Source organism: Anolis carolinensis, chromosome 1 (assembly GCF_035594765.1).
Source record: "Anolis carolinensis isolate JA03-04 chromosome 1, rAnoCar3.1.pri, whole genome shotgun sequence".
Lineage (NCBI taxonomy): Eukaryota > Metazoa > Chordata > Lepidosauria > Squamata > Dactyloidae > Anolis > Anolis carolinensis.
In genome coordinates this window covers 289,878,036-289,934,363 of record NC_085841.1, presented here as the reverse complement: position 1 = coordinate 289,934,363, position 56,328 = coordinate 289,878,036, and the positions used below count along the sequence as shown (strand labels likewise).

At 42.1% G+C, this 56,328-nt stretch overlaps 1 protein-coding gene across 1 annotated transcript; it reads right to left on the bottom strand.

Annotated features, from left to right (window-relative positions):
* Positions 1–17,613: 17,613 nt before the first annotated feature.
* ccnd1 (cyclin D1) lies at positions 17,614–41,466 on the bottom strand. The gene is made up of 5 exons (XM_062967820.1): positions 40,861–41,466; positions 39,182–39,397; positions 37,654–37,813; positions 30,780–30,928; positions 17,614–21,099 (listed from the first exon to the last, which is right to left on the bottom strand). The coding sequence occupies exons 1-5, from the start codon at positions 41,056–41,058 to the stop codon at positions 20,944–20,946; spliced, it is 879 nt and encodes a 292-aa protein (XP_062823890.1). The 5' UTR covers positions 41,059–41,466; the 3' UTR covers positions 17,614–20,943.
* Between the last annotated feature and the right edge of the window lie 14,862 nt (positions 41,467–56,328).

Here is a 56,328-nt window from a genome sequence, read left to right as displayed (position 1 = left end):
TTAAGGTTAGAGAAATGTGCACATAGGGTTGTATCCTACAAATTCCTTCTTGATTTCAGAGCCCTCTGAAACCAATTTGGAAAATATGTGGAGAGAAAATTGGAATTACACTGTTCGTTTTGGAGATGCCATTTAAGAGTTAGTTCTCATGCATGCCGATACACGATACGCACCTTAACTAGTTTGTTTGAAAAAGATCTATACTCTGGAAGCTTACTATTGAGATTTTTAAATTAGATTTTTCATTGTTAGGAACCGATGGCTCTTTATGTTTGTGGGATTTTAAAAAAAAACTTGCAGTAGTCTTCAACACTACAGTCCCAACAACTGAAGGAATGGATCTCAGTTAGCAATTGATTTTCCTGCACCCTAACTATACAGTCTAACTTAGAAAAGGTGTTGATTCTATATATGGGATTTGATTTACTTAGAAGAGATTAGATTAATCTCAATTTGCAAGGTTTTTGAAACCTAAGCTCCATAAACTCTTTTATGTCTACATCTATTGTTCTCTGTGCTACCAAATTAAATATGCAGCATGCCAAGTGTGGAATGCCTTTTTTAACAGGCGGCAGCTTTTATGGCAAAGAATTAATTATATCAAAGACTCTACACTTAGGAGTAACACAACCCAGATCATTAAAATGTGTAAGAAAATGTCTCCCTTGTACAAAACCGTACCCTGATGTTTGACATGGACAATAATGACCTGTATGCTTTGATCCTAGGCACTCTGTTCTCTTTTATGTTTTCAGGCCTAAGATCCATTCCACCCAGAGCTGGTCCAAGAGATTTTGTGGCAGGAGGCAAATGGCAACTCCCCCATTCAAATTCAAGGTGTATAATGCCCAAAACCAGTCAAATGATTTGAAAATCCCTTAGGCATCTTTCTTCAGAATAGTAAGAAATTAAAGGACTAGCCATTTGCTGACCTTTCATGACCACCAGGAGTTGCATGGCCAAGCAGTAATCTGAACCCCAAACTCCCCCTCTGGGACAACTACGTCACACTGGCTCCACTAAAGGTGCAAAAGTACAGATTGTGGAAAAAGCAACTGAAAATTAGCCCAAAATACAGGTAATTAGTGAAAGTTTATTGCCAATTTTTAGCCCATGAGAAGGCCTTCCTCATAATTGCCACCTCTTGGTACGATGAAGGTCAGCACAGTCAGCAAATATCAGAAGAATCTCCATAAATTAGAATGATTTTGTGAAACAGCATTAAATGTTCAAGCATAACATGAATAGATCTAGAGAGAAAGGAAAATAGATTAGGTACCTGTCTGAGCTCCAAGCAATTTCCTTTAGATGAAATCTCTACAAAGTATTATTTGTTTATTTATTTATTAATAAATTTTTTTTATTTCTTACCCACCTTTCCACATGGCTTGAGGTTGTTACAGAACAATTAAGTTAGATAAACACTGCAAAACACACAACAAATACACATATTAAAACATACCTCTGTAAAAGCTACTCACCAAAACGTATCTATAAAATACATATTACAATACACAAAACAGAGATTAAACAAAGGACATGCATTTAAAATTCATGCTTAAAGACTGACTGGGTAGGCCTGCTGGAAGAGATAGGCCTTTACATGGTTTTTAATTCTGACAGCTCATTTAGCTGTTGGAGTTCTTCTGGCAGGTTGTTTCACAGTCTTGGGGCAGCCAATGAAAAGGTCATCTGGATGGTAGTCACCAATCGGGTTCTGGCAGGCTAGAGCAGATGCCTCCACCCCCAGAGGACCTAAGAGTGGTGGACGGATTGTATGGGAGAAGACGATCCTTTAGGTAACCTGGACCCAAATCATGTAGGGCTTTAAAGGTCAAAACCAACATTTTGTACTTTGCCCCGAAAATAATTGGCAGCCAGTGGAGTGACTTTAGGATAGGTGAATATAGTCACTCCTAGATGTCCCATAACCAATCTGGCTGCCGTATTTTGAACCAGCTGGAGCTTCCAAACTTGATGCAAGGGTAACCCAATTTAAAATGCATTGTAGAAGTCCAATCTTGAAGTTACCAGTGCATGTACTACCATCATCAGGTCCTCCAAATCTAGGAAGGTGTGCAGCTGGTGTATCATCCAAAGTTAGTAAAGACTCCTGATGGTTGCATTTCCTGGGCTGACATTTGGAGATCCAGATCCAGGAGCACAGTCTTTCAGGGGGAATGTAAACCCTAACTGGTTGCCATACTTTCACCCCCAGACTAGGACCCTTGATGGCAAGCACCTCTGTTTTGTCTGGATTGTTTCAATTTGATATTCCTCATCCAACCCATTACTTCCTTCAAGCATTCATTCAGAGAAGACACACTATCCTTAGCTGAAGCTGTTTTGGAAGGCATGGAGAAATATATTTGGGTGTCATCAGCATATGGATAACACCTCACCCCATGCCTATGAATTATCTCTCCCAGCAACTTCATGTAAATATTAAAGAGCATTGGGGATTAAATAGCACCTTGTGGGACAACACATAACAGCTCTTTTTTGGAGGAACAGCTATCCACAAGCACCACCATCTGGTTATACCACCTGCCTGTTAGGTACAACCGGAACCACTGCAGCTCCAGCTGTTCCAGAAGGATAGCATGGTCGATGGCATTAAAGGCCGCTGAGAGGTGGGACAAAAACCCCTAGTTGGTATTGAGATAATCCACTAAGGCATCCATAGCAGTCTCAACTCCGTATCCTGCTCTGAAGCTGGTTTGTAATCGATTAAGGACGTGTGTGTCATCTAAAACCACCTGGAGTTGGAAGGCAACTGCCTTCTCAATCACTTTGCCCAAAAAAGGAAGATTAGATCCCTGTAACAACCAGCCAAGATGGACAGGGATCAAGAAGGCAGGTTGTCCTGCTTACTTGCCCCAGCAGCTTGTCCACATCAACAGTACTCACCAATTGAAACTGATCCAATGTAATCCGACTTACAGGGTTGCTGAATATCTTGTTAGCCTCTGTTCCAATGGCAGCGTCTAAGTCAGCTCTTACGTGAGAGATTTTATCTGCAAAACGGTTGTTAAAAGCATTAAAAGCATTGCAGTGAGCTACTGAAGGTTCTAGCAAAGGGTTTGGAGGGGAGGACACCTGGGTTAAGCCTCTCACCACTCTGAACAGCTCAGCTGGATGTGAATCTGCAGATGCAATGCTTGAAGAGTGGAAAGCTTTCTTTGCTGCAAGTATTGCCCCCTTATAGGAGCAAAGGTGCCCTCTATTATTAATTAATTAATCAATTTTTATCCCACTTTTCTCCTGTGGGTGGGACTCAAAGTGATGAACAAATTAAAACTACAGAAATTATAGGACAGAAAATAAAATAAAACTGATAAACAGATAACACAGTCACATAAGCCAAAGACAACAAGTTAATAAATATAACATAAAGCATTAAAATTCCCTGGGCTCTATATCGTGTTTTCACATAAAAGTCAAGTTTTCCGCCATCTGGGCTCTAGTCGTTGTCCTTCTCATTTCATTTTCCCAAGATTCTGTATACCAGGAAGCCTGTTTGTCATGGATTGGAAATGACATTTGGGAGCGATTGTGTCAATAGCCCTGGTTAGGTTTTGATTCCACTCATTGACCAGGGACTCAACAGGATTGTCAGTGATGCCAGCCATAGAACTCTCTAAGGCCTCCTGGAATCTTAGAGAATCCATTAGCCTTCAAGAGCGGACCATTTTAATATTTCCTCCACCCCTGCAGGGGTACGTTGTATACTAGCTCTGACCCGGAAATTATCTGTCAATGACAACTCGGAGGTTTTGATCACCTCTGCCCACAGATCCGTATGTTTCAGACTCAGGCACACACACTCAATGTGATTCAACTCCCTAATAAGTACTCTGGTCAGGTTAATATCCACACCCACCCACACACTTTTCCTCACCTGCTCACAGACACAGTACCTGGCTGGAAGGGTCTGAGCTCAGGTTGGAGCACTACCATCTCCCAGCCAAGTTTCAGTGAAACATGCCAGGTCTGTAATTTTTGTTTATTTGTTGCTTTTCAAAAGGGCAATTCTGTGTGCTTGTTTCTGGGGCTGCATGTCAAGTGTTGGGAGGGTTAAAGCAATATTGACACTCGTGCATCCCACAAACAGACACAACTCTCTGCATCCCACTCTTAAACTACCTCTTTCCTTGTCTTTCCAGTCTCTTTTCCTGTGGAAGTTGACCATAGAGTTGCATTAGAGAACCTAGGAATGCCAAGAGAGACCATATTAATCAAATCCACAAATATCAAATCTGTAAAAAATTAAGTCTGTAAATATGTGGGAAGTCCATTTTCTGACAGAAAGAGCGCGGTTGTATATGTCGTGTCCAAGATTGTTTTCCTTTTAGCAATCAGATTTTGAAGGTTCTTATAATTTTTAGCCTAAAATCATCCTCAAACATTGTGTGTCTAGTAAAATGTAAGAGGCATACTGAAGTAATTATTATGTTAGCTGGGAGATTCTGAGAACTTTAGTTTAAAAATGTAATTTTTACAAACATTGTATTAAATATATAACTTAACAGAGATTTATTGCAATGTACAAATTACGTAAGTGTTCATTTCCCAGACCATTGGTGGGAAATTTTTGCCCTTCAGATGTTTAGGCTAACAACTCCCACCAATCTTAATCAGCATGGCAAATGATTGTAAACACTGTTATTTAAAACATCCAGAGTGGTAGTGGTTCTCCAACCCGCTGCTGGAGGCTGGTAGCAAGTTTTCATGATAATAATCCTGACTGACTGACATTACCAAAATATAATGTCTCCTAATTTGTGGATCAAATCCTGATATCCAGTTAATTTGCCTGAAGGGGCTACGTGACAGAGTTGACAAGAGCATAACCATGTTCCTAACATAGTAACTGCAATCCTTTAACAACAATTGAGTTGTATGAAGCCAGCTTTCTTATGAATCGAAATCTTGTTGAATTTAACGGTATTCTTTCTGTGCTCAGTGGAGCTGACACTGAAGAACTTCTCATAGATTTCAACTTCTGGTACAGGAAATTGCTATACATAATAGGCTATTTAGTGGGTGGGTCTAATTTATTTAACTAAAGTCTGGGTCCCTTCACCTGTTTAAGTGTCCCTTAAAACAAAGCAAGCTTTCCCCCAAAATAAAATGTGATCCTGACTCCTTTGTTAAGGAAAAGCACACTGAGGCCCCATCACACTGCCATATAAACCAATTTCTGAATCCAGTTTATCTGCTTTGAACTGGATTATATGGCACTGTAGACTCATATAATCAAGTACAAAGCAGATAATCGGGATTCAGAAACTGAATATGGCAGTGTGGATCCAGCCTAACAAAGAAATAGGCATGGAAAATATATGCAGAGTTGGGAGTAAGAGAATGAGAAAACAAGATGAAGCTTTTTGGGACCGACAGCATGTTTTACACAGGAATTGTCCAATCCATGTGTTTTGGGAGAGGGTGATGTCAGTTCATCCTTCCTAACATGACCACTATAGTATTTGGAATGCTTTATGGTTTCCAAATACCTTCCTCATCCCACCACCTATTGTACACTCAGCCTTTGCAGCTTTTGTTGTATGAATTGTGCCATTTTCATACAGCCCTCTCCCTAAAAATCTATATGGGAAAGTAGTAGGAAATTCATTCTTTCCGACCTGCAAGCCCATATTTTTGCCATTCCACTTGTTCATAAACCATTGCAGTAACCCTAAATGAATTTCCGAAGATTTCCGAAGCAATGTTTAAAGATAAAGCATGTCCTTTAAAAAATAGCCTTTCTCTCTTTCGGTCTTTCTTTTCCCCCCTACTATGATGTTAGTATACAAAAAGTAAAAAAGAGCTGATGAGAAGAAAATCAACTCATATAAAAGTGCAATACAAGACGAGATTTCAATGGACACCATGATCTATCAAAACATCAATAAATGAGTGCACAAGTAAATTAAGCCTGAACCCTCACTAGCAGCTGAAATGACTAAACTGAGATTGTCTTATTTTGGACATATCGTGACACAACAGGACTCATTGTAAATGACAATAATGGTTGGAAAATAATAATAATAATAATAATAATAATAATAATAATAATAATAATAATAATAATACTTTATTTATATTCTGCCCTATCTCCCCTAGGGGAGTCAGAGCAGATTCCAGCAGACACAAGACACAAGAAAAAAAATCAATGCCTAGAAACAACAAACACAAATAAAGGTTAAGGTTTCCCCTTCTGGCTCTGAGGAGTGGTGCTCACCTCTGGCTCCGTGGGGTGGTGCTCATCTCCATTTCTAAGCCAAAGAGCTTGCATTGTCCATAGACACCTCCAAAGTCATGTAGCCGGCATGACTGTATGGAGCGCTGATTACCTTCCCAAGGTATACATATTGATCTACTCACATTTGCATGTTTTTGAACTGCTAGGTTGGCAGAAGCTGGGACTAACACTGGGAGCTCACCCCATCCCGTGGAATTGAACCATCGACCTTCCAGTCAGCAAGTTCTGCAGTTTAGCAATTTAATCTGTTGCACTACCATGGCAAGGCAATAGGAGAAGAGGAAGATGGCACTGCATGTGGACTGATTCAGTCAAGCACATCAGAACCCTGAGTCTGAAATACCTGATCAGGGCAGTTGATGACTTTTGGAAGTCTCTTGTTTATAGGTTTGCAAGTTTAAATTAGCTTGACTCCATAACTACAACAATACAAATAATTTAAACATTTTGCCAGGTTCCTTCCAGGTGGATCATAGGAGGCTATGGGAAGATACTGTTTTATTAGAAGGGGGAAGTGAAATAACAGCAGCAATTTATTTTCTCCCCCCCCCCTTTTTTTTTTTTTTTTGGTTCAAATGATTTATAGCACATCATTTTGTGCTTCGCTTCCTCTTATAGCAAAGTAGGAGGAAATGTGACCCTGGCCCCTCATGGCTATTTTTGCAACCTTGACCAATTTAGATACTCCAAATCAATCTTTTTCTTTCCAAAAAGCAGAGGATAAATTCCTTTTCCTGGAAGTCTTCAGGAATGGATGTTTACCTGTTGAACAGATTGCAGCAGATCTTCCCCACTAGGTAGCATCTAAAAATACTCTGTCTTTGTGTTGATATTTTGGCATTTGAAGAATGCATGTTGTTGAGGGTCCTTGTCTACACTGATGAAAAAATTGTACTCACCTAATGTCCGCTGCAATCCAGACACACAACATTTTGATGATTCACTTGCAATGCTAATATTTTGGTTTAAATATGTTTAAAAATACCTTGCCTTTACTCTACACTTTTCCAGAAAAATCCAGAACTTTTGTGGTGGACAGCCTCCCCCCCCCCCCCAAGCCTCATTGCATCACAGTTGCGGGGAGGAATTCGTGGCGGGAGGATTAGCTTGGTTGTTTGTGACCTGGGCCAGGCTATAACCTAGTGATTCCCACCAGCAACTGATTTTTTCCCAGTGTGAATTTCTAAATTTAAGTTTGGCAGTGCTATTGGCATTTTCTTTTTTGTTTCAGAAAATATGTATGTGTGGATAGGATACTTACACCCCTGCCTAACACATGGCAAAGGGGGGGAAATGACCCAGCCACACGTTCATGGCCCAAAATAATGTGAAAGATTGGAGATGTGAATGGCCCCAAATATATCATGGGGGAAATGATTGCAAGGGGAAACATGTAGCTAGTTGGGGTGATCTCACCACAATGTGTTTGGTGTTAGCTGGGTCACTGTGGACTGGGAAAATATGGCGCGAAACGTAATTTTTTTGTTAGTCTAGGCAAGTGCCTAGAAGCAGCAAGCTGACTTTCAGGCCCACTATACCGTCGCAGCATAGTATAGCACTTCTGTTCTTTCCCATAAGAATAACTCACTGTATTTCATTATAAATATAAAAGTTGCCTATTTTGGGAATCCCACCTCAGAACATATCTTGAAAAAGTGGGAAAATAATGTTCACTTGAATAAAATTTGGAAGAATATTATACCAGGAATCAATAATTTAATTGCAAAATCAGTGACTATCATTGCAAATATTCTCGTTTATAAGGGCAAAAATTATATGATGTCTTGGAAAATGTTGCATCTCTCTTTTCTGTGAAATGGGGAATGAGAACATTTATTTGCCATTTCTCTCATTTGGTTTAGGAGCGTAATGGCATGCTTTCTTTAAATACTTGGAAGGTATAATTGAAGTTTATAATCTTCAGGCCTCTTCAGAATCCAAGGACTAATCAATATTGCATGGAATCTTTCTTGAATGTAGGAACTGTGAGTCAGCAGCTCTTTAATTTTTTTAGTTGGTGCTATTGTTCCAACAGCAAGCTTTACTGCTATTGTCCAGTGTTTGTCCAGCTCACGTTTACTGGACTGTGGGAACGGATTAGGGTTTCATGGCTTTTTCCCCCCTTCTTGCATAAACTCTTGATCAAAGACATTCCTTGGATGACAAAACACTGTATACTGTGTCACACAGTCCTGACCAGACTGCACGAACAGTAGTTTAAAAACACATGCCTACATTGTTCTCTAACTGGCTTTTTAAAAAAATAGGTAAAGACACACTTTTTAAAAAAAATTCCCAATTTATGATTTTTGTTAGCAAATGTAGACACATGCACATTTCAATAATAGTGAACAGTCTCCCCACTGAGAAGAACAGTTGAGCAAGATTTCATTTTTCTTCTTACACTGCAGTGAAGAAATTTTTCCAGTTCTTACCTATATATATTGCACCAAATAGCTATATTTGCTTTTGAATCACTGGTGGGGTTTTTTAGCACGCAAGAGCTAATTTTTATCTATAAAAGTTCAATATGCAAGGTTTTAGATGGGGTAAAATTAGGAAAAGCTTGCATGAATTATTTTAACAGGGAATTTTAATAGACTTTCCCCCTCTTTTTCTCATTCCTATATAGCTATTTGACTCTATAAATGCAACTGCAAACGGTAAAATCAAGATACAAATGTGTGAAATTCATTAACCGTTATTTTGTCTTTTACTTAGTATTTTCCAGCATACATTAAGTAGCACCTTGTTTTTAATGATCCCCAAGGCTGCTTAGAATGAATTGTTAACAGTTCAATGCAAACAAATTAAGCCATCTCTTGGGGGGTACTCTTGCCAAAAGAGAGAATAGGATGGTAGATGGAGACATGTGTGTGTGCTGTTGAAGTCCCTTTCCAGTTCTTTGGTGTTGAGACAAGGACAGAGGAAGCAGCCTTCAGACTGCTAACTTGGAAGCATGCTGCCAAATAGTATTGAGTGTAGCAGCCATGCAGAGCGGAGTTAGTGAATGTGTGGTCATTCAGATGAACTGTAAATTATTGACCCCCACCTCATTGCAATGAAAGCTCTGAACAAAAGATCACCAAGTGCCAAATGAATTTAATGTTGTTACCCTGTTTCCCCGAAAATAAGACAGTGTCTTATATTAATTTTTGCTCCCAAAGATGCGCTAGGTCTTATTTTCAGGGGATGTCTTATTTTTCCACAAAGAAGAATTTATATTTATGGTTGAATTTTTTTTAAATGAAAATTTATTATCTACTGTACAGTAGTTGTCATCACAAACCAGCATAACCAAACTGTGAACCCTTTCGAGAATTTCTATATTAAATTTTATTGCTGTACTATTTTTAAATTACTGTTTTAAATTTCTGTTCATATGTAAATTTATGTTGTTGTTGGGCTTGTCCCTGTGTAAGCTGCCCTGAGTCCCTTCTGGGAGATGGAGGTCGGATACAAGAATAAAGTTATTATCATATTATTATTATTATTATTATTATTATTATTATTATTTCTTGTTACTACCTTTATTTCCATGTACAACAATCTATGGTATAGTAGAGTCTCACTTATCCAACATAAACGGGCCGGCAGAACGTTGGATAAGTGAATATGTTGGATAATAAGGAGGGATTAAGGAGAAGCCTGTTAAACATCAAATTAGGTTATGATTTTACAAATTAAGCACCAAAACATCATGTTATACAACAAATTTGACAGAAAAAATAGTTCAATACGCAGTAATGCTATGTAGTAATTACTGTATTTACGAATTTAGCATCAAAATATCACGATTTATTGAAAACATCGACTACAAAAATGCGTTGGATAATCCAGAACGTTGGATATGCGAGTGTTGGATAAGTGAGACTCTACTGTATGTACATTTACCAATCCTGCATGCTTCCAAACAAAAACTTTGCTAGGTCTTACTTTCAGGGGAGGCCTTATATTTAGCAATTCAGCAAAACCTGTACTAGGTCTTATTTTCCGGGGATGTCTTATTTTAGGGGAAACAGGGTAGTCCATGGTCTACATTTTGTTGCACTCCTAGGCTGTGTAGGCACCTCAAAACCACACTGGAGTCCTAGAATATAAGCAAGTAAGTTGTTTATTGAAGATTATATGCAAGCAATAGCAAATCAAAGTTCGAAGTCAATAGAATGGGTTTAAATCCACAAGAACAAAATACTTGAAAATCTTGAGGCAAAAGTCTATAAAAGTCACTCAAAGAACATAGTCCAAACCACACATCAAAATAAGTCCCAAGAAAGGTATCAAGAATAGTCCAAACAAGATATCAAGGATAAATCCAAGGCATGAGTCAAATTGGAAAACAGGAACAAAACTCCAAGTTTAGTCCAAGGTACAGGGTCAATGCTGGAACACAAGGCAAGAGTTTTGGCTGGAGCAGAAATCCAAACTGCGAGATTACTGGAACATCAAGTGGATACACAGAAATCCCCAGAAACAAGAACAAGGCAGAAATTAGAATCAAGGTACAAAGCTGCAGGAAATAACATGGAATTCACATGGAGTATGAGGCAGAGATTTTTCTCTCTTCAGTAAGCAAACTTACCACCTCTGAATCTTTCAGAGAAAGCAGCACTTCTTAAAGGAAACTCAAGGTCTCTTCCTGTGAGAAGCCCGCTCATTATTTCATTTGAATAGCAATTGTTTACTTCTTTTGACACACTCCTTTTCTCTCCTCTGCTGAGTTACCACTTTCCTTCTGTCAAGCTCATTGGGCGTATCACTTCCATAATCTGAAATAGAATGTCCATCTGACACAAAGATTTCCAACCTTCACTCCTTAGAGGAATGCGGTTCAAGCTGCCTGTTTGAAACCATTATGTCTCTGGTCCCAGAATCCACTGGGCATCTCAGGCCCAAACCCAGAGTCCTCTGACAAAGCAGGTGCAGGAACAATCACAGGCTGAAGAGGCCCAAGCTCAGACTCACCTGATAGCTCAGATGGAGACTGGGCTACAACACATTTATTAGTTTCAAGTGGAGGTTGTGTTGTTGTTGTTGTTGTAATAGTAGTAGCTGTTGTAGTAGTAGTAATAGTAGCTGTTGTTGTATGCTTTCAAGTCATTTCACAAGGCAAGATGTTTGCCATTGCCTTCCTCTGAGGCTGAGAGTGTGTGACTTGCCCAAGATCACCCAGTGGGTTTTCATAACCAAGCAGGGACTCAAATTCTGGTCTTTTGAATCATAGCCCAGTACTGAAACCAGTACACCACACTGGCTCCACCACTCACCAAATCACTATTGAACAAATGATCTGATGTCTATTTAATCAATGAGAATCAGGCCTTACTACTCAGATAACTGGATTCCCTGACTGAATCTATCAATTTGAATTGCCATTTTCCTCTTTCCCTCCTACCTTCTACCTTGCCAATAATTACTGTGTTTTCTAGTGAATCTTGTCTGCTCATGATACAGCCAAAGTACATCAGTCTCTTAGAGTTTCAGGCTTGATTTCCTCTACAAACTATTCATTTGTCTAGGCTGTTGTGAGTTTTCTGGGCTATATGGCTATGTTCCAGAAGCATTGTTCCAGAATGTTTCTGGAACATAGTCATACAGCCCAGAAAACTCACAGCAACCCAGCCATGAAGACCTGGTTGGATGAGGCTGGGAGCGGTGTTAATCTCACCCAGCTTTGTCCACCAGGTTACACCGTACAGCACCAACCAAGATCTGGAGGGCAGAGGGGGTTGCATTAGTCTATAAGGAGTCCATCCCCCTGACCAGGTGCCCCATCCTGCAGTCAGCCCTGTTTGAGTGTGCCCACCTGAGGGTAGGTGGCTGGGACAGTTTGGGGATTCTATTAGTGTACTGACCACCCCGCTGCACTACAGTCTCCCTGCCTGAGTTAGCCGGGGTGGTCTCAGATCTGGCATTGGAGTCTCATCGGCTCATTGTGCTGGGGGACTTCAATGTCCATGCCGAAACCACTCCCTCCAGGGCGGCTCAGGACTTCATGGCCACCATGGCAACCATGGGGCTGTCCCAATTAGTATCTGGCCCTACCCACAGAGCAGGGCACACACTTGACTTGGTTTTCTGCCAGGAATGGGAGGAAGGTGGCAATGTGGAGGAGCTCACCATCGCTCCGTTGCCATGGACTGACCATCACCTGATCAGGTTTAGACTTGTTGTGCCCCCTAACCTCCGCAGGGGTGGAGGATCTACTAAAATGGTCCGCCCCAAGAGACTGATGGATCCAGATGGATTCCTGACAGCTCTTGGGGAATTTCCCACTGCCTCGGCTGGTGACTCTGTCGATGCTCTGGTCGCTCTCTGGAACAACGAGATGACCAGGGCAATAGACACGATCGCTCCAGAATGTCCCCTCTTGAGTACCCGAGCTAAACGGTATCCTTCTGCGACGCCTTGCGGGAATGGGACTTGGAGGTACTGTTCTGCAGTGGCTCCGCTCATTCCTGGAGGGTTGGTCCCAGATGGTGTCACTGGGGGACACCTGTTCGGCCCCACAACCATTGACTTGTGGGGTCCTGCAGGGTTCTGTACTGTCCCCCATGCTATTTAACATATACATGAAGCCACCTGTTACTAAGGTGGCTGTCCAGGTCCTGAACCAGATGCTTGGCCGCTGTGTCGGACTGGATGAGGGCCAACAAATTGAAACTCAATCCAGACAAGATGGAGGTCCTCCTGGTCAGTCGTAAGGCTGAACAGGGTACAGGGTTGCAACCTGTGTTGGATGGGGTCACACTCCCCCTGAAGACACAGGTTCGCAGTCTGGGGGTTCTCCTGGACTCATCGCTGAGCCTGGAACCCCAGGTTTCGGCAGTGGCCAGGAGAGCCTTCGCACAACTTAGACTTGTGCGCCAGCTGCGCTCGTACCTTGGGAAGCCGTACTTGGCCACGGTGGTCCATGCTCTGGTTACATCCCGTTTGGACTACTGCAACGCTCTCTACGTGGGGTTGCCTTTGAAGATGACCTGGAAGCTCCAACTAGTACAACAAGCGGCAGCCAGATTAATAACTGAAGTGGCATACAGGAAGCGTACCACCCCCCTGCTAAGCCAACTCCACTGGCTGCCAATATGCTACCGAGCCCAATTCAAAGTGCTGGTCTTGACCTATAAAACCCTAAACGGTTCTGGTCGAAACTACTCGTCCAAACGTATCTCCTCCTATGAACCTACTAGGTTGTTAATATCATCTGGAGAAGCCCTGCTCTCGGTCCCACCTGCCTCACAGGCGCGGCTGGTGGGACCGAGGGACAGGGCCTTCTCGGTGGTGGCTCCCCGGCTGTGGAATGCCCTCCCCAGTAGTGTTCGACAAGCTCTGACTCTCCTAGGTTTCAGGAAAGCCATGAAGACATGGCTATGTACCCAAGCGTTTGAGGAGTAACATCTGAGGTCGATATGACATGAATCAAGGTGCACATGAAGGTGTTCGTGGATGAATTTAACTATACATGCATTTTAAATTTTATAATTCATGGTTTTATAGAGTCTAATTAGAGTTTTAATTGATGTGGTACTGTTTTATTGTTTATTAATATGTTGTTGTTTTATTGAATGTATTTTCGGCAATGTAATTTGCTGACTGTTGTAAGCCACCCTGAGTCCCTCCGGGTGAGAAGGGCGGGGTAAAAATGATGTAAATAAATAAATAAAAGCCTTCAACCACACATTTATTTGTCATTTTAGCAGTCCACCATATCTGTAAAACTCTTCTCCAGCATCACATTTCAAATGAATTGTTTTTTTTTCTTATCCAGTTTCTTCACTGTCCAGCTTTTAAAATAATACATAGAAACTGGAAATATTATGGTTTGGACAAGTTTAACCCTTGTATTGAATTGCACATCTTTCCACTTCAGGGTCTCATCTAGTTCCTAGCTGCTCCTTCAAGTCTTATTTTTTTCTGATTTCTTGACTGCAGTTTTCATTCTAATTATGACTGATCCAAGGTATGGAAACTTTGAACTATTCAATGGCTTCATCATTTACTATATATTAAATCATTTGTAGTCATTATATTCTTTTGCTGTAAACCCACCTTTGCATTTTGCTATATTCTTTCCTATAAACTGTAATTATTCTAAGTCTTTGAAATTTTCTGCAAGAAATTTGGTGTCATTTGAGTATCTTAAATTGTTCCTCCAATTTTCAGGACTCCCTTCTCCGAGCCTATTCCTGTTTTTAATATGATATGCTTGTAGAAGGGATTGTACCAGAAGTCTTGCCAGGAGCAGAGGTCTAACAGTCATGAACTCTGAAAGATATAGGAGCATGTAGCAGATTGAGATGAGGAAAGATAGTCTGAGCTGTGGTTCTTGCAAGTCAAATAATAATCACAATACATGTCTCAAACATAGTAGTGGAGGTGATCCAAAAACATTTGTCCAAGAGTACGGAAACACAAATGGTTTCCATGGTGTCTCTGATTCCTGTATAGATAGCCTTCCAGAGCCTCTCCAGTATCAAGGCAGGACAGGAAATTGAGCTTCCCTGCATCCAGCACCTCAGAAAACAATGCTCTTTACAGTGTCAAACTCAGATCCTTATGAAGCTTAGAGCTGGGCTATGAAAAAGGGAAGATTTGCCAAGAACCAATGACATGAACTTCATCAAAACGTATATCCAAATCTCTAGTGGTTCTCTTCAAGATTGGGCTCTGGAAATGAGGAGGCAGGACAAATGAAGTGAGAATACCAACCGAAGATGGATAGGCTCCAGAGTGGAAGAACCCAATATAACTAAATATTGAGGTGAGGGGTTCAGAGGTTGCTCCTTGTCCTTCTTCTTTGGTTCTACTTAAGTCTAAGAGGGTGTTTCTCTTTTTGCAGTTGTTTCTCTGGAGACTTACCTAGCAAAAGCTGAACATCTCGTTTTTTGAACTCTAGAACCTAGAAGTCTCCTTTCGTGTTGTAACCAATAATGCCAATTTGACCTCTGAAAAGGGTCTGAAGGGGTCTGTCTCAATGAGCACTCCAGCTGTTTTTCCATGGCTGGCCATGAGCAGATAGCCACTGAAGCTGTATGAAGTGAGTTATTCTGGGTTGCAACACTGCAATCTGAATGCCCAAGAATTTTAAGGTGGGAAGCTCTGTAAAGCCTCATTTGCCATGTAAAGATCTGGTAAAGTGAGCATGAGTCCACCATGTGACCCCCATCCAAGCAGAGACAATATGCATTACTGTCTGAAAATGGAATCTTGCCCACATAACCTAGACTTTTCTTAAAGAAAGTCTTCAAGGCAGAAGCCCAAGGGAAGCAAAAACATTTGAACTGAGCTTTTTCATGTGATGCCAGATAAAAAGGAATTGGGATTTAGTGGGAATGCACAGCTTATATGCATGTAGCTGAGAGAGTGAGGTTTAGCCGAGACTCAGAATGATCCATATGTGTGAGTCACAAACACTACAAAGAATCATCTGAAGATGCCAGCCACATCTTTAGAAGTTTACTTGGGACAGGTGGAGGGTGTTAACCTCATGGATTTGAGATGGGAGGGATTCAAGGTGTGACAGAATATGAAGAAATACAAATGTAAATGTGTGGCCTAAGTTAAAGTTATATTGCTTCAATGAAGCTAAGGGGACATGGAAAAGCCCTTGGTTATGGCTTTAGCTAAGTTGTGGGGAAGAATGCTATCTGCATGACTCAAGTGGCCAAGTTTCAAGGCAACACGTGATTATGACTGGACATTTAAATGGCAATACAACATTTGGTTATTTTTTATTTTAAGTGTCCCTTTACATCTCCATGCTTACAGCACAACATAACTGTTTGCATTGTAGCAAAGTATGTCATGGAACACGCCCCATGTGTCTGTAATGGGACACGTAGCCTCAAATCCTGGCTCACCTGGACTAGACATGGCGAAATACAATATAGAAAGGATTTAGGTGCTGAGAGTAAAAATGGTGGCAATGTCAGGACTGGCTTTATGAGGCACCTGCTGAGAATCAGGACCCTTCTTGAGTCCTACAGCATCCGATCCTGTAATCTCTCCATTATTGCATTTTACCTTCCCAATGAAGGTAAGCTGTGATGCAGCATCTACCTTTTTCTTTCTGGGGCACTTGAATATAAGGAGTCCGCTAAGAAAGGCAAATGACTAGGGAGGGGGATGTGAGGGGCTAGAGAGGCCCTGGTACAGAGGGCTTTATTATGGGTATTGTAATAGATCGCGCCAAAGTTACTTTCTGGAACCTGAAGACATATGTGGCCGGAGATATGGTGGGCAAGCTCCTATTCCATATTCTAATATCCCAGTTTGTTAATTATTCACTCACCCACTTATCTATTCATTACATTTGTTGCCATTTTCTTACCAAATCATATTGTTTCTTTGATCTGACAAGATGAATACAAGATGGCTGCATATTATCAAATATGAGTTACAGGAATTGTGCAAAATTCTCAGGTAATGCAAACATTCCAGTATTCTCTATTTTCCCTTGATTCTATCACATTCTGAATGAGTAACTTCTCATTTAGTCCTAACAAAATAATCATCACTCAACAACTTTTATTTTTGTTTTAATAGACTGGAGACTCCAAATTGAATTTCCTGTCCTTGGGACACTCCTACATGAAGCTACAGAGCACTACAGCTTAATGGTATAATGTTAGAAAATGTTGACCATTTCCTCTACCGTGAGTCACCTCTTCATAAGTCAAGTGACTGAGCTGTACGAGTGCATTTTTTCGAATGAAGCAGTGAGATCGGGACATCCGTAGGGATACCAAGGTGTTTGCTTATAAAGCCATTGTCCTCCCAACCCTGCTATATGCTTGCGAAACGTGGACTGTCTAGACATCACACACAACTCCTGGAAGGATTCCACCAGCATTGACTTGAAAAATCCTGCAAATTTCTTGGGAAGACTGGTGGAAAAAAAACCCATCAGCGTGCTTGAGAAAGCAAAGACCACCTGCATTGAAGCGATGCTCCTACGCCATCAACTCTGCTGGACTGGCCATGGTGTCCAAATGCCTTATCACAGTCTCCCAAAGCAGTTACTATACTCCCAAATCAAGAACGGAAAACAGAATGTTGGTGGAGAGGAAGAGATTTAAAGATGGGATTAAAGCCACATGCCAAGAGGAAGGCGCATCAAGCCAACCCCGATTGGGACTGCCTTTCCACTTGGAAACCGATGTCCTCACTGTGGAAGGACATACAAGTCAATAGGGCTCCAGTGTCAGCTACGTATCCACTGCCAAAATACTATACTTGGAAGGCCATCATGCTTAAGACGACGAGGGATCACTTAAGTGAACTAATACAGGCTGACGTGTGGTTTACCAACATCTTTTAACATCTGAACAAAAAGAAGAACACAAGCATTGGGTTTTACAAATTTATTTCTAGACTTTTAGGGGAGGGTTTTTTTTTCTTTTGCTGGAAACTTATCTGTTACAGGTCTGTTTGTGACATTGTGCATTTCAGACCAGTGATGCCAATAAGTACAATATATATATAAAAAGTACAAATCTGAATTGCTTTGCTTTCTATAGATCGTTATAACAAATGTGACAAATAAAGCATCTCTGTTGGCACGTGAACCTGCTTATCAGCATTTGGCCTTTTTCGTACGTACAATACTTAATAATTTGCAGTACACACTGCTCTTTCTCAGCGAAACACAACCAACAACCACTAACTCAACAATCTTGTTTGGTTCAGAGACACAGAGATGCCACATACAGAGGTGTCTATGAGGTAAGCAGTAAGAAATGTTCCTGAAATTTGGACAGAATGTATCCAGTCCTCCTGGGTCCTGCGACTGCTATAGTAGCATTACAAGGCTGTTTTCTTTTCCATTTGAATAAGCTTTAGGTAGGATCTTAACTGCATTTGCCCTCAAAATGAAGTTCTAATTCTGTTTTGGTTTAGCAGCATACAGGCAACTAGATTATTCTTCACCGTACAACTCAATTAGCTGGCTTACTTATGAGATTTACAGGTTGTTGCTTTCTTAAATTAGCATTATGCTATAATTAACATCAACAAAAAACCCCTAATATATCATAACAGATTAAACACACAAAATACTTAAAATTCCAGAAGATAACCTATCATACCGCATGACGATTCCCAGTTGATGGAAAACATCAAAGGGCATATAAGAATTATTATTATAATGCACCTTTCATATATCAAATGTGGCTAATAACACAGCTTAAAACTACTATGATAATAAACCCCAGATCAGAAAAAAAGAATCCATTTTATAAAAACACATAACAAAAGAACCTGACATTACTTAATCTTCTGAAATGTCTGCTGTTTTTCTTAAAAATTAGCACAAACTAGTTGCAAATCGCCAGACCCATTCAGAATAATGTCCAATGCATTTCAGCTTGCAGTAGATCTGTGAGGCATTGTGAACAAACATTAAAACCTGATCTAAACACGGTTAACTGAAGTATGAGGTATTGTGGAACAGGAACCCTTTTTTGGAATAGAGCAGTAATCACATTAAGTAAAATTGATCACATAAAAAAATCTACCAAAAAAAAAAAAGATGTCAATAATATAATTTTCTATGAGAAAATTTTAAACCTATAACATGGCAGTATATGACATTGTATAAACAAAAAATGACCACAAAATAGCAGCAAAACACAATGACAAAGATACAGAGAAGCAATGTTAATTTTTTTCAACTCATGCTGGGAATTTATCCATAGCAGCTCGATAAAAAAAAAAATGGGAGCCTCCGCTCCTTTTTTTTTCTTTTTAAAACTTTTTTTGTTTTTTTTTTTTACAATCAACACCTTAGCGGCAGTTTCTCACATACATTTTGCCATCACATTCTCCTCAAGCATCAACTTCAACAGCTATGTCCACGTCCCTTCAGCTACTTTCTACAATAATAAAAAAGATACATAGCCAAGATGTGCAAATTTTCTATTTGTAGCTAAATTTTAAAAAGAGGGAAATATACTGGATTAAGAACTTTTTTCAAGTACACCAATTCTACACTTTCAACTATGGCGCGTCCTCATTTTTAATGTTATGTTGGAAATGTGTCTGGGCCAAATGTCATACTATCTTGACTTGTTCTGGCTTCTTAAAGTAAGATGAGTTTAAACTGCAACATCAAGGGTGGAAACATCTTTTTTTGCTTTCTTAGAATCAAGGGGGTGATTTATTTTACAAATTATACTGGCCTTCTGAAATCCTCTGTAATAAATATTTGTTATAGCCTTAACTATAAATTATATCTTTTAGTGTTTAACAGCCTTCAGTTGTACAACATCTAGAGACAATTCTCAAAATGTGTGTCCTATAACTAAACCTTTCAGGCCCCTAAATTTCTATTTAAAAAAAAATGAATTGGCACCAAAAGATTTCTAAATGTCTTTTCTACTGAAAAGGTTAGGAAGATATCCTGGCGATTTTGTGAATGCAATTTCTCCGACTGGAACACAACCTTCAGAAAAAAAACGAAACACACCTTTCCTCAACACCTTAGTTAAATGCACTTGCTTTGCAATTCCGAGTTTGCGCACAAGCACTTTATATATATATTTATATATTTATATATATAATTTCCAAACCATTCCATTTGAAGAAGAAAAAAATTCCCACACACACAAAAAGGAAATATTTCCTATACCTAGTGAACTGAAAGTGCTTTGAAATGGAATGGTTTTAAAACATTTTTTTAAAAAAAAGATAAGCTGTGGATTGAACCTGGACATAATTAGGCGGTGTATCTTTTGGGTAAAAACTAGCATGTTTTTGTATACACAGCTAACTAGGGAAATAGGAAGGTCACACAAATATATTATGTCACTATTGCATTTTCTCTTGACCATTGGAACGGTATGGTGGGAGTCTTTTTTGCCACACTCTGGTGGGACCCTAGAAGAAGCCTTCTGCACAGGCAATCCACAGGCACAGGAGACTAATGTATCATAATGCTGTATACTAACATACTAACGTAAAGGTTACATGAACCATTGATAAGGTGAAGAGGATAACAACCTAAGGGAATAAAATAAACATTTACAGATGACTTATAAAGTGACTAAATGCATAAGCAAGCAAGATACAGAAAAGCCTAGAACTGCATTAAAGCTATGCTTTTAAAAGGGAAAAAACACACACACACCCAAAACACATATAATCTATCTAAAAAACAAAACCCTCTTCTACTTAAAAATGGCTGGCTTTTTTAATATGCAAGAAACATACCTCCCCGGAGAGATTTTGTGTGCCTGTGTATGTATGTACGTATATGTGTTCCTCCCCAGAGAGATTTTGTTTCTGTGTGTGTACGCATGTATGTGTGTTAATGCCTATTCTTACAACATACAGACAAGAACACTTTTAATATAAAAAACCCCCAAAATTCTAGTTGATTATTGTTGCAAAGTCTTCTACGTAGCACAAACCCCTTGAAATCATGCAAATACTATTTTTTCTTTTTTTTAAGACAGTTGGGGGAAAGGGTGGGGGTTGTCTTGTTAAAGTCACAAAAGGGTAGGAAGGAATAACGAAGAAAAGAATTAATGACATTTTCCCTTCTGGTACAAAAAGTCCTGGAGAAAAAGTTTCTTGGGGGAGAAGATTATGATTCCAATTCCTTCTTAGATGCCCTTTCTTTCTTTCATTCATTCTCCGTTTGCTGGTACAGCCAAGCAAACCCCAATGCTGAAGTCCTCTTAAATATTCACATCTCTAACATCAGTGGGTGTGCAGGAAAGATCAGCTTCATCTTCAACAGTCTTTGTTTCTGAAGATATGTTGTGTTGTTGTGCTTGGCGTAGACTAGATTCAAGGAGGGACTCGATCTGTTCTTGGCAAGCTCGTAAACAATCCTGAGGAAATGAAAGAGAATAAGAAAATCTCTTTAGAAAATGCAGAGTAAAATTGTATAAGCAACCAAAAAGACCTTACAAAATAATTAAGCCAAATCATATGATTCATAGTCCTCACTGTGTTTTCAAACTCAAAAGCCTACTGCATATGATGTATGAACAGGTCTGAATACTGTGCCATACCAACAGACTTCAACTCACATGGCTGGGCTCACTCATTATTCCTCTAGAGACCTCTGAATTACACATAGGTGCTCCAAAGGATCTCTCAGCTTTCTAGACCTTCCCAAGTGGGAAGAACATCATTTGAGCTTTGATTATAATTTGTGGCTTTTTGTTTAGAGTGCCAAAATGTGGGAGGTTTTGTAAAATTTCTGCATAGCCAGTGGCTGGTTTACAAATGTATGAATGCAGGTGTCATCAACTTGTAGGGTTTAAATTCAGTAGCCTGGGCCAGGAGACCATATGTGTATGTATCTTCATGTCACTTGTAGGCATGTTGACTCCATGGATTTTCATAGGATTTCCTAGCCAAGGAATACTTAAGAGATGATTTGCAAGTTCCTCCCCCTGAAACATAACCTGTAGCACCTGGTATGCCTTAGCAGTCTCCTATCCAAGTGCTAACCTTGATTAGTCTCCAAGATCATATATGATCTGGTGCTTTAATGGATGTAGGACTGATAGGCAGTATCATTGTGGTCTCTGAGTAAATGCATGCATATACATACATTAAATTATGTTTAAATACATACAGGTTATTCATTCCTTCTAGATTTTCACATAGCTAGCACAAGACTAGCTAAGCAACCTAAGTGCCCACCTTCAATAAAATAATATTACAAAGACATTCCCCTGCTATCAGTGAGAAAGCCAATTGATGAACACACTATGGAACTGTGTCTCCTAGCCCTATAGAACTGGAAGATAATCAATACTTGCCTATAGCATTACTATTAAGTCATAAACAATAATTTTAGGGGCAATAATTTTATTTCCTGACAGATCTCTACTCCTTGCAATACAACAGTGGTTTTCAACCTGTGGGCCCATAGATGTTTTGGCCTACAACTCCCAGAAATCCCAGCCAGTTTACCAGCTGTTAGAGGACTTCTGGGAGTTGAAGGCCAAAACATATGGGGACCCACAGGTTGAGAACCACTGCAATAGAAGGAACAGTTTATCTAGAAATCTCCAACTATCCTTAAGTGAATAAAGGCACCCATTAACATTTCTCCCTTTTCTGTCCAAGTCAGAGCAAATGTGGACATAGGAAGAGCTCTGTGGATCACACAACAAATGCCTCTCTGGTTCAGCATTCAGTTTGTACAGCCAACCTGATCCCTACTGGAAACCCATTCCCCATCTTGTCTTCCCTAGCCATTGATACAGAGCATACTGAGCACCACGATACACAACCTACAATAACTTTTGCATACAATGAAAGTCCACACCTGAATTCCTACAATTAGCCTAACTTGGGGCGGGGGAGAGCCCTTTGTTGCTATTACTAAACAGCCCAGAGTAAAAAAAAAATTCTTGCCGATACACTGCAAATCACCCAATGATCTGTCAGTAAATTCCAATTTGTCTTCAGAATGCTACTGAAAATGAAAATGAAGAACCAAACATCTAATTGCAGTCTATAGCTGCCTTATGAACATAAAGTGGCTCACACAGGATAAAGTAAGTGAAAGAGTCCTGACCTAAAAACATAATTTGGCACAGAAAACACTGAATTATTTTCTATGTATCACAGCATATCTCTTCTTTCCAATATTTTATCTATTACATAGTCTATTCCATATAAATTTTATATCATAATTGCAAAAAAGCCAGCATTCTTATTAAATGCCAAATTCTTATTATTCTATAATACAATACAGAACAACGATTTCATTCCTAAAGGAACACCCAGAAAGCACAAAAACCAGACAGTCCAAAGTTGACAAACCAAGCTACTCTGCAGAACGTGGTACTTTTAATAAAGTTATTACTTTTATTCTGAACATATAGTAGACTTCCCTAATGTAGGAAATGCTACTGAATTCATCAGTGTACAGTACATCAAACTCCAATAATGTAATTACTGTCTAGCCAATCCCTTGTGATTTAATAGCATACATAAGCATGTTTGAAAATCCTTTAAGGTAAAACAGTAAGGGAGGAGTCAGGAATTACTTTTCTTACTGTTTCTATGTTGGATTACCATGGCTATTCTTCTGGAATTTGCTCTGATAGGACCAGGCATACCAACCAGAAATTAAAAATGGAAAGCGGCCTGGGAGATCATCAACACATGCCTTCCTGTATATCTGTCCCACACCTTCTTCGGTGCCAAGTGTGCAGTGCAGTGCTGCTTTTAAAAGGCAAAACAAACACTCCCACAGCAGTTTGATGAAATTCTTCTGGCTGACTGTTTACCTCCTGTCTTTCTAACAAACATGGTAAAAGCTTTTCTCAACATGGTTAACTCTGTGCATTAAGGAACTTTGAAGTTTCCTTTTGGGATTGCCTTTTCTGATTTAACCTATGACATGTGCTAGCCCTTGCGGTGAACCCAGTCTTCCATGATAAATTGCCGTCAAAAGTGTTAGGATGTGCATGACTGAGAATGAATGTGGTTTTCCTGAGATGGTGACCTGCCTGCTGTTTTCTTTATTTTCCTGTTTCAATTCCGCCTTCATTCAGAGGCTTCTTGTGTGATCTACCAGCTTTTCAACTGATTCCACTGCCACAAGAACCTTCTCTACCACATGGCATTGGGGGGTAAAATAAGATTAAAAACCCGAGCAAGCAATTCTCTGCAAGTCTCTTCTGAGGGAGAGGGAGGTTAATCCTACCTCTAAGCAGATCAGGCCATCAGTTACAGCTCACTGAAAACAAATAACCTTTGACCTTTACTGGTTTAAACTCTAGTGTAATATTTCCTCTTGACAGAGACACAGTATTTTAAATAGCAAAAAGAAACACCCTGCATCCCAGTCACTATGCTGTAGGCGTCCTACCTACATCCTTGTCATGCCCAATTAAAGATATGCTAACATGGTGCTTGCAACAACACCAACCATATCTATGCAGTGCATTTGACAATTCCATACTAAAAGAAAACTGTTTGTATTTTTCTTGTGATTGAATTCCCACCTATCCATGTGCGAAATATTATCACCTAAATCCTCTGCTCAGAGAACATAACTCCACAGCCTGGAAAAGTAACTTTCTGAGGGTACAACATCATGGAAGCTTTAATGATCAAGACATACTTTGTGTGGAGTTCAAATTCTACGAATATTGAAGGTGCTATCTATCAATGATTACGCTAAATGAGTGGCTCTCAACCTGTGGGTCCCCAGGTGTTTTGGCCTACAACTCCAAAAAATGCCAGCCAGTTTACCAGCTGTTGGGATTTTAGGGAGTTGAAGGCCAAAACATCTGGGGATGTACAGGTTGAAAACCACTGCACTAAATGAAGACTGAGGCTTTTAGCTGGAACTTTTCAAGAAAGAATAATGATTTGCTTTTGTCATTAAGCTGCAAGCATTTCTTGATGGAGGCAATGGGATCACGATCTTTAAAACAGTAAAAATGTTTCCAATTAATGTCTATAGGACTGGATTCTATTTTAGCTTAAAGAATTTGTGTTGTTCATGGAAGAGAAAACTGCTCCCCACCCCCAATTCCTCTATCATATGAACCCCCCCCCCCCCCCCCACATCCTCTGTTCTGGACCATCTATCTTCTGACAGTTTCAAAAGATCTGGAGCATTATAGGGAGAAACCAAGAGAAGGTGCATTCCCCTGCTGGCAGCAAATCATAGGTTGGAAGGGACCAAAAGGGCCTTTAGTTCAATCCAGTGAAGCCTGGATCCCAGCCATTACCTTTGTGAAATGCTCTTGATGTATTTTTGCAAACTCTCTAGAATATATCTTTAAACCAATTCATAACAACCAAAATATTTTCTGTTGCGATTTTAGGTCTGCATTTTTATTTCCTTAAATGTTGACATATATTAAAATTCAGTAACATGGAATGATATAGGCAATGTGTTATTAAAATCTAGATAAGCTTACTATAATGAACCCTCAAGAGAATGAAAATTACATTGGATGTCTACCTGTTGGATATAATACTTGTTGAAGGAAAGGTTGGTGTATGTATGTATAGCAAATATATCTAAACAGAAGATGGGGAAATAAGGTAGGTAAACACACAGTATATTTAGTGCATATATACATATCTATGTAGGCCAGTAGTTCTCAACCTTGGGTCCCCAGATATTTTGGCCTTCAACCCCCAGAAATCCTAACAGCTGATAAACTGGCTGGGATTTCTGGGAGTTGTAGGCCAAAACACCTGGGGACCCACAGGTTGAGAATCACTGATGTAGGTGGAAACTCTGTGGTAATCACTTGGATTTCATAGGATTGACAATATATATAGTTTATGATTTATGTTCCTGGACTTGCATGCGCATAGGTTTTATGTAAACCTAATATTCAACATATGGACACACAGTGGGCCCAAGGACAGGCAACACATCCAGGTGGCAAATGCATACTCATGGTCTTGCTATCTCACTGTAACAAACTTTCACCATTTTAAGACTTGTTCAAACTACCTCTGATATTTCACAGTACATTATTGTTTTAGTTTTACTGATGTGAACGAATAAATTCTAGAGCAGCAAATACAGAAATTAGATTGATAATGTTGGCATGGATAACAAAGGAAAATAAGAAAGAGCTGGAAGACTTAGCAATCCTCTGAAATACCATTATCTGGTCCAGTGTGGATTACGACAAGATGTTCCTAGTGTGAGGATGCTTGAGAAACAAATTCCACAGATAACATGGAAGCCCAATCAAATGTAGAAATTTCTGGCTTTGAAACAAATGTCAGACCAAATTCAATCTGTTTGGATGATGAGGTCAGGAACACAACTGATGGAAGACAGCCCAAGAGTTCTAACTGTGATTTTCTGACTTCTAATTATCACTGATCAAAAGTGAAATGGGGAAATTGGACTCCTACCAATAGGAAAATGAACCATAAAGGAATTTCCATCAGGTGATATTCATGTTAGCTTTAACTTTCTCATGGCTAAAGGTAAAAGTTTAATCACAAAACCTCCAAATCCTCTTGGTCACCTGTTCTACTCAAGAACTGTTGAATATATTTAAAAATGTATATATGAAAGGCTGATCATTGTGGTTTTTAAATACCGAGATTCTTAAGCTTGCTTCTACGATCATATTCTATTGAACACCACTAAAATCCATGCATTTGGAGAAAGCAGAACACAAGTGTTATGCTAAGCCATCCAACATTCTTGGTAACTCAATACGTGGCTCAGTAAAAATCAAAGGGAAGCCAAAACATATTTAAGAAAGCAATAATAATGTGAATACAAAAATAATTATCTGTGTAATTGACTTTAGGATTAAATGTGTTTACCGTTACTCTCTTGTTTAATTGTAAAGATTCCCCGTTCCCCACTTTTACTATAATTTTCATCAGGCAAATGTTTGAAACTTCAATAAAATGTTCACATCCACAGGGCTACTGCAACAAGCACAAGGCTCTTTAAGTTGCCTCTCAAGCTTTGTCTGAAAATTTGGAGAAAGATTTTAAAAATTGGCTTTCAATACAGTTTCAAGAAAAGCTCTGTAGCTCAGTGTTTTGTAAGAGTAATGAACTCTCCAAGGCAAGGCAATGGGTCCCCTTTGTGAAGTTCTGGAGAAACCCTGGCAATCAGATATAGGCAATGCTGATCTAGACAGACCAAAAGTCCTATAAGACCTCTTAGGTTCATGCAGTGCAGAAGCTACAGCAGGAATAAAAATATATATATTTTTAAAAATATCAAGAGAGAGAGAGAGAGAGAGAGAGAGAGAGCACTGTCTTCAAGTCCTTTTCCAAATGGAAAGGAAGAGGTATCTTTATGAGATCACTACAATTTTTTCATTTAATATATTTGAGGATATCATACTTATTCACACAGGAAACTTGATCCAGTCCAATTTATTATAAAATTTAGCTTGTTGCAATTATATGCACTCTACTCCAACCATTTGAAAATGTTTTCCTACTCTGTGGAATAAGTCTTGACATGCCCATAAGTCAAATCAAAATCCGCAATTTTGTCTCCCAAACCTGCCCCTAATGTATACATGAGGTCAACTTCTATGTAAGTATATATGGTGTGTGTAAGGGAAGCAAGAACTGCAAAGACATGCAAGGTCCATCTTCAGTAGAGGGCTGCTGTTCTGTGTGTATTGGAAACTTCCAATTTGCATTTGTTATAAACCTGGACATTTTAGAACTATTTAGTTAAATGCATGTAAGATTACATTGCATGAAAGGCCACAGAAGGTTCTGGCCATATCATTTAAGAATAAAATCCTCATTGTGCTAGTACCTAATTCTAAATGCCATATTTTAAGCTATATTGTTTAAGTCTTGATTTTATCTTGTCTTTATCAGTTTCTGATTAGTATAGTAATTCAAATCCTTCTGTAAAAAAAGAGAAGCAATTTTCCCTAGTACAATGGTTCTCAATCTTTTAGTTTCCAGATGTTCTGGATTTCAAGTCCTAGGATTGCCTAGTCAGCATGAGCAATGCTCAGGGATTCTGAGAACTGAAGCCCAAAACATTTGAAAAGCCAGAGATTGGAAACCACAGCTTCCTTAATTTTTAAATTATTACTTCTCTTCTGTCTGAAAACCAGAGAGCCATCTTTGATACTAACAGATTTCTCTAGATCACAACTTTTTCTCAAACAAGAGAAAGAACCATAATTTGGTGCTAAGATACATGGTTAACATCCATGTGAAATGACTGCCATCACCAGGGGTCCTTTCACACTACACAACTACAGCATTATGATTCCACTTCAGCTGCCATGGAAACATCCCATGGAATGCTGGAGAATGTAGTTGCATAAGGCACTATACCTCTCTGGTTGAAAATTCTTCCTTTCTCTACACTAACAACACCAGGACTCCAAGGGATGGAAGTGAGCCAGTTAAAATGGAATCGTACTGCTACAAGCATATAATGTGAAAGAGTCCAAAATAAGGCATAGAAATATCCCCACTTGAAACTCCAGAGAGCTGATGTCAGTGAGTAATGACAATACTGATCCAGAGGCATCAGTTTAATGCAATTATACATAGTGCATGATGTTCCACTGCCTGAAAAAGCTGCCTCCACTGCTACCACTGACTGAATGCCTCAGCTTGAGAAGTCCTTCCTTTTATCAAGGCACTAGGGGTGAGGTGGCATGACAATATAGACGTGTGTGCTATTTGAGCTCCTTTCTGTGATGTGATGGCTTCTCAATACCCCACCTCACCATTAAGAGAAAGGGCAGTTACTCTGGTGATTTGAGAGACCTATTGGACAGCCCACCCAGAGAAGCCAAACCTGCCCAAATGACCACAGCTTGCCAAGAATCATGAATACCAGGAAAGCATTTGGTGTTTGCAAAATCTTCACCCTACCTGCTACTTACAGCATGTAAGAAGCATGTTCCACTGCATTTATCATAATTTCGCGAAAGCAAGAGATGAGGATAACAACATAATACTTTGGGATTTAGTTTTGCTTTTCTTTATGTGACACACTTGGCATGAAGTAGGTCCTCTGTGAATGAGATATGCCTTCTACAATCAGAACGGTACACCTGTATCCAAGCCTTTGTTTTCAGCCACAAAACTCCTCTTTGAAAAAAAGATCTGACCTTAACCAGGTCATATACAAATGCACTGTTCCACCTGGTTCAGAGATCTTCCGGGTGATATGATCTCATTCAGTCTTATATATCAGAAATGTTTTAAGTATTACTTCCTTTTCAAATCAGATACTCAGTATCAGTACAACAGAGCAGGTCACTTTGGTTGTTCTTAAGTCCTTGGGTCAAACGTCTGGAATTGGCCAGAAGCCACATACATAGGAAGGAACTCACAATGTTTGAAGATATAATTAAAGGTATACAGGTTTAGTGTTGGAATATTAATTTTGTATTCTTTTCAACATGTAAACGAGCCTAAAGCTCAGGAAGAGAATTCAGACAAATGCAACACTTAAGATGCAACCTTCTAATTCAAAAGTCACTACCACTGGATCCAACGAAACCCCAGAAGAAATAATGTTGACAATTGCCATACAATTATCCTTAGGAAAGATTCCAGTATTCATCACATATGAGCACACTTCACTCAAGGTAATGAAGCAAGGCAAAGAGTTGGCTGAACAAGAACATAGGAGATGCTAGCACTACATCTTAACAGTATAAACATCATGCAACAATAAGTTTTGTGGTTTTCAGTGGAATTTATTTCCACCAAACAAAACACCTCTTGAGTTAGAAGGCTGCACCTTAAGAGTAAACTCAATGAATCAATGGAATCTGCATTTACTGCAAATCCATTCATTCAATAGGTTTACTCTCTAACAATTTGATTTCCAACATGGTAGCATGTTGAAAGTAAGTAGAAAGTGGATTTAGCAGAACCTTGTGCAGGATGTCTTGGATTCTTTTGCTTTGCAGACAAGAGATGGACCTGAGCAAACAATTTTTGAAACAACTTGCTTGGACTGAGCATACCTGAACTTGCAGAAATACTAGTTCATGCTACAACACTGTAAAGGTAAATGATCATCATCTGAAATCCACAAATAATGCAGCAGCAAAGCAAGTGTTAGCAATCAAAACACAATGTTCCAATTACTACGAAGTCTTAAGTCATAATTAGGCAACTAAGTCTGATAAGTACAAAACATGCCTCCATACTTAAGATTTTGTGTTTTTATTTATTTATGGGATAAAGGCTTCTGTTGTGCCTCAAACATTTGGTTGCAAGCCACAGGGCTGACTTTATTGGACTCATTGCTGGCACTTGGGAGACCTCACAAGAACCTTTTTCAAGCATCCATTTATTGGGTTTTCACATTGTTCCAGTACAAAGCTACACTCTGCCCCAACTTCACACACCATTAGGGCATGGATCATTGACTTTAGGTCTCCCTTGTAGGCTCCCTTCCTGCCCATTCATTCATGAAAGGTTTATTGCTCACTAGTTACTGATGAGCATCTTCAGGAAGTTGCAGGGCAAAGAAAGGACACTCCTAGGAGGACCATCTACCTCTTCCCAAGATCATGGGACAAGCATAACAAAAATATTAAGAAGGGCAGGAGGAGGAAGCGATTCAGGATTATCTACAGTTCAGGTCTACCATGCGATAAACCTATCAGATAATTAAGAATGCTTAATAATGTTTTTTTCTTATATTTCATTTGGCATTATAAAGAATTTTAGGACTGGTCAGAAATATAAATACCACTAAATACAATTAGGTCTGTTTGTTGCAATTACTGTATTCTTTTTTTATATATATAGCTTAACTCCCTATAAACCAAATCAATATAGCCTTGATTTAAGTTTCGATTTAATTTTCTTGACACCTTTTCACTAGAAAGCTAAGGCTAGGTGGTAGTATTCATCCCAAGTAATATAACTACTGTGACTTCTATCAACTCATGTACAGAGCAACCATTGGAAAGATGTGAAGTCAACATATGAAAATAACTTTTGTTAGCCCACTCCACAAACAGAGCATTATATCATTACATTGCATCACAAAAGTATGTTGAGTGGTGTTTCAAAACTCACTTACCGGATCACATTTGATAACTTTTGATAGGAAATGTGTGAGGCATTGGTAAGAGAGAAATGTGTTAGTGTTTCCAAGATGGAGACCTTGCACAGCTGCTACCACGCTACCAGCGGCAATCATGGAAGGCGGATTCGAAATAAACTTAATATCTGTTAGGGGAGAAGACAAAGAAACAAAAATGAGATTATTTATTTAATATTTCTTACAAATATAAATGAGGATTCCTAAAGATGCAACCTAAGTTACCTTAAACACTGTGGAGCATCTAGCCCATGTATGAGCAAACTTTGGCCCTTCAGGTGTATTGGACATCAACTCCCACAATTCCTAACAGCCTACCAGTTGTTAGGAATTATGGGAGTTGAAGTCCAAAACACCCGGAGGGCCGAAGTTTGCTCATGCCTGATCTAGGCCTTCTGTTCCAAGGCAATTGTCCCTTTTCTGTTATTTCTATTATATTCAGCCACTTCCATTGTTGTCCAACACATCCAGAAGACATTATGTTGGTGTTCTAGAACAGGTCCCTGAAAATCTGTTCTGGAAAATGCTATTACAATAAATACACCTGTAGAAGCCAGTCAAAATAATATAGGCAGGATTAGTTTTGTTTGCATCAGATTTTGTTTGCATCAATAAAGTAATTAGATAGAACTTTACTGCACAAGTATATGGTTTATTAAATAACATCTTATTGCACTATAAGCTGTAGCTTTGAAACTTGACTACAGCTTTGCATTCAGCTGAGACCGTGATGGTAGCTAAAATGTTATTTCTTTCTTATGTGTCATATCAATTTTTTCACTGCTTACATTTTTTATTTTAATATACCAACTATGCAGTTCAGTACAGCAAATAGACACATCTATCATCTTTCAACGGGTTTGACAGTGGGACCAACACTGAATCTGAATGTTAACATTGTTCAGACCATAACCTTTTGTTTTCTAATTTTCCTTTATTAAAACACAACTTCTTTCAATAATGGGCAATATCCAAAATGGCATCTAACCACTCAACTCCATATATACTCAGATGTACAACTGATTTACTCCAGTTGTGCTTGTAGGCAATGGAGGGCTCAGGACTTCAGTCAGCCATCATGCTGACTAAAAAGTATTTCCCATTGAATTTAATCTTGTCTGCAAACACTACCCAAAGATCTGAACACTCTTCAAAAATAAACATCAGAAAAATCAGTCCCACTTAACAAAAGCAGGTAACTGCAAATATGGGAGCAGAAGTGGACCCCAGCTAATTAAATTGACACTTCCTCCTGTAAATGTTTGGCATTAACCTTTCCACTTATCGGTGACTGCCCTCTATCCTGGCAGCAGGGATCGAATGCAAATCTGGCATAACTAAGTGAAGGGGGTCCCAAGAACTGGCAAACAATCAGTTACATTCTGATGTGACACCATGCTGACAACAGCCTGGGCCCACTTCCAGACGGCACTGCTGTAGGTCTTGTTAAAGCCACTCCCAAGATTGCTTGGCCTGGAACTGTCACCCAGTGTTATTCCTTCTTATACCACCACCACCACCACCACCAAGTAATGCCACCTTCACCTAAGCAGACATTATGTCACATTCATGACCATAACCAAGGATTAAAAGAAAGAGAACCGGATGCACTGAAGTGAAAGCAGAAATGCCAATCTATGAACATCAGTTTAGGAAATACTATCTGGAAGTCTCCCTGCAACAGATACTGCTTTGCACCGCTAATCTCCAAACTGTCAACAGTACATTGGCTTTCATGTCAAACAGGCCACATCTGAATACACTGTCTCTAATACTACCGTTTTAATTGTGAACAGAAATTCATCCAAACTGGGATGAAGGGATGGGTGCAGAATTCAGATGTGAAAACATAAACAACTTAAACACATAAAACTGATATGGTGAATGTATTTTATCAGCCAAATAGCATAAGGATTACTCATTTCTTTCCTTATAATGCAATCCAAAGTGGCCTGAGTGGATTTCTGTTCACAGTGGGAATTTCCCCTCCCAATCTTCCCTGCAGACCTCTGCCAAATCTGTTTGCTTGGGTGGCATCTTTTAGCTTTCCAGATCAGATTCTGAGGTTGCGTAGGAGGCTTCAAAGAGGAACTGCTCTCTCCTATATTTTGCTGATGGAAGCACACTGCCACTCACTTAGGATTGGTTGGACACTAGATTTTCAAATTAACACAGGTGAGATTTGGCCCTTTAGATATTGTGGACTTTTGACACCCATAATACTTTATCTACTGGAGGTCCCTGTTGGGATTAATGGGAGGTGCATATCCCAAAGATCTTAAAAGTCTACATGTTTAAGCATCTGAAAACTTCTCCAGGACACAACTGCAATCTTTTTGCAATAGGAGTTTTTTTGAGATAGTAAAGAAAACTAAAAAATGTATCATTTTAAATATTGGACCAGATACCCACTCCAATGAACCAGATATTAAATGATCCCTCTTCCCATACTAGGTGTAACTGTTGGACATTCCCATTACTCCCAACCATGTAGGCTGGGGATGATGGGAATCATAGGTGGATGACAGGAGTTGTAGAATCAGGTGCGGGAAAGCTGGTCTCTAACATATGAACTGTGCAAATGAAGCAACTTGCGGTCTTGAGAAGTTTGAATTAGTTTTCAGTCCATGAACACTGGTTATATTGGCTACGATTAAGAAGACATCAAGTGGCATATACTGAATATACTGTTATTTAGCCAAATATTCAGGTTTCATTTCAATGGCATTTTAGAGGCCAATGACACTTAGAAAATTGTCCAGTGTTTGACTTTTGATTTTTCCAGTCTTGAGATGCACTATAGAAATTAATGCAATCTGACATAATTTTAACTGCCATGACTCAATGCTATGGAATCATGGAAGCTGTAGTTTTACAAAACTTTTAGTCTTCTCTCCCAAATAGTTCTGATGCTTTATCAAACCATAACTCCCATGATGCTGTAGCATTAAATCATGACCTCTGAAATGGTGCCAAACTGCATTAAGTATTCAGTGTAGATGCACTGTGCACAGTGGTTCTCAACCTGTGGGTCCCAGATGTTTTGGCCTTCAACACCCAGAAATCCTAACAGCTGGTAAACTAGCTGGGATTTCTGGGAGTTGTAGGCCAAAACACCTGGGACCCAAAGGTTGAGAACCACTGACCTAGACCAACTTTACTGCTTTCTTGTTAATTTTTGAATGAAATGCCCCATGTTTGAAAAATAAGGCCCAAAATGGGCCCGAGGTACACAATCATGAAAACTGATTGTCATGCTGGCACCTGTAGAGAATTTTCCTGTAAAGCAGTGATAAACAAGAACATTCCTCATCACACCCTCCTTCTTTCCAAGGTGGAAGAGCGATAATGAAGTTTAAATGGCTGGTTTTGTGTCTGTCCTCATAACCACTCTGAACAAGCGGCATGGACAGACTTTTTTGTTGCAACACAACAAGGAATTATTTGTGGCAGAGACCACTAATTTCAGCATATTAATCAGGGGGGCCCTGCTCGGCTGTAATTGGATGCCCCGAAGTGAAGAGTGTGGCATCATTGTCAGCCTCCATCGCCTCATCTTGCGCTATTGAACGCTCAGGAACAAGGGGGCTTCGGTGAGATGAATTAGACCTGACACAGCTACAATGGGGAAGGGGCCCCCTCAATTGAAGCACACATCCCCAGTAGCCTATCTGAGACTTCATCCAAAAAGAATAAACAACTTCAGTGTTGTTAAAAAGAGAGGAGGGAGGGAGGGTGGGGGGGGAAAGAGAGAGAAGAATGCCAGCCACCCTGAAGGGAGGACAAAGCAAGCATCTAGGCGCTGTAGCGCTTCTAAAAAAAATTCCTAACAAGGCAAGTCACCCCTTTTTTCCTTTTTAAATGGAGCAGCAATTCCATCCGTCTGGAGAGCTGGGGGCTATGAATGAAAATCTTTTCATTGAGTCAAATCAAACCTCTGAACATAAATCACTGGCTGCAAGATGCAACAGGTTCCAACTGGTCACATACCTTGAGACTTCTTTCCAATTTTAGAAAGGCTCAGAGAACAGTGGAATTGTGGCAAACCCATTTCAAAAGGTTTTCTCCCCCCCCCCCCCCACTTTTCGCTCCAAAAAAAAAAAAAATCACAACCAGGAATCCTCAGAAATCCTCCCCATGGGGACCTGATTATGTTTAGACAGCCCAAGGGAACACAACAAACTACCCTACCTCCCCCACTTGCTCCTATTGATCGTCTGGCTTCCAGTCCCTTAACAGTAGTCTCAATTTGGATCAATGAAGCTCATTTCGTTTCTGCTATTCCTTCCTTTGCCTAACCATGCCAGGGCCCTATTCATTAGGCTAAACAGCTCAAGGATTTTTCTTCCCCCTTCTTGTTCCTCTCCTTCCGCCCCAAGCCTCCAACAGCACAAAAGGAGTCTTTGGTGAAAACATATTCAAAACACAACAAAACAAAATTACAAAGCAAATCCATTTGGGTTAGGCAGACAACTGAAGGAGGCACATAAAAAGAAATCCATTTTAGCATCACCTTGGCTTGAAATCTTCTTTATATAGGGAACAAAACCTCGCTCAAAGAAATCGTCCAACTTTTCTGCCTATCCCCACCTTCATCGCGCTTACATTGTTTTCTTTCATTATTTAGATCTTTAAAGCAAGCCACTTCAAATAATCTTGCTTCTTCAAACAACCTCCAATAGCTAAAAGGGATCTTTACTGCAATGGGCATTTAATGGAGCCTGATCATTTGCAAACAGGGAAAGTTTGCAACTCATCCAAGAGGAAGGTTAGCAAATTAGAACAGCACAAAAATGGCAAATCCAGTTCAGTCTGTGGCAAAGCGTGCATCCTGTCTTCTTTTCCCGATCTTTGTCTAGACATCCATAGTCAATTAATTTTAAAAGATTTTCTAAGGACAAATCCAACAATATAGAATCCTATTGAGCATTCTTTATTGGGGTTGTAGGAAGAGGAAGAATTCCTTGTTGACCTCCCCACTTCCTTTAAGCTGGTGTAAAAGATTTCTGGAAAAGGTTTGTATTCACCAATTCATTTTCCAGCTCTACATATGGCATTTGGAACAATGTTTAAGATAGGCCTCTAGAGGTAATTCTAAAAAGAAACATAACAGCATTGACAGCAGATCAAAGTACTTGGCTCTTTGCAAGACTCCAACCTTTGAACTATTCTTTGTGGAACTATTTCTGCCAGTGCAACAATTCAGGTTAAACATCCCCGTATTTGAAAGAGGAGGCTGGATGAGCACAAGAATCACACAAACAAAAAGGATAGGAAGTTCTCGTTATAGCTGTGAAGAGGGCTTGTCCCACCAACGGGCTTTGCTACATTACTGCAAAGTCTCTGGTTTGTCTAACACAGTGGAGTCTAACTAGAAAGTTGGCTGGTTCTTCTCACAAAAAAGTTAGCTGGTCAGAAAAATAAATAAACAATCCAAATTGGCTGCAAGAGGAAAACAGTATAATATAAATAAATATATGTGCAGCCTATTATTTTTCTTGGCCCTTTGCACTACATTCATTCAAGTATGATATCAGTAAATCTACCCCTGGCATCAATCTGACCCTTGGATTTTAAAATCTAATTCAGGTTTCTGATCTTAGAAAATTCTGAAGTTAAGATATAACAAGTCCCCGGCTCATCTGGGATTAAGTTTCTGCTGATGAGTTGCACTGCACGAAATCAATCTACTCCATCTTGGTACACGTGGCTTTCTTTAAAAGCAACAGGTAGGACTGGAGTGGAAAACATGAGGTCCTCCATCAGCCTTGGTTGGTATGATAGGAATCATATGTGGAAAGTCCCCCATTATCTTCTGACATGAGAATGATCCTAGAGAGTTAACACTGGGAGCTTCCTGTCAAAGAAACATGTGCTCTGGCAGACTTTGCTTCTTTGTTCTTCGGCCATTCTACAACATTTTGCCACCAGAAAGCCGTTCCTTTTTTTTTTTCTAGGTCTCCTCTCCCCCCAAAACCAGCCAGCCCACCAGAAAATCCGGAATGCAAAGCTTCTGGCTCAACACCCTGTCTTCTTGTTTAAGGACTAGGGAAGCGAGAGGACGTTTCAATGGAGGAAATAGGGGCCGGGTGCAAGAGAGTGTGGACAAGCGAGCACAGATTGCCCTTGAAACCCCAAACCAGGCCTCTTTGTGAAATCCTGGAGTTTAGTCGGGTGTCTCTAGCTCCTCCCGAGGCTTCAAGAGCACATGGCTTCAGTCGAGCACGTGGTCAAGTTGGGTGCGGACGGCAGAGATTTCGCTCATGGCCAGAGAGCTTTAGTTTGTGCACATTTCCATGAGTCTCCTTGCCAGAAATTCTGAGGACTGGGAAGGAGCAGAAAGGAGCACATTTTTCCAAATGTTCCAGGGAAAGCAGATACACGTCCTTTACCCCAAGCAGCACAAAGCTAGAACAAAAAGGCCTTTCAAAGGCCTACCAACCCCAGGGTCTCCTTGGCAGATTTCTGAGAGCTGAAAGCCCCATAACGGACAACCTACTCAAGCCTTTCTTTCAGGTTGAGCAACAAAACTGCATAATACTGCCACGTATTCCACAAAAATCTTGAAACTGACAGGAGAGGCTTTTTAAAAAGCCCACAAAATAACAATACCATCTTTTTTTCTGACAAAACTCACCTTGGGCCAAGTAAATCCAGGTTCAGAAAACGAGATTGCGTTTAGCACCAAGCATCATAATCTATGCTGACATTTAGTTCCCATTTAGCTCCCAATTTACAAGGGTGCCCTATGGGATTCTGGGCACTGGGTAAGGGAAGAGGGTGTGTTTGCTGGGGCCCACGCAACACGCCGGTTTTTGCTTTTTTTTTTTTTTTGAGGGTGCAAGGCTCATACCTGTAGCACATAGAGCCACAAAAGTCTGGGCGTGTTTACGGATGATCTGCTTGCTGTCCTCAGCCACAGGCATTTTATTTAGAAAATGTTCAATAAAATCATGAGGGGTCATGGCAGCCAGGTTCCACTTCAGCTTATTCACCAGGAGCAGCTCCATTTGCTATATATAGGGAAGGAAGGGCGAGAAAACAGAAAGAGAAAGGAGAGAAAAGCTATGGTTACAAAATCCCTTTACAGTGGAAAATGCAAAACTTGTAGTTACCCTAAACTAGGTACGAACAAACTTTGGCCCTCCAGGTATTTTAGACGCCAACTCCCACCATTCCTAAAAGCCTCAGGTCCCTTCCTTTTCCCCCTCAGCCGCTCAAGCTGTTAGGAATAGTGGGAGTTGAGAGTTCAAAACACCTGGAGGGCCCAAGTTTGTCCATGCCTGCCCTAACCCTTATTCTATGGAAACTTTTATTTTGGGGTGGCTTGTTTCAGGCAACAGAAACTGGGCTCTTGCCAAACACAACAGCAAGAGCCATAACACCACCAAAGAGAAGCAGGCGGGAAAAGCGCCTTTCTACAGCAAAATTACATAATTCGCTTCCCTCCCCCTTCCTTTTCCCCCAGCACTGCCATCATCACCCAGCTGTTCCATTAACCAGGCATGTCCTCCAGTTTCCATCGCAAGAGGGCGCCAGACGCCCGTCTGTCCCCCCCAACCTCGCTCCTGTATTTCTCCTTCTTGGGAGTTCATAATAAGGATTTAACATATTAGGGAATTTTCATTCAATTAATCTACCACAGTGTGGGCTGCAAGCTGCCTATGGGATGGCAAAAACCCCACGGCTGACTTACTTATTTTCCCACTTTCTAAACTTTGCCCTTAGGAGAGTACATCAGAAAGTTTTATCCCAGTGCAAGTTTATTTGAAAATCAATCCAATAATAACATTTTTACTCGTCAGAAGCAACTTCAGAAACTGCAAGTCACTTCTGGTATGAGACTGCAAGGACATTGCCCAGGGGACGCCTGGATGTTTGATGTTCTACACCATCCTTGTGGGAGGCTTCTCTCATGTCCTCACATGGGGAGCTGGAGCTGACAGAGGGAGCTCACCCGCTCTCCCCGGATTCCAGCTGCCGACCTTTCAGTCAGCAGTCCTGCCCACTGGGGCCTCCATTAATAAATATCCCTTTGAAGGGACTAGACATTACTTCCAAAGGATGTGTATACAAGACAGCCTTCCCACTTGGAAATGCTGAGCGTTGAAGTCCTTGCACTCAACCACTGACAATATATATTTAATTATATGCTTCCCATATATGCCCATTTGCATGCGCTGGCGTGAAGTTTGTACAGGTAATTGTGGAAAGAATTCAAGTGAGTAAACCGCATGAAGTTTTCAGTCCTAAATATTAGAGAAAATATACAGGGTATATGTCTGGGAGATCTGAAATAGCAGAATTTATCAGCTATGATCGGTTTCTTTTTGTGCGGCTTGATGTTTTGGTTCCCTGACAAGACAAAAGTACAAAATTACCAGTAATTCGCTGGGTCTAATGGAGTTATCAGTGTAAATACACAGTTTTTCTGCAGTTAGAGGAATGGTTTCCTTCATTTTTGAGGCAACGAACATACAGGTAGCTCCCAGCAGTTGCAAGTGGCTTTTCTTAAGAGGTTCAAAAGAGAGATATCGGTCCAAATAATTCATAGCTAAGGGGAACACTTCTTCTTCACACTTCTGCTCCTCACAAACCTGAAGGGAAAATAGGAAAAAAGGAGGGGGGGAGGAAAAACAAGAAAGAGATGGTTGAAACAAATCCTTACTTTTTGAACCAACTTTTTTTCCTTCACGCAAAACTAACCAGTTTTCAAAGAATGGTTGAGAAAATCCAATTAAATGAATTTCTCCCTTTACAAAACAAATAAACCAAGTCAATAAATATGGTGAAAGTGCAAGGAGAGGAAAGAACTGAAAGAGAAAGTCGCAAGTGAAGAAAACGTGGTCGGGGATAGAGGAGAAAAATGAGGCACAGGGGCTTTGGAAAGCCCGAAATTCAGAAGGAAGCCCCCAAAGTAGTTAAAAATTGGGGTGCTTCGAAATACTTTTTTGGTGGGGTGTGTATAAGTGAGGTGCCCCCTATTGGCTCCCATTGGCTTGGGTGCTGCCTCCCCCCTCCTTGCTCGAGACACAAAGGTGGCGTCGAAGAGGCAGCTGCATGCTTTTTCCCCAGACGTCATCTTTTCAAAAAATATTTAAAAATGTTTAAAAAATCCCCAGCGCCCCCAAAAGTAGCTGAAAACAAACCCCGGGCGATTCTTTACCGATCCCCCATCGGAAGAGGCACGGGGGACCCTCCTGGGAGACACCCCGAAGTCAAACTCCGGCACCCCCCATTCCTCTCCAAAGCTCTCCCTTCTGAGAAGCAACGTGCGACATTTGCCACCCCAGGGGCTTTCAAAAATTAATTAAAAATACTTCCTGGGCGCGGATTTTTTCGGAAAAGGGCTGAAAATGTAGCCCGGAGCCTGCTGCTCCTGGTGGGACCCCTTTGGAGTGCCTCCTCGAAAGGGGACCCCCAATTTGGACTTGATTTTGTACTGGGCGACCTTGCCGACAAGTCTCTGCAGGAGAAAGCGAGCACGTCTTCCGGGCGGGGGGGAGGAGGAGGAGAAAGATCAGGGGTTCTCTCTCTGTGCGAACAAAGAAAAGTTTCCAAAGTTTGCAAGCCCTGAACCGGACCCCAAAGCCCGGGGACCCCCCAAAGCGGGCTCCTGGCTTCCTAATTATTAAATAAATCCTTGCAATAAAAAGAACAAAGATGGCGCAGAATACTGGCACGGGGAGCAACTTGCATACGTGTCCATGGATATTAAATGTAAAATAAAATCCCTTTTGGGAGGGCAGGGCAGCCGGGAGAAGCCCAGGCGGAGGCGTAGAGGAAGGGGAAAGGGTCGGGGCGCCTGGGGAAGGAAGCTTCCCTCTCGGGACACTTCCTCTCCCTTCTCTTTGGGCTCATTCAAACCAAAAGGTGACAGCAAGGGAGCAGGCGAGGGAGAGAGACAGAGAGGAGCCCAGGAGGAAGGTCTTTTCTGCCTGTCTTCGGGTGCAGAACATGCCTTAGAAAGAGGAAAGAGAAGCAGCAGGGCTGGGAGGTTTGCCTGACTATTGCAAAGGAAGCCCAGGCTTTCTCTTGCCCACGTTGAATGGTTACCAACCTCCAGCATCCAAGTGGCCACGATTTTCCTCATATATGGTAAGATCTCCTTCTGGACGCACTTGAAGTAGGAGACCGAGGGCGAGCAGGTCTCCTCGGCCTTGAGCATGGCCTGCAGGACCCGGTCGTTGAGGAGGTTGGCATCTTGGTAGGCTCTCCGGATGGTCTCCACTTCGCAGCAGAGCAGCTGGTGATCCATGCCGACGCCTCGCCTCGCCTCCCCGTGCGCGCTCGCTCGCTCGCTCGCTTCCTTCCTGCTGGGGCTGCGAGGCTTCTTTCCTCTGAGGAGAGAGTCTGCTCCCGGGCTGCTGCTGCTGCGGCTCCTCTCAATTCTTCTTTTTCCTTCCCCTCGTTGCTCGGATGCTGCTCTTTGCAGCAGCAGCAGCAGCAACTCCTCCTGCCTGCTTGCTTGCTTGGCTTGCTACCGCTTGCTGCTGCTCCAGCCCTCTGGAGGCTGCAGGAAAACTTTCTAACTTCCACCCCGACTCCGCTGCCGCCTGAGCCCCTGTGACGTGACTGTTGTTAAGCGGAGATCAAAGAATGCGAAGGAAGCAGAGCGCGAGGAGGGAGAGGAGCCAAAAGCAAGGGGGCAGAGCCCTAAAGCCATCCCATCGCCTCCAAGGCCTTCCCCTTCGCTCAGGCACAAGGAGAAGCAGCAGCAGCAAGGCGCGTTCCCCCCTTCTCTCTCTCTCTTTGCATGCCCATGCAAATAAGGACTAAGGATTGCCTCCCTCTCTTTTTTTTCCAAGGGAGCTCCAAATTGTCTTTCCAGTGGATCAGGCAGAATACAGTATATTTAATAATAATAATAGTAACAACAACAACAACAACAAGAATAATAGACAGGGCTTAGGCAACTGGTGCAGAATACAGTAACGAAGGAGGCCAGGGCCACACACAGGCACTTTGAAACAGCTCAGATGAACTCCTTCGGGTTCTGGGTTGTTGAGTTTTCCGGGCTGTATGGCCATGTTCCAGAAGCATTCTCTCCTGATGTTTCGCCCACCACCTCTATGGCAGGCAATGGCATCCTCAGAAGTTGTGAGGTCTGTTGGAAAATAGGCAATGGCGGTTTTATATATCTGGAATATTCAGAGTGGGGGAAAGAACTCTTTGTTGGAGGCAAGTGTGAATGTTGCAATTAATCACCTTGATTAGCATTGAATAGCCTTGCAGCTTCAAAACCTGGCTGATTCCTGCCAGGGGGGATCCTTTGTTGGGAGGTTTTGATGGCTGTTGGAAACTAGGCAAGGAAAGCTTATACTGTATATCTGGAAAGTCCAAGGAGGGAGAAAGAACACTTCTCTGTTGTAGGCCAGTGTGAATGTTGCCATTAGCCACTTTGATTAGCCTTGTAGCTTCAAAGCCTGGCTGCTTCTTGCCTGGAGGAAATCCTTGGTTGGGAGGTTGGGAGGTAAGGGAGGCCTATATATCTCTCCAAGGTCCAGGGTAGGAGAAAGAACTCTTTGTTGGGGGCCAGTGTGAATGTTGCAATTGATCACCTTAATTAGCATTGAAAAGCCTTGCACTTTCAAAGCCTGGCTGACTCCTGCCTTTGGGTTCATTTTCGGAACCCCATATATTATAATCCCACGATTCAGGAAGGAAGGTTCTGGGGGAAACCTAGAGTTGCTGAGCCAGGACGCCCCTTTGCTTGAGATCTTGGGGTGGGGTGGTTCAAGAAGCATCCTCTTCATTTGGCTGTTTAAGGGGTTTCTCTTGAAAAGGGGGGGATCTTAGTTCCTACATCTCCCTCTCTGCAGTCGGCTGCAACCTCCAGCTCAGTTCCCTCCCTCTAAATGCCGCCTTTGTGCCCATCTTGGAAGGAGAAATGTGGCTTCCAACTTGAGTTTTGGATGGAAGGGGGTGGGAGAATCAACCCCACTGATCCCAGAGGTCTGGCTGGCATTCTGCAGGGAAAGGCCACGCCACATGGTGGGTCCACGTGGCCTTCCAAAACTGGCAGCTGGAGCCCCAAAAGTTTCCTGATTTCACCCCCACCCCACTCCAATATTTGAAAAGACCTCTAGATCCTATGGCTAAAACACTGGAGGAAGGTTTTCAGCCATTCATTTCCGCAGGGCGACCTGTTGGGTTGAATTACAGGCGCAGAGAGATTCTGCTGGTATTAAGGGAAGCAGAGGAAGAAAATCCTATTTTGGAGGTGGGGGGAGGTGAGGAGAAATTAAAACAACAGCCCCCCCCCTCATTCTCTCTCCCCCCTCCCACAGCCATGTTTCTAATATTGACTTGCCAAGCCTGATTTATACTTAATATTTGAGGCAAAAAAAAGCCTATAGTTAATATTTGAGGCAAAAATTTGCTCATTTTCAACAAGGCGGAAGAAGTTGACGACATTATCATCATGGGAAGGGGTTGACTTAGCATTAAGGCAGGCATGGGCAAATTTGGGCCCTCCAGGTGTTTTGGACTTCAACTCCCAGCATTCCTAACAGGCTCAGGCCCTTTCCTTTTCCCCCTCAGCCGCTTAAGCGGTTAAGCGGCTGAGGGGGGAAAGGAAGGGGCCTGAGCCTGTTAGGAATGCTGGGAGTTGAAGTCCAAAACACCTGGAGGGCCTAGGTTTGCCCCGGGTTCTGGCACCAGCAGGCCCCACAGCTTCTGGGGCTGATGATCTGTTTCAAGAACAAGCCCTGGGTGGTTTCCTGTGCGACTCCCTCGCCTTGCCTCCAGGGCGCCTTCGGGCTGGAGTGGAGCCTCGAGGCAACTCCCCGCAAATTCCAGGCACGCCTTGGGATGCAAAATTCAAGGATATGTGTTGTTTAGGGCTTTCATGGCCGGAATCGCAGGCTGTATGTTCCAGGAGCATTCTCTCCTGACATTTCCCCAACATCTGTGGCAGGCATCCACAGAGGTTGTGAGGTCTGTTGGAAACTAGGCAGATGGGGTTTATATATCTGTGGAAAGTCCAGGGTGGGAGAAAGAACTCATGTCTGTTGGAGGCAAGTGTGAATGTTGCAAGTAATAACCTTGATTAGCACTGAAAAGCCTTGCAGCTTCAAAGCCTGACTGATTCCTTTCTAGGGGAATCCTTTGTTGGGAGGTGTTAGCTGGCCCTGGTTGTTTCATGTCTGGAATTCCCCTGTTTTCAGAGTGTGGTTGACAACCTCAACCAGAGAAGTCAGCCATAGCAGAGCACTTAATGAACCAACCTGGACAGGACACAGCGTATTATTTGAGAACACAGAAATGCTGGACTACTCTCACAACTACCATGTCAGACTACACAGAGAAGACATTGAAATCCACAAGCATGTGGACAACTTCAACAGAAAGGAGGAAAACATGAAAATGAACAATACCTGGCTATCAGTATTTTTAAAAAACTCTAAAATCAGGACAGTAAATAAAGAACAACAGTGAAAACAGGAATTCTAGACAGGACATAATCAAGGCCAGCGAACACCTACCAACAAAGGATTCGCCCAGGCAGGAAGCAGCCAAGCATTGAAGCTGCAAGGCTATTCAATGCTAATCAAGGCAGCTAATTCACACTTGCCTCCAGCAGACAGAATTGGAGTCTATAGTCTGGAATTTACAGAGTTGGAGTTTACAGTCTGCAGGATGCAGCCAGGCTTTGAAGCTGCAAGGCTATTCAATGCTAATCAAGCTGGCCAGTTGCAACATTCACACCTGCCTCAGGCAGACAAGAGTTCTTTCTCTCAACTTGGATATATAAACCCCACGTGACTAGTTTCCAACCGTCCTCACAACCTCTGAGAATGCCTGCCATAGAAGTGGGCGAAACGTCAGTAGAGAATGCTTCTGGAACATGGCCATACAGCCCGGAAAACTCACAGCAACCCAGTGCTTCCGGCAAATGAAGCATTCGACAATACAATAATGATGCTGATAAATGAAATATGGGGTGTAGGGGTGCTTTAGGAATCCCCACCTCCGCATGTGTAAAAGCAAGGTGAGACCTGAAGGAACTGCTGCTTTTTTAAAGAAACACACACATGCAAACCCTGGAAAGATTTTAACAATGGAAAACATTCACGGAGCGGCGGAGGGAGGCAGGGAAACAGGCAGGGAGGGCGGGCCGGAGAATGCCTTTCAAGTCGCCGACCAGGTATCTCGCTCAAGGTGAGATTCCACCTACACATGTGGGAAGTGGTTTGTTTAATTTATGACATTCTTGCAAACAAAAGAGAAGGGCTGCTCCTGCGGCTGCTTCCCGGCGCAGGGACCGGGGCGAAAGTGCGCGCCCGCCGACGGACGCACGCACGCACGTGGGGAAGCCGCGCTCTGGGGGTCCCTCTAGCCTAGCTCGAGGGGGAAACAGGAAAGCGTTTCCCCAGGAAATACAAAGAGGGGGGGCAGAGGGGGGCGAAGGAGCCCCTAAACCGAACCAGAGCTTTGCGCTGCGTGTCTGAAACCCACCTCGAACCAGCGCCGCACGCGGTCCCCCCTTCCTCCCCCCAACCTACGTCCCACACGAGGCGGTTCAGCTTCAATGTCGGTGAAACGGCAACCATTCCTCGCTTGAGACAGAGCCTTACTCTTACTCTCAATGCCACGCAACCCGAGGAGTTGCAGTTTGCCGAAACACCAGCACGCTTTGCCAGAGAAGGCTTATAGACCACGTGGAACTACAAGTCCCCGAATTCCCAAGCATGGAACCGCGACAACTGGAGTGGTCTGAAACAGTTTAGATTATGTGTCAGAAGCAAACCGAGGGTACAGTTGTAATGTATTTGAAAAGACAAAGTTAAAAACTTGGCATTCTACTCAATGTCCTTTGACCAGTAGCTGGCCACTTGGAGTGTCTCTGGTGTTGCTGTAAGAAGGTCCTCCATTGTGCATGTGGCAGGGCTCAGGCTGCATTGTAATGGATGGTCAGTGGTTTGCTCTTCTCCACACTCACATGTCATAAATTCAACTTTGTGGCCCCACTTTTTAAGGTTGAATCTGCACCTCGTGGTGCCAAGTCACACATTTTTCTGTGAGTCCAGTAGGGAATCTGTCATTCGGTATCAGCCATGGATAGAGGTTCCGGGTTTTAGCCTGCCACTATTGGATTCTCGCTTGCTGAGGTGTTCCTGAAAGTATCCCTGTAGATCTTAGAAAACTATTTCTTGATTTAAGGCCTTGGTGTGCTGACAGATATCCAAACAGGGGATGGGCCAGAGATGTCAATGCCTTGGTCCTTTCATTGCTGGCTGCTACTTCCCGGCAGATGTCAGATAGTGCAGTGCTCGCTAAACAGTATAATTCCTCCAATGATGTGGGGAATAGACATCCTGTGATAAGGCAGCATGTCTTATTAACAGCCACATCCACTGTGTGGTGAGATGTATTCCAGACTGGGCATGCGTATTCAGCTGCAGAATAGCAAAGCGCAAGGGCAGATGTCTTCACTGTGTCTGGTTGTGATCCTCAGGTTGTGCCAGTCAGCTTTCGTATGATATTGTTTCTTGCTTGATAGTCAAGCACTGCTTCTTGTAAGTCAGGGCACGGTCCAGGGTAACTCCCAAGTATTTTTGGTGTGCTGAAATGCTCTAGTTGTTCTAGTGCAGTGGTTCTCAACCTGGGGTCTCCATATGTTTTTGGCCCTCAACTCCCAGAAATCCTAACAACTAGTAAACTGGCTGGGATTTCTGGGAGTTGTAGGTCAAAAACGTCTGGGAACCCCAGGTTGAGAACCACTGCTCTAGTGGGATTTCTTCCTAGGTAATCCTCAGAACTGGAGATGCTTGTCTGTTCTTAAGGCAAAAAGCGAACATCTAGATGGATTAGGGATCAGCTGGTTTTCCCTGTAATAGGCAGTGAGAGCACCTAAAGCTTCGGAGAGCTTCTGTCCAACCATTTCAAATCTCCCTGCTTGGGTGGTGATGGCATGATCGTCAGCATAGATGAAACTCTCTGTCCCTTCTGGCAGTGGCTGATCATTTGCGATGATCAGAGTTTAGATGCAGCCATGCAATCCGGTGGGGGCGAACTTTGCGGGTGCATGCACACTGTGGAATGAACGCAGTTTGAGATTACTTTCAGGTCTACAGTTCAATGGTATAATAACAACTTTATTTATACCTCACCATCACTCAAAAGGGACACGGGGCGGGTTACAAAAGCATGTAGTAGTGCAGCAGAATATACAAAGTACTGTACAGTAAAATAGGTAAAGGTAAAGGTTTTCCCCTCACGTTAAGTCCAGTCGTGACCGACTCTGGGGGTTGGTGCTCATCTCTATTTCTAAGCCGAAGAGCCGGCGTCGTCTGTAGACACCTCCAAGGTCATCTGGCTGGCATGACTGCATGGAGCGCCGTTACCTTCCCGCCGGAGCGGTACCTATTGATCTACTCACATTTGCATGTTTGTACAGTAAAATACATGAACATATAATAATGGGATCCTGGGGCTTTGGCAAAGGAGGCAGAAAAACCATGCAAAACTACAACTCCCAGGATTCCGTAGCACTGAGGCAAGGCAGTTGGAAGTGGTGTCCCACTGCATTCATGCTACAATGTAGGGCTAAAGCGGTGTCAACCCACATTGCTTGGATAAGAGAGGCTAAGAGCGGCGCCCTCTCTCTGTCTTTCTCTCTCTCCACGTTTCCCTTCGGCGCTGGCACTTTTGAGCAAACCCCTTTTGTCTTGTCAGCGAGAGGAATCAAACAAGTTCCTCGTTCAGATCTGCCTGATCCGCCTGGTAACAGATCTATTCCCCTATTGGTTTATGCTAATTCCCGTTTCCTCTTGTCTCGGAGCCCGGTCGAAAGCCGGGAGGGAGGGAGGGAAGAGGGGAGAGGAGGGAGGGAAGGAGGGGGAGTTCCCTCCAGGAATTAGAGCCAATTTTGCTTTAAGTGGGCGATCTCGCTCCGGCAAATCTTGCCACACGCAGCCGCCGGAGCCGGTCTTTCTGGGCAGCCTCCTCTTCATCTGGAGGGCCGAAAGGGAAGAAGGGACCAGGGAGGGGATTTGGGCGCCGGAAAAGCCGGAGCTGATACCACGCCGATGCCGATGCCGCCGCCTCATAAATCAAGGGCTGCTGCTGCTGCCACACCGGCGCGGATTTTTATGAATGAGGAAACAACCCCGCTCTCTCCTTCTCCTCTCCTCTCGCCCTGCTGCAAAGAAGGGGGAACCCACTCACTCCGACAAAGCAAATATTGTTTGGGAGCAAGGAGGGAGGGGGCGCCGCGCAGCTGGCCATTGACGAAATCGCTTTCTGTTTACTAAAAGCCCCAATTAAGAAATCCCATTGCAGGAGCGCCAGGGCAAGACAGACACACACTGAAAGAAAGAGATAACACACACCCCTTCTCCGAAACAATAAAAAGAAGACCCCCAAATTAGGAAGGGAAGCGAAGGTTGGGATGATTATGATGCAAAAACCATATCCTTGAATGTGTTGTCAAAGACTTTCCTGGCCGGAATCACATGTTTGCTGTGAGTTTTCCAGGCTGTATGGCCATGTTCCAAAAGCATTCTCTCCTGACGTTTCCCCAATATCTATGGCAGGCATCCTCAGAAGTTGTGAGATCTGTTGGAAACTAGGCAAAGGAGGTTTATATATCTGTGGAGGGTCCAGGGTGGGAGAAAGAACTCTTTGCCTGCTGGAGGCGAGTGTGAATGTTGCCATTGGCCACCTTGATTAGAATTGAATAGCCTTGCATCTTCAAAGCCTGTCTGCTTCCTGCCTGGGGGGCATCCTTTGTTGGGAGGTTGGGAGGGCTGTTGGAAACCAGGCAAGAGAAGTTTATATGTCTGTGGAAGGTCCAGGGTGGGAGAAAAAACTCTTGTCTGCTGGAGGCGAGTGTGAGTGTTGCCATTAGCCACCTTGATTCGCCTTGCAGCTTCAAAGTCTGGCTGCTTCCTGCCTGGGGGATCCTTTTTTTAGCAGCTGACCCGGATTGTTTCCTGACTGGAATTCCCCTGTCTTCTGAGTGTTGTTCTTTATTTACTGTCCTGATTTGAGAGTTTTAAATATATATATATATATAATGGTGACCAGATTTTATTCATTTTCACGGTTTCCCCCTTTCTGTGAAATTGTCCATATTCTTGTGGATTTCAGTGGCTTCTCTGTGTAGTTTGACATGGTGGTTGTTAGAGTGGCTCCCAGTATTAAAAAAATCTAAAATCAGGACAATAAATAAAGAACAACACCCAGAAAACAAGGGAATTCCAGACATGAATCAATCAGGGTCAACTAACACCTTCCTGGCAGGAATCAGCCAAGGCTTTGAAGCTGCAAGGCTATTCAATGCTAATCAAGCTGGCCAATTGCAACATTCACACATGCCTCCAGTAGACAAGAGTTCTTTCTCTCACCCGGGACCTTCCACAGACATACAGTAGAGTCTCACTTATCCAACATTTGCTTATCCAACATTCTGGATTATCCAACACATTTTTGTAGTCAATGTTTTCAATAAATCGTGATATTTTGGTGCTAAATTTGTAAATACAGTAATTACTACATAGCATTACTGCATATTGAACTACTTTTTCTGTCAAATTTGTTGTACAACATAATGTTTTGGTGCTTAATTTGTAAAATCATAACCTAATTTGATGTTTAATAGGCTTTTTCTTAATCTCTCCTTATTATCCAACATAATCGCTTATCCAACGTTCTGCCGGCCCGTTTATGTTGGATAAGTGAGACTCTACTGTATAAACCTTCCTTGTCCAGTTTCCAAAGCCCTCACAACGTCCCAACAAAGGATTCCCCCAAGCAGGATGCAGCCAGGCTTTGAAGCTGCGAGGCTATTCAGCACCAATCAAGGTGGCCAATTGCAACATTCACACTTGCCTCAAGCAGACAAAGAGTTCTTTCTCTCACCCCAACTTGCCTAATTTCCAACACACCTCACAACCTCCTACCATAGATGTGGGCGAAACGTCAGGAGATAATGTTTCTGGAACATGGCCACATACAGCCCTGAAAACTTACATCAACCCAAGAAAGTCACCCTTTGCATTCATTTTCCAGCCGCATTTTGACCCCTCTCTTTGATGCAATGTAAGCCATGGCCCTCGGGGATGGTTGTTGCCCTGGGCGGAGTGGTTTATTTTCAAAGGGGGAGAATGCGCCCATTATGCGGTGAGGATTCCTGCTACCTTTCGCCAGGCACGAGGAGGAAGAGGACGCGAAAGAATGCGAGACACCACCGCACCGCCCACTTCTGACTTTCTGAAGTTTGGAAGGGGCTGAACATCATATAGATTCTTTCTCGAAAGCGAGGCGGGGTTTGAAGTTGGGAAGGAAGACGAGGGGGGGGGGGGGAGCGAGGAGACAGAAGGCGGATTACATCATGAGAAACTGCTCGCAAGATTCCTCTTCCAAGTCCTCGCTTCCTGCTGCTCCCGCTGCTGCTGCCTCCAAACCCAGGGCAAGGCGGGGAAGCCAGAGCAGGGAGGATGCCTCCTTTCAGGCGGGGAGGACAGAGCGGAAGGAAGGGGCGCCCGGAAAGGAAAGGAATGGGGGGGGGGGGGGCAGAGCTGAGCTGTTCTTGCTGGCGAGGCACCGGGCGCTTTTCCGAGCTGAAGCCCGGCCAAAAGCAAGGCGCAGCAAGTCCCTTTGGAGGCATGCGCGCCGCGGTGTGGTGGGTCCCCTCTGAAAGACACAAAAACGCGCATTGGACCCCCCGCCTTCGTCCACACTGAGTGTCTCTTATGTGTGAGAAACATTTCAGGGGCTCCATAACCTCAGTCTTCCTTTTCTTTCTCTTTGCTGGGCGGCACGTGGAGGAGGAGGGACTGGCTTTCAAGGAAACCTATAAGTAAAAAGGGAACACCCCCCCCCCCCACACACACACAAAGGGCCCAGACCTACCTCCTCCAGGTGTTCAGGGCTTCAGATCCCAGAAGCCTCGACCCACTTGGCTACCAGCCAGGTATTCTGAGAACTGACGCTGCAAAACACCCCCAGGAAGCCCCCGCACACGCACACACACACACAGCATAGATCAGGCATGGGCAAACTTCGGGCCTTCAGGCGTTTTGGACTACAACTCCCATCATTCCCAACAGCCCCAGGCCTCCTTTCCAATTATCTCAAGCATGATTAATGCTAATCACCTTGATTAGCATTGAATAGCCTTACAGCTTCAAAGCCTGGCTGCTTCCTGCAGGCTGTAAACTCCAACTCTAAATTCCAGGCTCTGGACTCCCAACTCTGTTGGAGGCAAGTGTGAATTAATCACCTTGATTAGCATTTAATAGTCTTACAGCTTCAAAGCCTGGCTGCTTCCTGCAGGCTGTAAACTCTAATTCTAAATTCCAGGCTCTGGACTCCCAACTCTGTTGGAGGCAAGTGTGAATTAATCACCTTGATTAGCATTGAATAGCCTTGCAGCTTCAATGCTTGGCTGCTTCCTGCTGGGGCAATCCTTCGTTGGGAGAGGTGGAACATGAAAGGCGCTGCAGACTTAGCCAGAGAAGTCAGCCACAGCAGAGCACTTGGATGAACTAACCTCGACACAGCATATTATGGGAGAACACAGAAATACTGGACCAGCTCTAACCAACCACCATATCAAACTACACAGAGAAGCCATTGAAATGCAAGAGCATGTGGACAATTTGAACAGAAAGGAGGAAACGATGAAAAGGAACAAAATCTGGCTACCAGTATTTTAAAAACACCTCAGATCAGGACAGTAAATAAAGAACAATACTTTTAAAACAGGGGAATTCCAGACAGGAAACAATCAGGGTCAGCTAACACTTCCCAACAAAGGATTCCCCTAGGCAGGAAGCAGCCAAGCTTTGAAGCTGCAAGGCTTTTCAGTGTTAAGGTGACTCATTGCAACATTCCCACTTGCCTCAAACAGGCAAGAATTCTTTCTCCCACCTTAGACCTTCCACAGATATATAAACCTGCTATTTCGATCCTGTCCCCAAATCTTTTAGTTTAGGAAGTAATCACGCGTGGGAGTGACAGCCTTTACTTTGCTCTGTGTTTTGTCTTGTGTGTGTGTGTGTGTGTTTAAAGGGAGGATGGTGCCTAGCCTTTCCCTTGAGGCTCAGGTCTTCCTTAGGTTCCCACGTCAAGCCGTGGGGGGTGTGGGAAATCCTACACGCATTTTTTTTTCCAAGGGCTAACTTTTCCAAAGCTCCTTTTTGCGGGGGAGGGGGGAGTTTTCCTGGGGGGGTCCCCTGCCGAAGCCTGGGAGAAATGGAGGACGATATCGCTTTAATTGAGGCTTCTGTCTCCTGATCATTACATGGAAGCGCGGCGGCGAATTCCGAGCATTCCTGCCTTTGCCTAAGTTAACAAGCCCACATGGTTTCTCTTATCATCGCCGCCGCGGACCGTAATGCCTCGAAGAGGCGGGCCTGCGGAACCTCCTCACTGGGGAAGGAAGGCTCTTTCACACCAATTTGGACCCCCATGGCTCCATGCTTTGCAATTCTGGGGGTTGCAGTTTGGAGAGGCACCCCTCTTTGGTGGGGAAGGTGAAGGCATCTTGTAAAACTACAACTCCCTGGATTCCATAGGTACCAAGCCTGGCAGTTCAAATGGTGTCTATAGAATTAATGGAGTAGATCAAGCATGAGCAAACTTGGGCCCTCCAGGTGTTTTGGACTTCAACTCCCACCCTTCCTAACGCTTAAGCGGCGGAGGGGGGAAAGGAAAGGGCCTGAGGCTGTTAGGAAGGGTGGGAGTTGAAGTCCAAAACACCTGGAGGACCCAAGTTTGCCCATACTTGTCCTAAAGTCTTTGGGGAACCTATTACTTCCAACAGTTGGCCTACTAGGAAGGGACAAAATGTGTATGTGTCTTTCAGGCTGCACTTATTGTGGTCAGGGAACCCAGGCTTTGCCCTTGAGCAATAAGCATGAGTCATGGGTCTATTTTCAAAATCTTGCTTTCGAAATGAGTTTCTTTAATTTATATCCTGCCTCTCGCCTATTATAGGACCCAAGGTGGCTTGCAATGAAGTAAAATCTCAGGTAAAGGGAAAGCAAGCACGGAGCTCGGGATTAATTAAAAAACAATTAACTAAGCAGGGTTGTTGTATGTCTTTCGGACTGTGTGGCCATGTTCCAGAAGTATTCTCTCCTGATGTTTCACCCACATCTATGGCAGGCACCCTCAGAGGTTGTGAATTAACTAAGCCGTCATAGCTAAAGCTAAACATGTAATTTTTTTTAAAAAAAAAATGACAAGAAAAGGAAAAGGGTGAAAAGATTTCTTTGGTGACGTAGGTAACAAGCTTTCTTAAGATGCCCTTGCTTCTTCAGCCATTTCTGGAGAGCTTGGGTAGTTTCATGGGAGGAGGGAAAATGAAGCAAACTGCAACATTTTGAATGGTTGAAAGGCAGTTTGGGTAATTTGGGAATAAAAAACTCCCTGTATATCCTTTTAATTTACAGTGACAACATCATTTGAGGATTTTGAAAATGTTATCAGGGTTCTTTGGAGACTTCAAGAGTGTTGAGGCAACATGCAATCTACAAGCCACCCCACAATACTGTATCGGTTTATAATATTGAACAGGAAACTCCATATCTCAGGTAGTTTCATCTACAATGCAAAGAGTAGAAGTCTCTGAAATCAGTAGCCCCATGTGGAGAAAGGGATAGCAAGAACCTATCAAATAATTGGCATGAAAAAGAAAGAGCAGAAACAACTGATGACGCATTGTAAATACTTCAGATAGCTCAAAAGAGTCAATCAGTCAAGCTCCATTCTGACTCAGCTATTCCAGGGGTCGATAACATCAGTATGTTTGAAAGGTTGAAGATTTACTTTTTTAGGTTTACAGCTCCTAGATAAAATGGGTAGATGTAGACATGCAAATATACATGCCTTCAAATAGATAAAATGGAAATACTACTTAAAACAATAGCTAGGTATTAATTTAGCACACAGCTTGGAAAAAGTTACTTTTGGGACGACAACTGCCAAACCCCACACACTGGCTGAGACAGCAGAAGTTGTAGTTTTAAAGTTCTCATTCTTCCACCAAAGCTTCATTTTATAGTAATCCCATTGGATGAGTACATGGGTGTGCTAGGTGAGTTGCCTTCATCTTTCACTCATTCCTTAGAAATAGAATTGTACACATAGAATTATAGAATCAAAACAAAATTGGAAGTAGGATTACAATACTGAAACAAATACCTTAAAGAGTTTTGTAGACAAGCAGGTTTAGCAGAGTTTGGTTGTTGGGAACAATTAATAGTCCCATGTCACAATAAATGTGATAAAAAATATTCAAGGCAGGAATTGTTTTTCCACTTTCTTGACTCATGTTTAACATAGCATTATTCTCTTCGTGATCAACAAAGACTTGGACTGGCTTTTTTCCATCTCCGGCTTTTAAGATCTTTCAAAGCATCCTAACAATTTCATGGGAACAAAGGAGCAATAAAGAGTAATTAATAGGTGTTAAGTGAACTTGTGAATGTTTCCTAAGTGCTTCAATGCAGCTATGCAGTGGTGGGGTCACTTTAAATAAAAGAGAAGCAAAGCTAAGGTGCAAACAAATTTCTGGTGTGAATGGTCAAGGAACCCCAACCTCCCCCAACCCAGCCTATAGAGTGTTAATACTTTCTTTTCTACCACAATGATTGGACTGTGACACTATGTGTGGTGTTATTTATATAAATAAATTTATATTCTGCTTTTCTCCTGAAAGAAGACACAAGGAAGCTTACAATAATGTCAAAACAAAATACAACTAAAAACTTGACAGTACTACCCTTTTGGGGTGGGGATCAAATAAATTAGTTCTCATGTGAAATATATTAACATGGGATAAAACCAAATTAAAACAAGATACAACTAACAACCTGATAGTACAAGTAAATAAATAACACCATTTGTTACTTTGTCTTTTAAATGTAATGTTATGCTGTTTTTTTAAACCAAGATAAAATTAGTTAGAATGATGGTATTAAAAGAATTACAGTATTATAACACCATTGTATGATCTATTTATTTATATTCTAGTTTCTCACTAAGGAGTGATGCATAATTAGGTAGGTTAAGCTGAGAGGCAATGAGGGGTCACCAGTGACATTTATGGCTAATTTAGGTCTTGAGCCTAAATCTTCTGCAACATCAGTCTGATACTCTGACCAATTCACCACACAGATTCTCAATATTTAGGACTAGTTTATGAGATGGTAGCTAGAAGATAGAACCACCTTAAGTTGTTGGGTTTTTTTTAATAGCAACGATAACAAAAGTTTATTTTTGTGGGATCTGGAGCTTACTTTGCTTTGTTGTCAGATATGTCTTGTGATCTGATATCAGTGCAAGTTGAACTTCCTGTATTTAGAAGATTTTTATGGTAAGACTGAAGGGTGTTATAAACTAACACAATTTTTTCTAAAATATGAATGACTCTTAGAACTAAAAAGTTTCAGGGAAAACTGAGTGGCCATCTTCAAAATTTAGGAAAGAGCATTTTATCTTCAACATTGGGTAAGTTTAATCAATTTCCACATGATTTAGATGTCTTTGGGTTGCAACCAAGACCAAAAATGATTTTTCTAAAAATTGTAATTGCTATTATGAGATTATGAAAGTCTAGTGAATGTGTTTCTAGCCGCTGCACCTTTCTTGTTACATATTGGTGTTCATTTTATTTTCTTTAGCTTTTCATTTGGCATCTTTCCAACTACAATTTACTTTGTTTTTATATTGCTTTTTGCTACACTTTGCTTTCCTCCTCCTCCTCCTCCTCCTTGTGTGAAAAGGCACTTGGGTGGCTTGGTTAACCTTTTGAATGTTGTCATTTAAATAGACTAGCCTGAGTGGAGATGAAGGAAGGCCAACGAGGAACAATAGTCACTTTTTGTTAAGGACTTTAGCATATGAATGCTTCAAAAGACAGACACACAGTTATAGGAGGAGGGCACTTGGACATCATTGCGGAGTCATTAATCGCATTGTGATTCCAGGATGTAAATAACAACAAATGCAGCCCCGGATGTTAATAGTTTGAGGAACTCAACACTCATATTCAAGTAAAGAGTACCTTGGGTTTTGTTATCTTTTGAAGAACACTTCAAGCTCACATTTATTTCAATAAGAAAGGAAGGTTTTGGCCTCATCTGTGTTGATAGGGCCTTTTTTGATTATAAAAGTTTTTCCTCCAAATAACTAAGCAAAACTACTCTGCAGAAATGAATGATTGCTGTGCATATTATGGGCAGGAACTCTGCTTTATTAAAATGATAGATCCTAGCATGGGGATTATTTCACTTGGGTGTTTTTTTGTGCTTCTGTACACTATATGGCCAATGACGAAATCAGATATAGGCCTACATAAATATAAGCTTTATTGAACCCCCAAGCAAGTGGGTCTGCAAGTCGCTTCTGGTGTGAGAGAATTGGCTGTCTGCAAGGATGTTGCCTAGGGGGCGCCCAGATGTTTGATGTTTTACCATCCTATGGGAGGCTTCTCTCCTGTCCCCACATGGGGAGCATTGAGGTGACAGACGGAAGCTCACCCCGCTCCCCAGATTTGAACCGCCGACTTTCG

Bases quoted from the DNA above. Each gene is read 5' to 3' on its own strand.
- ccnd1 (XM_062967820.1), bottom strand. From the start codon at position 41,058: ATGGATCACCAGCTGCTCTGCTGCGAAGTGGAGACCATCCGGAGAGCC. The intron at 30,929-37,653 runs GTATGAGCCTTG...CTCCCCTAACAG, and splicing joins TGTGGCTCTATGTGCTACAG to ATATTAAGTTTATTTCGAAT. The intron at 21,100-30,779 runs GTAAGTGAGTTT...TCATTTCCTCAG, and splicing joins AAGTTATCAAATGTGATCCG to GATTGTTTACGAGCTTGCCA.